The following is a 72,089-nucleotide window of genomic DNA, read 5'->3' on the forward strand; positions in this document are numbered from 1 at the left end:
ATCTAACTGAAATCACACCAAAATAAGGAGTATAACACGAGAGTTGGAAAAAAATGCTGAACCTCGATCTACTTGGGAAACATATATATATATATAACACTCCACAACCATCTTCACCCCAATCCCCCATAACACACCATATCTCGATTGTACTCTATCCCACGTTCAATCTAATCCAAATACTGAAATTCAACAACATTTCTCAAATAGCCTTACATCATCTATAAACTAATATATCTACTATACCATTTTAAATCATCCAACATTTCATATAGATGCTAAATTTTAAATTGTACGAACCTACCTGGACTGAACTGTAGTAGTTGCAGAAGTTCAAGGACTAATTGGTGATTTTTACTTTTCCATGTATATCAACAGGGTCTTGATCTAAAATATAAAATATCTCAATTATCAGCTTACATTTCACCTTCTAATTTACTTTACATTTTATACCCTCCTATTTTTCAAATTTACACAATTACATTTAACTTTTACAACTTTTTCAATTTAGTCCCTTAACCCGAAAATCATCAAATTAACCATTTTTCTCAAGTTAACATTTCAGTCAAATATATTGCCCTTATACAGTCCTTACTAGACATTAAATTCACTATCAAACCTTGAAATTTTAATATTTTCATAATTTAATCCCCAAATTAAAATCTAACAAAAATCACTTCACAAAATCACCAAATACCATAATCAAAGCTTCAAATACATATTTATCAAAAAAAAGACATTCTAGATTCATCAATGGAAACTTCTAAAATTTTTAATAGATTTGAGAATGAAGGTACAGGCTAGGTGGACTTAGTTGCAACGATATAAAAAACATAAAAATTATAAGAAACGGGTATCAAATTCACTTACATGCGAGGCAAATAGGTTGATTGATTCTTCAAGATAAGTTTTTGGTGTTTTTCCAGCTATGGAGAAAGCAAAATGAAGAAGAAAGATTATTTCTTTACTTAATTTTATTTTTTATTTTTGTTTTAATTACAAAATTGCCATTATACTTAAAGTATTTCCAATTTTTCAGTAAAATTCACTCCAAAACCGTCCACTATCAATCAACAAGGTTTATTTTCTTTATTGGCCCTTCCACATTTATTATTTAAACTATTTGATCATCTAAATGCAATAATTACTATGTTTTGTACCTTTTATAAGGTAGTCATTTTTCTTTAATAACTATCTAAACGCCAAAATTTCTTAACTAAATTTTAAGACGATCCTAATGACTCCATAAATATTCTATAAATAATATTTACAAGTCTATACGATGGAAAATTATGGTCCCAAAACCACCGTTCTGCCACTGCTTAAAATTAGATTATTACATAAGCAATTTGGATCCCTAATTCAATAATGGGTGAACCGTATAGAAGTCAGTCAACCACTGTTTGTTATTTATCTGTTAGTTTTATAAATTTGAACATTTTACAATTTAGCTCTTAATAGCTAAATCTTAGATTACTATAATTATCCTTGACTTTATGATTTGTCGTACTATGATGTTTAGCAATTAGTTGGTTAGACTCTCTATTTTGCATGTTCGTTAGAAGAAAATTTTCAATCATTGACTCTTTTAGGTTTGATCCTCAGAGTACTCCGTACCCCATTATACAATTATATTACAACTGAACTGTCATACTTGCAGACACCGGACGTATTAGTTCTAGCCGATCCTTGTCTTTGTTTTTTTTATTTCTCTACCTCGTTCGTGATAGCATAGGAGAGGCAGTCACCAATTGTGCCTTAAGCCTCACGATGCTTCCATTTACCTTGTGCTTCACAGTGAATACCCATTTGTAGCTTACTGGTTTCTTCCTTGGAGGAAGATTTGTAATAGACAGTGTGTCATTTCTTTCCAATGCACTAATCTCCTCTTGAACTGCTTGTTCCTAACTTAGATGACTAATGGCTTCTTGAATATTAGCTGGAGTTCGAACTTCATCCAATCTTGAGAAAATGCTCGATAAGTCCCGGACAGATTTCCATAGGAAAGAAAATCTTTAATTGGATGTTGAGTACACGTTTGAGTACCTTTCCTTAGGGTGATAGGAAGTTCCAAACCTTCTTCTATTTTAATCTCCTATTACTCTTGATCACTCTTCCCTCGTGTGTGAGATTCTACAGTTGTTGGATTCACTTTAGAATCTTGGACGAGTTTGAGTTGTCATGGATTCAACCTCTTTTTCAATTTGCCTCCGCTTTCTTGAATAAACCTGTAACTCCTTAGTTGTTGATTGAAGTGCAGGTTGGTTAGAACACAATGGTGAAGCTAACAAATCAAATGAAGAAGAAATCGACTCACAACTTGGATTCAATGAGGTATGTTCAAATGTAGGCTAACTTGGAATAAATTCATAGCTTGGTGGCTGATAACTTGAAGCAAACAAGGAATTTTGTTCAAGCAGGAATCCGAACTCCAAGGCTAAAATTCTACTGTGACCTCCCCATGAACTTCGGTCTTGGAAAAAAACTGCTTTCAAATAATGTAACATCCATGGTTTCAAACACTCTCTGAGTAGTGGGACAAAAGCATGTATACCCTTTTTTGTTTGTGTAGTAACCAATGAACACACACTCCGTGGATCATGGATCAAGTTTGATTCTATTGTGTGAATAGACATGGACAAAGGCTGAGCATCCAAATACCTTTGGAGGAAAATTGGATGATTGGAACCGGGCATGAGAAAAAAAGATTAGTAAGAACTTGACGAGGTGTTAGAAACTAAAGGACTTCAGAAGGTAACCTACTGATGAGATATGCCGAAGTAAGGATAGCTTCCCCCCATAGGTATTTTGGTACGTTAGTGGAGAACATAATGGAGTGGGTCACTAACCTCTTATAAACGTGTTAATGTTTATAGTTAAATATAATGCTAAAAATATAAGAATTGAGAATGGCGGTGTCTACAAGTGCACGAGTCAAATTGTAATATATTTTGTACAACGAAATACTTTCAAGTATTCCAAGGATCGTACCCAAGGAAGGATGGACTAAACTATGGAAACTTTTTTACAATAATAAGTCTATGTAGTAGTAATTAATCCCTATATTACGATAAACCATCAAATAAGTTGAAAAGATAAAAGTAAATAATTAACAAAAATAAATCAATAAAGAAAAATAAACCTCGGGAATGTGAAGAATTGAAGCTTGACGACAGGGAAGATGTGCGACAACTCCAATTAGGTGTTTTTTTACTCTTTTGGCTGTTTTAGATATGTACTCTTATGCCTAAAATTGGTGTCTATAAATAGAATTTTGACAGGCCCTCTACCTAAAACGACCTGATTTTGGCTGAGAGCACAAGCATGTTAAGCAACAGCCTATGCATGGCGCGACACGATGCCCTAAATTTTCCCATTTTACGTTCGAAGTGCTTGTGTCAGACCACACACAAGCTGTGTGCGGTGCAACATGCCTCTCTAACATTAGGTACCCTTGCTTCAAAGCTTGTGTCACGTCACAACCTATACGTGGTGCGACACGACGTTCTCCCTAGCCCTTCGGGGTATGTTGATGTCCTTCAATTGTCTGTTTTTGTCCCCGTTTAACTTCCTTTCATCCCTTTACATCGAAAAATTTGAATTATCCTAATCTTAACATGTAATTACACTAAAATGGTCAATGTTATGCCATGTTACCAAGTGTGTCCGAAAATTCTCAAAACTTTACTATTGACTTCAATCATCATTCATGACCATCTCGACTCTTCCAATCACTCCTTTGTTCATTGGAGTCTTACCATTTGTCTCGTTCTCATGCCTTATAAATACCTATAAATGCACCCCTCGAGAATTGCCTTAGATCAAGACTGTTAGGGATTAAATTAAACAAAACATGACATTCTTTCCTAACTAGTCCCTCACTTTGGAAATTGCGGCCACATTTGAACACTTCTATCACATCATTGATCTTTATAATTAATTCATTTCATTCAAGATCAATTTTTGATTTAGAAATGGCTAGAAATAGCCTAACCAATAGAATGGGGCTTTCTCTATCTTCCTCAAAATCAAGGACTACAAAGTCAACATGGATTATGAATCCCCGTACCTTGACCAATGTATCTTTGAGTACACTTTTTGGGTGCACTAAAGATCTATCGGCTAATTGTATCATTATTTATGCGTTTTTTTAACTCACTGAGTCTGAGTTTCTGATAAATCAATAGGGGCATTAAAATTATACTAGCCCCTAAATCGCAAAGGGCTTTGCTATGATACTGATTCCCTATATCTATTAAAATCGTAAAGTTACCCAGATCATTTAATTTTGGGTGTATTTTTGTGATGCTGTATGTTGAGATTACCGCATTAGGCACAGATTTGGCTACCTCCTCAGTTGCTTCATGGTGCTCGGTTTCTTTCTCCTCCTTCGTGGGTTTGTCGACATCTTCTAAAACTTCCTCTTCTTCATGGATGGGCTTGCTTGGTGGCTTCAATTCTTTTCCCGATCAAATTGTGATTGCCTTTACGTGCTCATTTCCATCTCTCCGAGCATTATTATTCATACTTTTAGGGAGACTCTAGCCATTTTGTTTTTATAATATCATCATGAATTGGCTTATTTGATCGTAGAGGTTATCCATCCAGGACTCGAGTCGTCTACATGTAGCTTGGAGTTGTCAAATATTTTTCTTCATAGTTTGCATCTCTCCCTCTAATCAGTTTAATCTTTGACCACATGCAGCATGGTTGTTCACCAAGGCTTTTTCTTGCAATGGTGGAGGTTTGTAAGGAGGATTTTGTCAAGTTTGTGCTTGATTCGCACTTCTTTAGTTTCCTCCCCACTTAAAATTTAGATGATCCTTCCAGCTAGGATTGTAAGTATTTGAATACGGATCTCAACCCCTATTATTTAGGTAGCTCGCCTCTTCGGTTTGGCCTTCGTAATATGGCTTCGCTCTCGTCTGCTTGATGATGTCTCCAAACGGTTAAGTTTTTTAAGGATTTGTTAGAATCAATCATCGTCGTTCTCTTTCTTCACAGCTTTTACCGTTAATGGCTTGGATTGGTACACGAATATCTCCTTTGATCACATGTGTTAATTCATGCCATATCATCAATGATTTTGTATGCTCGTTCATACGTATGGAACATGAGAGATCCTTTGGATGCTCCATCTAAGTTGGATCTAATGTATCCATCAACACTGTTATAGAATATTTGAATTTGGAGCCATGCTTGCAATCCATGATGTGGGCACCTCCTTATCATTATCTTGAAATGCTCTCATGTCTCGTATAGGGATTCATCTTCAAATTGTTCAAAATTGGTGTTTTCTTGCTTCAACTGAATGGTTCAACTAATCAAGCAAAATTTGTAGAGAAATTTCTCCACTAGATTATTCCATGTGGTAATGGAACCTGATTCTAACGAGTTTAACCAATTGGCCGCATTTTCGCATAGATAAAATGAGAAAAATCGAAGACGCACAGCATCATCGAATACGCCGTTGTACTTGAATGTGTTGCATAATTGAAGGAATCGCTTCAAGTGTTGATTTGGGTCTTCAACCATATTGCCTTTAAACTTCAATGTGTTTTGGATCATTTGGATAGTTGCCATTTTTATTTCAAAATTATTGCATTAACTGCCAATAGTTCTATGCTTCTCACACTACATCTAATGTAGGTAGGGAGTACTTGCACAATGTCTGCTGAGCCATTGGGACTTCTTCTTGATTATTTCTTTCTTGCTCTCGTGGTTCTTTGAATAATGGGTTTTCTCTACGTAGATTAATTATCACGGGTGTATCGTTTTTCATCGCTGGACAGTTGCATCAAAGTATTTGCTCCGGATTTGGGTAAGGTTCAATTGGAGTGCTAGAGCTTCAGGTCATCAACGACCTAAAAAGAAAATACAAATAAAAATAATTAAATAAAAATTAAATATTGTAGCTATAAGTCCTAACGTTGCTACTTATCTGATTAGGTGTAAAAAATTATTTTCAAAATTTATTGTCGAAACCTCACTAGCAACGACACCAACAACTTGAACTCCTATAAATGTGTTATCATTTATAGTTAAATATAACACAAAAAATATAAGAATTGAGAATGGCGAGATCTGCAAGTACACATGTCAAATGTAATATAGTTTGTACAATGAAATACTGGGAAGTATATCGAAGATCGTACCAATGGAGGATGGAATAAAGTATGAAAACCCCTTTACTATAATAAGTCTAAGTAGTATTAATTAATCCTTATATTACGATAAACCATAAATTAAGTTGAAGAGATAAAAATAAATAAATAACAAAAAGACATAAATAAATAAAATAAACAATAAACCAATAAACCAATCAGGACGTTAACTCGCTTCAGGGTTTGTAACTAACTTCGAATTAGGGTTTTAGGGTGGATTAGCTATTGATTAACCAATTATTACCTCCCAGCCTCTAATTAACTAATTGATTGGTTGATAGTTGTTTATCTCCTGACCTTACTTTCTCAACCAAGATAAATTACGATTTACTCGGTTCGACTTATCTCCCAACATTGTTTAGCCTATGATAACTTCCTAGGGTTGTCAATCATAGTGGTCTAAGCACACGTATTTCAAACCAACTAATCCCTCTCAAGAAACCTTAAATCTTCCGTTAATCACATTCCCATCCGCTTGTTAATCTCCCCTAAGGGACTTAGTCACACATGTTATTCATAATATTTATCTCGATTGAATAAATCATGTGAAAAATACAATTGATTTGGAAAAGAAAAGATAATTTAATAACCGTGGATGTAATATCTAATGGGGTACAGAGTAGTAAACCTCTTGATTGGAATAAAGAAATAAATTGAACGTAAAAAAAAATTGAATACTATAAGAATATAAATAAACTCCTCAATCAAAATTGATTTCAAGAGGAAAAATAAGTATTGAAAAACCAATAAGGAAATAATCTAAATCTACTCCTAAACTACTAGGGTTTTTGAAGGCGCCTAAGATTACTTAGTTACTTCAAACCCGTAACATCTTATTTATAGATACGTTGCCAGCCCAAATTAGGACTTTCGCACGTCTTAGGTCGTATATGTTTGATCTTGCAGATAAAAATAACCTCGATAAACTTGGGTAGTACATCAATGTGTGTCATGCCACACCCCTTACGTGGCGCAACAAGACACCCACTTCCAGCATTGTGTCATTCATTTTTTGCCTTGATGTCTTGGGAAGCTTTTACAACACTCGACATTTGCTTCCACGTCAATTGGGCATTTATATATTCATCCTACACGCTCAATCAAACTTATTAGCGCAAAATAAGGCCCGTGTCGGCCTATTGGTTCACAAAACCTACAAACTGTGTTAAAAAAACACTTATTTTATTAATATTTATTCCTAAGGCTTAAATATTGAAAACATACATAAAAATACTAAATTTCTTAGAAAAAAAACTCCTTAAGTGCAGAATCGACTCAAATAAACTAATATGTTTGATGGCAGGTCGGTCACTTCCAAAAAATGTCTATTTATTCCCTCCGTGATCTCATTTTTTTGCGAAGTATTGACAAAAACTTATTTGGATTATCACTTGTTTAGACAAGTATTCTCCCAGGATATAGTAGAAATCTCTCTAGTATTATTAGACTTTAAGATTTGTATTTTGTAACCAAATCGAGTTTGAACCATGGAATTGAAGGCTTGGAATATTCTTTCATAAGAAATACCCAAGTAAGTCTTGTATGGTCATAAAAAAAATCACCAACCACCGTGCTCTATTAATGTTTTTCATTCGTAAATGTCCCTAAATATCACTGTGAACAAGGGTAAAAGGTTTTGATGGTTGGTAAGAAATCCCGAATAGACAGATCTAATATGCTTTGCAAGTTGACACATCTCATTATTGAAATTTTTTAGATTTTTATTGAAGAACAAATGGGGAAATTGTTGGGAAATGTGCTCATATTGTAGTAAACATGTAACTATTTTCTAATGTTTGAAATATAAATAAATAAAGTTAATTTTATATTTCACTATTATGTCTTTTGTGTTTATGCCTTCTATATTTTGCATGCATATCGAAATTGTGACAAGAAAATATTAGCTCATTGATTGTCTAAAAGTCAAACTAAAGATAAGTGGCATTGTAAACAACGTTTACATTGCGAGAAAGACAAGTTACTTCAATACATAATCTAAATGAGCCCGTAATCCCATAAAAGAATCAAAGTAAGCATTTAATTCAAATACTGAGAAGGATTATTATGTCATCTACAATTCCAATTAGGAAGATGGCTACTCTTGGCTATCGGAGCAGTTGACTCCACGAGTAGAGGCAGTGATGTATTCATTAGTAGAATTATACATTAGATTGGACCCAAGATGAATTAATTTTGAATCTATTTGTGAATTAATTCAGTTGTGACGTTCTTGGTGTGATTTAACTAAATCCTAAGTTAGTCATTGACCATGCGTATGCAAGTCATGTGCTTTGATATAAGTGGAGGCTTATACTCTAAAGATGATCGAGCCCATAGCCAGTATGTTAGGTACATGAATTGTGTACGACATTGCTTTACTAACAACAATGGAATTCATAACTCCATTAAGGAGTTAATGATATCCTTTCATTGGCATTGTGTAGATTGATAAATATGGAACATGGCCACGGGTTACTTTTTCTCGAACAAGCAATTTATCACAATAATTTTTTGACAATGATCATATTAATCATAAAGAAGAAACAATAATGACAATGAGATAAAATAGGATTGTATTGAGTGAATAGATTTAACTCAAAAGAATTAATGATATCATATAAGAGTGACACAAACATGACGAGATTGTTGGACAAAACAGTTGGATGAATTGCTTTCGTAAAGAGTATACAATAAAGAGTTTTTAATCATGGTACTTCTTGTGGATTGACTCCATGATTAAGTAATTGCAATTTATCAAAACGGTGCTTCTGGACATAATTGCAATTACTAGAGCCCAATTGTACATGTCTGATTGGTCCCTCTGCTGGCTCAACAAAAGCACGATCAGACTACATTTGAATCAGAAGAAAATTCTACGACTCTGGGAATAATTTAATTGGGTCAATTTATTCATGTAGAATTAAATTAGGTGGTCGTGAGAATTGTTCAACTAGAGAATTTGATTAAAGAATTTTCTTAAAAATTTAATTTGGAAAATTTAAGTGATTTTTGGAAAAATTAATTTTGATCAAGTAAAATTAAATTAATCAAATCAATTAAGATTAATATGATATTTTTTTGAAGTTCATTTTCAGTTCAGAAAATTGGCCTAATAGGTAATTGAACTTGAAAATTGGAACTGAGATCGTAAATTGGGTCCGGGAGCCCTAACCGAGACTGAGACCCAGAAACTAGTCAAACCAAGTTCGGTATATGAAATTAGGTCGACAATCCAACCAGTGGCTAGACCAGATCAGTCGGGTCGTCATTGACCTAGACCAAACTGACTCGAGGTGCCGTAAGGATGTCATACCTATATCACCGGACACAGTGGTGCTGATGGCTAGGACAGCGACGTCCCGATGCCTGGCGATAATTGGTCATCGGTGGCTGAGCAGTGGAAGAGTTACACTCCTACTGGGACTCCACCAGAGAATTTGATTTCAAATTAATTATTCTAAAAATAATATTATTTTAATAGTTTAATATTAAATTTAATTTAATATTATTTTAATAGTATTTTATTAATTTAATAATGAAGTGATTATCTTAATATTAAATTTAATTTAATGTTAATTTTGTAGATAAACATTATATTATTTTAATAAGATTTAATATTATATTTAATCTAACATTTATCTTGATAAATATTATATTAATTTAATATTAAAGTGATTAAGTTTAATCATAATTGAACTCCCTAAACTCTTCGTACATAAAGAGAGCCTTGGGTCATTATTTACAGACACTTGAATTCAAGAGAAAGTTACAGAGAGAAATTTTTTTTGAAAAGAGTAATCCAGAAAATTTCTAAAGATATTTTTCTAATTTATAACTTGACCCAAAAGTTTAGAGAAATTGCAAAATTACCTTTTTGTAATTTTTGTTAAATTTTTTTTGATTCGAAGCAAGCCCACACTCGACGGATGTGAACTCGAGGATAGCGTAGAAGACTACTCGATCGAAGCACTCATCCTAGATGAATAAAAAATGTACAATTTTGATTAAGTGTTTATTACTTTAGACATCAAAACCAAAATCTTGTTCTGGAAAAATTTTTAAAACTCTACTTTTCTCTAAATTTATTTTCCGCTGCATTTTCCAAACCCACTTTCCTATAGAAATAACTTTCCAAGGTACAAGAAATTAGGATTTCCTAACCAAAAGTGTCATCTCATGATCTCATTATCCTTATTGACACTAGAACTATGATTAAATTGACTCAAAACAGAAGCAGATATACTTGTAGTAGCTATTACAGCCTATCCAAATTTGAGTGGCTTGAGGAGGTATAATACATGACACATCTCAACACTACCAATCTTTCTTTTCAAACCCAATTCCTTAAAAACACACATTTGGAAAGAATGTTGTTAAACAATGGTTATCACAAGTTAATTTACTGATGGAAATCATATTACAATCAAGATTAGGAACATAAAACACAGATTTAAGAATGATTCCAGGTGACATTTGAATTGATCTGGTCTTATCACTTTAGATAAAGTGCATTAGCAATCTTAACCTCGAGATTAGAGTGACACAGTTGATAGTCAATGAAAAGTATCCCATCTCCTATCATATGATCTAATGTTCATGAGTCAATAATCAACTATTTTTATTGTAATTTACCTAACTTAACATGTAAACTTGTGGCTGGTGTAGCGTTAGAGTGTTGTGTTGAAGTGTTGTTCAGCAACAATTTTAGCATATCTAGTTGTTCCTTGGTGAAGGGGTTGGATTCAATTGTGCACTGTCGGCTGAGTTTGCATTGCTATCTTGGGTTGATATGTTTGACTTCCAATCCATCAATTTTCTGTGAAGCTTTCTACATGTCTCCCTCATATTATCAAGTTTAGAGCAATGGTCACACCAAGATTGCCCCTTTCTCGGTAGGCAATTATACATTGGTGCTAGAGACCGTGAACTACAAGTAGCAAATATAAACCCGTTTAGGTTTGGTGGTAGTAGTTGATTGCCTAACATTACCTTCTTCTTACTTTCTTCTTGGTAAACTTCTACAAAATGTCTTTCGAAGACTTAGAAGAGGTTTTTTTTCCCCATTTTTTTTCCTCTTACATAATTTAAAATTTTATTCAAACCAAGAAGAATTTGAAAAGTTCTTTTTTGCTCCACTATCTTACGATATAAAGCATTATCCTCCGAACACTTCCACTCATAAAACTCAAACATATCTAATTGTTGCCAATGACAAATTTGAACATTAAAATACTGGGTTACCAATGATTTTCCTTGACGAATATCATGAATAACCATCTTCACCATGAAGATTTTTGAAGTATTTTCAAAACTGGAGTAAGTTTCCCTCACTGCCTCCTGATTGCCTATAAATGTGTTATTGTTTATAGTAAAATATTACACTAAAAAAATATATAAAATAAATCGGCAGTGTTTGTAAGTGTAAGGGTCAAATTGTAATATAGTATATGTTACAGCGGAACATTGGTAAGTATTTTGAGGATCGTACCCAAGGTATTGTAGATTGGAGAAATTATTATTAAATTAATTATAGAAAGTAATTACTAATCTAATCGAGTCACGAATTAGTAGTGTTAATCCAAAGTAAAATATTAATTAAACTAATTAAATTAATTAACCCAACCAACCTAATAAAATTTCCTATTCCTATTGTCGACAATGTGAGCCTCTAGCCCATGATCAATTAAATTTCTAATTAATAAATAGAAGATTAAATAATATTAGAATTCAGGTTTTAATATGAATTAGCTATAAATTAACTAGTATTACCTCCCAGCTCTACTAATTAATTAATCGACGATACTTGTTTATCCCCCGATCTCACTTTCTTCGCCAGGATAAACTACAATTTACTCCACTCAACTTGTCTGCCGACCTTCTATCCCCTATGATTACTTTCTAGGGTAAAAGATGTGCACTTTATGCCCCATACTTTGGGTGCAAGTAAGAAATAAAATCTCTGAGAATCTGCCAAAATATGGTTACCGGTGTCATCCTTACTTGTAGCCCACGTTCAAGCTTTATGGCTCAACACAGTTAGATATGTTTATGTAGCTGAATGACCTGTTTAATTGGTTGCTTAAATTTACAAGCAATGTTTTACCATTTTAATTAGTGATATTAGTTGTGTTTGGTAACATATTAGATTTCAAATCTTGTTAGCTAAGCTTCGTTTCAGATTTGAAGAGTGATAGTGGGATTTCTGACCTTCCTACTAAGCTTATTTTTTGTTATCTGTGCTATAAAAGGATGCCTATAGCCAGCATGTTTCACCTTTTTTTATTTTGTGTTCTTTCATACGTCTCTAAAATTTTTAGTTATCTTTGGTAGAGGACACGAGAAAGGTTTCCAGAAGCTTGTCAAAATGCCATTGATAAGTACTAACTGATTGGTAATTTCTGGGAAACCCTTAGGTTGATGACGAGGAAGTTTACGCCTTTGCATTTGTGCATGCATGATCTAATTTTAGTAGAAAAATTTTCTGATAATTATGATTGTTTCTTATTTAGCTCAAGAAGTTAGTGAAGGTCCATTCAATTGAGGCAAAAAAACCAGTAGAGTAGATTTTGTCCTGAAGTATCTGGTGAGTTTCTTCTTGATTCCTTTGAGGTATGAAGCTCTATGATATATGGTTATGTAAGGTAAGTTATCTCTGTTGGAAATAGGTCGATGTGGTGCGTATTGATGTATGTGTGTTAAGTCAGTGTTGTGTATATGAACATGACCATGTTGAGGTAAAAATACCCACCTTGTGTGAGAGCCTAGTACCAAACTATCGATGACATGTGAAAATGTGAAAAGGAGCATTATTTGTGATACCTTCAGTAGGGAAATTTTATTGCAAACCAGATTGACAGATCACGACCCGACCTTATGGGAGAACATGTGTTCAATTTAACAAGGAATATGAATATAAAATTGATTATGGCTTATACGCGATTCTAATTTCTGAAATATGGGTTCGAGGCTGGCATAAGGTTAGGTCATAGGTAAGCATACATGATTAAAGGAAGTATATATAAGTTATCAGTATGTATTTTCCAGGGGTACTGTATACATTATATTGGCGAAGTGTTGTCGCTACAGAACTGTACTAGCAACTTGGTATAATGTGTATGTATGACTGAGATTCGAAATTGTGTTTATTTTTAGGTTTACTATCGGTAACATGATAATCATTCTGCGTCTATTTGGAACTCACTAAGTTCAATTGAACTTACTTCATTACTATTCTTTCTCAGGCTTTTGAGTAGTAGAAGAAGATCAGTAGAAAGGGACTACGCCAGAACTGCGCCTGCAAGTAAGCCACTTGTCTATTACGTATCATGCATGGCTAGTTGGCAGATGGCGTATATATATACATTTTGTATTTAATTTTTGTTTTTACCCCAAAGCTGTATTGTTTTGTCTTAAAGTGGAACTGGCCTTTATTATACACGTGTAAGCCAAACTCCCTTGATTTTAAGTTTACAAACTTGCCTTTTCTATTAAATGTATTTGCCATACATGGCAGTGTACGATTTAAAGATTGTATTTATTAATTCCTATTACTTTCTCTAAGGATGTGTTACTAAAATAAGCTAAGAATAATGGTCTTTAACTAAAAGAAAACCATTACAACTGATTTCTCAAATATTTAAATCAAGCCAAAAGATTTGAGTCTATCAATAACGCCCTAGTTTGTTAGGCGATTTGTTTGGCTAATTGCTGTACGTAATGTCTCCTGACGTGCTAAGGGATGTTCCAGAGATAGCTCTATCTATTGATTTTATAACTTGTGATCAAAAGAGATAGATTCTCAAAGGTTTTAGAATTTCCAAAACTGGGTTAGACCAGATTTGGGTTAGAATGAGAAGATGTCTCAGAGAAAAAACTGACTGCTTCATTCACTCACCATTCTAGATTTTTTTTAGAAAGAAAAAATCGAGATTGCAAAAAAAATGAGAACTTCGGGATGAGAAGGTGACAACTAGGGTCTGGGATGAGAGGGTGACAGTAAGGGTTTTTCTTTCAAATTTCCTAGCTCTAATACCATAAAGATTTTGAATGAATTAATCTTCTATATTAAATCAGAATAGGTACATGTTATATATATACAACTCTACACAAATAAATAAGGAAGGTGTTTCTTACGAATTGCACGAGATCTCATTTGAATATTTGAGCATATCCGCCTTTTGGTCATACACTCATAAAGAGATTTGTATGAGTACTCCTTTTCTCCACATCTGATATCACAATTCCATTGGCTCATTGAGGCTTCAATAGATTGTCTTCATCTTTGATTACTCCTATGTTTCTCAAGCAACTACCTATATATATCGTCATCCATAATTAAATCCAATTCCCATTTAAATGACTATTCAGGCATGTTGTATTTTCCAGCATAACTTCATTTTTTTGTCAAGTCTCCGTTCATCCAACTTGATGCTTTGTTACTGTTTCTATCCAATGGTTTTGTATAATCTAGTTCAAGATGGTTAACAACACATGGGTCTTCACGATAAGAGTTAGGAACATCATGCACGACCTCATCTAATGGAGTCATTACTTCATTTCCTTGTTGCAGTTCCATAATGAGAAATCTACAGTTCTCCCTAATCTCCAATTTTTTATAAAATCCTTCCTCATATACTTTATCTTCGAACCATGCGGTCATTTCGTATTCCTCATCCCAACTACTATTATCATTGAATTCATAATCAACCTGATCTATCATTAAATTAATTAGTCAACCAAGTACCAAAAAAATAAAATAATGAAAAATAAAAATTAGTACACTATCTAACTCATTCGTCTTTCAATTAATATTATTTACAAAGTAAATAAATTAATAACAATTTCACTGTAACCGCCCGATTTTGGGCCTAGTTGGAACAGTGGTTTCTAGACCACAAATTTGACGTAATAAAATTTATTTTTATTATATTTTTATGGTCTACAATTTCACGAAATAATTTCGTGAAAATTTCGTTTGAAAATTTTGACATTTAGGCACTCAATTTAGTCAAAATGACTAAATTGTAAAAAGTGCAAAAGTTGAGTTCTACATGCTAGAGGTGTCCAATTGTTATGAAACTTTAATTAGAGGTCCTTATATGGTAATTAGACCATTGGTTAAGTTGATGGACAAAAATGGACATGGTTAGGTGAATTTTTAAAGAAAGGCATTATGGGCATTTTAGTCATTTGGTAAATAATGAATTAAAAAGGGAAAATAAGCCAAAATCCTTGTCCATCTTCTACCTCTACATGAAATTAGAATAGAATCCATGGGTAGGGTTTTGTTCAAGCTTCCAAGCTCCATAGTAAGTGCATCCTAGCCCCGTTTTTAAAGTTCTTTACATTTTTAAAGTCCTCGCAACCCGATTTACCTATTTCTACCCTTGATTTGAGGTAGGGTTCATGTTTAAAAATTTACCCATGTGTGACATGTATGTATCTTGATGTTTAATGGAGGAATATGTAAGTTTGATGTTAGAGAAACAACTTTTGCTAAGTGATTTTCGGTGAAAATGCAAAAAAAGGACTAAATTGTAAAAGTTATGAATTTTGTGTTAAAAATCTATTTTAATGGAAAATGTAGGCTGCTATAAGCATGAAAATGATTTGGCTATGCATGGATAATAAATAAATTGAACAAATTTCATTTTACGTGCCTAGGAGCAAAAGTGTAAATATGTGAAACTTTGGGGGCAAAAACATAATTTTTCCATAATGTGATTTTTGGGTCACATTGAATAATGTAACTAATAAATAAGTTAAATGTGATGTTATAGATCAAAGAAAAAGAGGTCCGGACCTAGAACGGGAGAAAAAAGAGAAATTGACGGTTAAGTCCCTTTTTGCCATTTTGGTATCGAGGTAAGTTCATGTGTAAATAATTCAACATTTTGTTAATAAGTATTTAATGCTTTGATATTGCTTGAAGTGTATAGTTGTTTCTATGAAATTGATTAATGACGATTTTGACAAAGTTTCAAGGAATAGAAAGAATACAAATGTCATGATATTAGGGTTACCGAGATTCTATATAAGACCATATCTGGGATATGGTATCGGTATGTGATTTCATATAAGACCATGTCAGGGACATGGCGTCCATATGATATTTCATGTAAGACCATATCCGGGATACTGCATTGATACGGTACTATAAATATGAGATCCCCGAGTATCCTTACTATTCCAATGTGTTCAACGGGCATGCCAAAGATAAGAAAGTAAGTGGTTATGTTACGAGATGGTACAGGTATGTACATAAAGATTTTAATTGTTGACTTCATGATATTGTAAGTTATTATCACTATGAAAGTGACTTTGAGATAGCCCTATGATTGTTGATTTACGAACATGATGTATAAATACATGTAAACACGATTGATGACTATACGTTAGGCCTTGGAGGCCCAATTGATTGGTGAGATAGTAAATGTTGTTCATTTGAATTGTGATTTATCGGTTATGAGTGAAAGGAAATATTGCCCTAATTGCCTATTAAAATGGTTAAGAAAGTGTGGAAAGAAAGAGTTATTACAATTTGAAATATGTTGAGCTATATGCATGAAAACATGAATATACATAAGTAACGTATACTTTTACTAAGATGTTTAAAATGATTTGCTAATTATGAAACATACTGTAATGGAGAAATTATGGCTGCTAGACTGAAAGTCGAGTAATGTTAAATTATTTTAATAAATCAAAAGAGAGTAAACATGTGGGTTATATTACAATCTTGAGATTTATAGTTATTTTTATATTAACTTGTGCTTATATTGTCAAGCATAGTATATGACTAGCATGAGTTACTCATTATTTTCATATGAACTTACTAATATTTGAAGCTTACTCCCCTTCCTTTTCCATCTTTTTTCATCTATTATAGGTTAATTTAGCTAGCTCAGGTTGGAGACGGCCGAAGATGTCATCACACTATCAAGCTATCATCGTGGGTAAAAATCAATACAAACCTCTTAAGTTTATGGCATGTATAGGGACTTAGTCAATTGTGAATGTGTCATTAAGATTTAGCCAAAGATATTGGCTTGTAATGGTTAAGGGTTTGATGAAATGTGAAGCCATGTAAATTGGCTTATATTGGCTTATATTAATATTTTATTCATTTTGAATAAGGCCATGAGATTTGGCTCATATTGATTATTGGGTGGTAAGCCTGTTTATTTAAGTATGCATCTGCCCATGCAATTGTGATGTGGTTGGTGGTTGTGTGCATGTGACGAGATGTGTCGTAGCTACGAATGCTTGATGATCTAATTGGGATTTGTTTAGTATGACGATAACTATGGCTTAAATGAGAATTGGTAAATTTGGCTTGACAAAGTATAAAGTCTTATGCATGTGTAAGTAAAGATGAAATGATCATGATCATGTCTTGTTTGTGTATGTTTAAATGCTCACTTATGCCATGTTAAGTGCTTTTGAAGTCATGTATGTGTTTGAGCAAATAAGGGTGGCAATTGGCTTGGAAAATAGCCTCAAAGTTGTCACACGGGCATGTGTCTAGGCCGTGTATGACACACGGTCTTCCCCATTGGCGTGTGTCCTGGCTGTGTGTCCCCTGCACCCTAATTAGGTAAAACAGAATGCCTAGTAGTAAACATACGGGTAGAGATACGGCCGTGTGTCTCAACTGTGTGGAGGACACGGCCTAAGCACACGGGCGTGTGACTTGGCCGTGTAACCTCAATTTAGTTGATGACATCATAAATAGAGAGTTACATGGGTTGAGGACACAGGCGTGTCCCAAGCCACATGGACATGTGACCCTCCAAAATAGGAAAATTTTCTAAGTATTGTATAAGTTTCGAGAGTTCTCGATTTAGTCCCTAACCATACCCAATGTATATTTTGGGCCTCGAAGGCCCATATAAGGGACAATATGCATGTGAATGAAAAGTTTTCAATTTGGATGGAAATTAATGTCTCGGTTTTGTATGATTGTGTGAGTTTATGTCTGGTAATGCCTCATACCCTGTTCCGACGTCGAATACGGGTAAGGGGTGTTACATTCACCGTCACAATCCCTGGCAGCGACGCCAACAACTTGATCGCTGCTAAACATGCGAACATCTAGACTGAAAATACTGCAACAAAATAGATATAAAATTAAGTAGCGGTGTCTTCAAGTATACAGGTCAAATTATAATATAGTAAAGTGTTACAACAAAACACTCTGGAAAGTATTTCGAGGATCGTATCTAAGGTTTTATGTATCGAAGAAATTTATTATTAATTTAATTACAAAAATAATTACTAATTTAATCGATTTACAAGTTAGTAGTGTTGATGTGGAATTAAAATATTAATTAAACTAATTAAATTAATTACTCTAAATTAACCTAATAGAATTTCCTAAATAATAATTACTAATCTACTTAGAAACTTATAGTAATTAATTTTTTACAATTTAATCCCTGAGCCTTAATTACTCACAATTTTGGCTAAACCACTTAACCAAAATTTAACTCATCAATACAATAACTCCGTACATATGTCTATTTAATATCTATGGAAAAAGGGTCCCAAAATCGAATTTTTAGACACAATTGGAAATCGAGTCGTTACAGAGAGTATTGGTACTCAACTTCTAAAGGGCAAAAAATGTTGACTCAAGTGCCTAAGGTTTGGTACCCTTGGCTTAGGTATCGAACCCAATTTGACAGAATGTTAAAAGCTATAGTAACATAGCTTGGAAGCGATGTTTGAATGCTTCAAAGGTTCAGCCATTTGCATGTAAGTCCTATTTGGGTCTATTTTTCATAAATTTTATGTTTTCGAGATTGTTGTAGCTTAATCTAGCTAGCCTAGGGACTATTTTATAATTCTGTCAAAGTTTTGAAAAGTTACCATTGTTGTTTTTAAAGCTTTTTGGGTGTTAATGGTTGAGTTTGAAGCTTGGTGTTGAAATAGGACTATTTTGTAAAATAAATTTGGATAGTTTTTTAGTTTAGGGACTAAAAAGATAATATGTTAAATTTGGTATGAATTTCTTGTAAATTTCATTACTTATGAGCTGTAGAGGGATGGAAATGAATTCGGCATCATGGTTTTAGGCTTATTTGTGAAAAATAAGCTTGTTTCAGTTTTAAGGACTAAATTGAATAAAATGAAAAATATTAGAGAATTTGTGAAAAATGTTAATAGGAAGTCATATACATTAAATTAAATTTTGTAAGGTAATTTGGACTGATAAATTGAAATAAATTACTGTATAGATCAAGAATTGATAGATGATCGAGGAAAAGAGAAAATTTCATATTAGTCTTTGACACTCCTATCTTTGTTGTTGCCCTTCGCAAGTTCACACGGTATAGTCTTGTGTGATTTATAATGTTTATATTGATTTGTGCATTGTGGGTATGTTTGAATATATATAAATTGTTACAAATTGGTACAAGGTGAGAAAATGGATTTAATTGACAGTGTTATATTATTATATGTACCAAGCATGGATGAACATAGGATAGGATACAACTAGCATACCAATAGATTATTCTGTGCACTGTACAGGATTGATATGAGTCGAGATGATGACAGATGATATTTTATTATACATTAAATATACCGAATCGAAAATTTGTTGCGGATTACCAAGTTATATTTACAGTGATTTAGACATATTTCTAAGGGAGGATGTGAAGCCTACAGGCTTGGCACTTGGTGTCCAAGCGTATTCTTGGTTGGATTAACTCATTTGAGCATTCCGACGTGTTTTTGAGTGGATAATCGCGTATTGTATCTGTTCATATTAGTTCATTGAGTTGAATCGTGATTGTTAAATGATATAATGACTAGTATTGATGTATGGTGATAAAGTCTGGATAAATAACTTGAAAATGTGTTCTTGCTTATGGATATTATATCATTACTTGGTATTGAATCAACTTGTTTAATTGGAAGGTTATATGGCATGTATGTAATGAGCTCACCTTTTGATATGGTTGTGGTGACTGGGTTAAATGTTAGTTAATTGTTTTGTTATTTAAACTTTGATTATAAGGTATGTTATATCATTTTCGGCCAATGAACTTACTAAGCTCAATTGAAGGTTACTCTACTTTGTTTTCCTATTTTCCTGTAGTTGTTGTACTGCGGAACCTAGCGATCAAATCAACTTGAAGATCACACTATCTAGCCACCTTTTGGTAGATTTTGGAAACATTTTATTTCAATTATGTGGCATGTATTAGGAGTTAAAGTGTATATTAAGTGTTTGGTATATGTAAAGTGTGTTTTGGGATTTCATAAAATATGTGGACTTATTAATATAATGTTGTGTTTAATCATGGTTGAAATTGTTATGTGATGGAACAATGGTTTGAAGTTGTTTTTAGGAAAATACAAGCATGGTATGTGAAATGGTTGAGTGTCAAATGTATATATGGCTATTTTGGTACTTGGTTAATGGTTAATGGTTGATGGATACGGTATACTATCTTGATTGTTGATTATGGGATGTTTTAGTTGAATAAGTGAGTTGGTACTTGTTGTCAAATAGTATGTTAATAGATTGGCTTTGTGACATACTTATGATGTTTGGAAATTGATGTTGGATGGCATGTTAGGCATGTGAATTGCTTGATTCTAGCTTGGTAGGAAATGAAGTTTAATTTTAGCATTTAATGTTGTTAGTGATAGTGCCTTATGGCATATTGGTTAGAACTAGGAAAATGAAATATTTTGATATGCTTTTGCTGTGTTTTGAATTGGTTAAATGAATGGTTAATGGAATTCTTTACATTTAAGTAGACAATTCATTTTATAACTTGTTATACAAGGTACATTTTGGCACCCACGGGCTAACACACGGTCATGTATGACACACGGGTAAGTGACATGGTAGTGTGCTTTTTTTTTTGTTCAGGGTGATTTTGAGTATACACGATGACAGTCTCTCACACAGCCTGACTACACAACCGTGTGAATGTTTGTAAAACTTTACCAATAGGTCCACACGACTACAGTTTGTTACATGGTCTAGTGACACGATCGTGTGACCCTGTTATACACAGCTTCAATTTCACACGACTATGTTATCTAGCTCCACACGGTCTCAGCCTATCACATGGCCTAACCACACAGTCGTGTAACACTATTTTATGATTATTCCCCACTTTTTGCTAAGTTTTTAATTAAGTCCCTTTTTTATTCTAATTCAATTTTAGAGCTTCTGTAAGTTCTATTTAAGTTCGAAATTGTATGATAACCATGTTTGTTTGTATGTTTAAGAAATAAAGCATGATTTTATTGGATTTTTGAATTGATTTCACATGTTTTAGTTCTGTTAATTACTGTAGCATCCATACTCTAGTTCCAGCAATGAAGACGAGTGAGGGGTGTTACAGTTCAACTATTTAAGTTCAATTCAAAAATATAACATATGATATTATAATCAGTTGATAACTTCAAAACTTATAAAAAATATTTCAAATATTTATTATGTCAATTTTTATATGTCTACAACAAACCAAGGTTAATTTATCCAAGCATTCATTGTGTCATCTATTGTCTATAACAATTCAAAACTCTTACTTTACAAATATGTTTATGACAAGTGACTGATAATTAATTTTTGCTTAAATGATGAGTGTAGAATTTACCTTAATGTTTGCTAAGAGTTTCACCCTTTCACCTCAACGTTGAAAATTTAGAATAAAATAACAAAATTAAACAACTTAAACTTAGATGAAAAAGACATTATATATAAGAAACTTGAGAATTTACAAGGATAAAGAAACAAATAAACACTAACAAGAAAATTATATTGATCTCAACTCCAAGATACCTCCTATTCTAAAACTAAAGGCTATTTATAAAAGGTTGGGAATTGAAAAATTACAATGCAAAGGTCTTGCTAGTAATAAATTGTTAGGCTCATTTTTTTGTCATCTTTCAAAACCATTTTTCACATGTTATTTAATAACTTCTTTTGTCCAAGTTAACAACTCCAAATTGGAAAAGTAAAATAAAAAATTTGAAGATCTGCATCTTGTACATTCATTGTAAAAATTTCAACTCCAAACTCCAAGTATGTTAGAAGATATGACCCAAAATACGAAAATGCATTAAAATTTTCCATCAATGCGAAACTTGTAACTTTCTCTTTCCTTTTGGATTTTTTCTTGATGTATTTTGGCATTAGTGTTCCAATATTTGAATAGATCTTCAAACTCCCTTTTTGATGATATAAAGTACAACGAAAACAGAGTCATGGAGGTCGAGATATGGTCGAAACACTTAGAAGTGTTCTGGCTGGAAGTTCTAAATATATCCAAATTACAACTTTTGAATGTTTGAGCATTAGATTGTCATTCATCATCTTGGATCAACTTTAATGGTTCAACAAGTGACTTAATTGATCTTGATGTTTTGAAATTTAAAATTTTAATATTGAAAAAAAAGTTTAGAATTTTGGGAATGGGATAAACAAGTACAAATTGTTAAATTTTTAATGCATTATATTAGTTTTTATCGTTTTTTCACTTTAATCCTTTTTTTTTTACCTTGACCAAGACTTATAAAAAGATTATTTTTGGTGACCAAAATGAATATGTAATGTGGATATAATTTGGTGTGTATAAGACATCATTAAAGATTTAACCCATGAGTGACTAAAATAAAAACTTCCTAACAGTTGAGTAATGAAATTACAAAAATATTTTTTAATGACCAAAATAAAATTACCTTAAAAATTAGTGACCAAGTAGATAGTTTATAAAAGAAATAAAGTAAAAGAGTTTCCCAAAAAAAAACAAAGCTAAAGAGTTAAAAAGACTTCTTTAATATTATTTCTTCCTAATAAAACAGTGCAAGGGATTAAAGTTATGCATTAAGATTGGCGATTGGCAATAATATTTCCTTCTTCCATTTGGAGAAAAAAGCTCAATTGTACCAATTTATTCTCTTTGATGCATGTTTTAATTTAATAATTTACCTATTGTAGATAAAAGTTCTTTTCATATATTTGAATTTTAATATTTACTAGTGAGTAGAATTAATTCACAAAAAAGTTTTTCATTTTTAAAAAAGTGTCAATGAATAGTAATATTCATTAATTTCATATATTATTTTTCGCCCTCCAACTTTATTAAAAGAAAAGTTATTTTAACTATTCATTTAATTTTTTGTCATTTTTAACATTTAAACTTATATTTTTTGTCAAATTATCCTAAAATAAATGAAAATTTTAAAGTTTATTTACTTTGCTGACGTGTGGCATACACGTGTATTGCCACGTAGATGATACATTAACATTTAATTAATTTTTTAAAATTTAAAGATATATATTTTTAGAATTTTTAATGATTTAATTTTAAAAGTCGTTTTTAGAATTTTAAAAAAGTAATTAAATGTTGACATTTCATCCAAGTGGCAATCCACGTGTCTGCAACGTCAACAAAGTTAAAAAACATTAACTTTTTCATTCATTTTTGGGTGATTTGACAAAAAACGCAAGTTTAAGAGCTAAAAAGGACGAAAAATTAAATTGAGAGCAAAAATGACATTTTTTTGTAAAGTTAGAGGGCTAAATAAGTCATTATGCCTATATTAAATAGGATAAATAACATAGATAGTCACCCAAGTATAAAAAAATTTTCATTTAGGCACCTTAAATAAAAAATTTGCAATTTAAGCACTCACGTCACATAGTTCAGTCATTTTAGCCACTCTCATTAAAATCACATATGGCAAGCTAACCTGGCAGTTAAAAGAATCAATATAATAGAAAATTTATCCCTCAAACTTTTTACATATATCAATTTGTCATAATTTTAAAAAATTAATCCTCAAAATTTAGAAATGATCTCAATTTGATCTTAGTTGTAAAAAATTCAAAGAAATATATAAAAAAAATACATAAATATTTAAAAAAAACATAATAAAAAATTTAAAAAATAAAAAAATTGTTGGAAAGAAATAATGATATATAAAATTTTAAAATACTTTAAAAAAATATGATAATAAATTTAATAAAATAAAAAATCCCCCACCGTGACTGAAGAGGATGAGGAATAGAGGGAGGGGGAAAGAATAAAGGAGAAAATGAAGATTGGAGGAAGTGGGATAATGAGCAGAGAGTTAATTGAGTCTTTGGGATTGTGTGAACCTACTTTAAAGAAATGGAATTTCAGTGGATGAGTCATGTATTTGTGTAATTTTGGTATTGAATTTGATTATCTGTGTTTTATAGCATTGGATTGCATAGCAAGGTGTAGTTGGATTTAATTTATATGACTCACATATATACCACTCAAAATTTAACTCAATTACTTGTTTTCTTTTTACAAAAATTACATCTATGTTCAAAACTTTACATTTTGAACATCTGCGCAGTATCCTTATTCTGTTGCAGCTACTTTGTATATATACTTTATGACAAGTGTATGTACATGCTAAAAATTTGGCAAAATTCATGTGGGAAAATAAAAGCAAAACTAATGAGTTATTTAACAGGCAGTGGGCGGGTGAGCTTGGCCAAGGCCCCAACTGCTAGAGAATTAATGTAAGTGCATGGCTCGGTGTAGACGGATGACCAGCGTTCATCGTTGAACTTGTCATGGTTGTCAGGTCCACCTAGGATGGCGCCGGTTAACTCATTTGGATTGGGTGTATTTTTGTTGTACCAACGAACAAAACTCATGGGGCAGTTCACCTCTGAATTGGCATCCGATAATGGGATTGAGGCACCCCGGTGGTGCGCTTGTTTTGGTGGATTCTTCCCAAACCCAACCATGTACGATCTTCCTTGTGGGTTTTGACCTAATATGTAGTCCATCTGCAATGTTTCCAATCAAATCTTTTAACTACTACACCTTCTCATCCCTATCCGATTGAATTGGAAAATCATGTACCTGCTGCTTTGCAAAAGCCAAGAGGTGAGTAGAGTCAAAACGTTTGTCTCCACATTGGACCTTTTGGTTGAACCTTTGAAGCAAATCGCCATAGATACTGAAGAGGAAAGAAATTCCAGTAGCATATTGAAGGTTGGCTCCATCTCTCAAATGAACCAGACCAGCTGGAGTCATGGGAATTTTGTGGTAAGGACTTTGAGGAAGGGCTGAACAAATAAAACTGTCAGCATGCTCCTTGTAGGCCTGCATATCACGGCCACCTTGAAAGAAAGACTGCATTTTGTACATAATTAATGGTGAGATTATTCGAACATATAAAATGGAAGAATAATGTATATAGTTACAAGAAAGAGAGAGACCTTAGAAAGGAGGATTTGGACACCAGCATACTTGAGGTCCCAGTTGAACTCATCCACAACTGCATGAAGTGCTTCTTCCGTGACATACTTGAAATAAGTGCGGTCGCGTGTGGCACTGTATAGCCATGCTGCCGCCCATAACAACTCATCCTGCACCACCCCCCATCAATTCAACATCAATCTCTAAACCCTTAAATGTCTCTAAACACTTAATTAGCTTACATGATAGCCAGAGAAAGAGCAATAGAAGGGGCATTCTCCATCGAAAGATCCCTTGTGTTCTCCAGCAAATTTGAAAAGCTGCCAACAACAAAGGCATAACCAAACATGTCTAAAACTTACAATTAAAACAGCATATGTAGGTACCATTTTGGCTTTGTTAAGGAGACGACGTGCATAGGGACGATCAATGCGTCTAAAGACTATAGAAGAAGCAGCCAATGCGGCTGAAGTTTCAGCTGCAATCTCGGTTCCAGGTGCCTTCTCATTGATTTCCAAAACAGGTCTTGGGTGCTTCATGTTCTCTGGTCTTACCCAACATTGATGTTCTTTTTCAGGGTCACCAACCTTTTTTTTAGAAACAAAAACAAATCATCAAACAATGCAGTCATCTGTATGATACAAATAAATAAACAATTGGTATGTTGTTTAATCACTTTACCTGCACGTACAATTTGTTACGTTTACAAGCGGCTTTCAGGAAATAATCAGTTCCCCATCGAATGGCAGCTTGAGTATTTCCTAACTCACCGGCGGATTTTAATTCGGAATTGTAAACAATTGCAGACCATGCCAAGGTGGTGACTGTGAAGGCCATTGGTAACCCATACTTCACATTGTCACCAGCATCATAATATCCTCCAACGAGGTCCATCTGAATGAATTCAAACACCTAGCTATCATAATCAAGATGCATGCAAATTAAGATGGAAGGCAAAAAGGGAAAAAAGAGGGTACATCACATTTGCTTCTTTGCCATCATTGAGACAAGAATCACCTCTCCAGGCTACTCTATGATTGGGAGGGAGTTTCCCTGACCTTTGTGCTTCCAAGAAAATGAGCGACTTGGTGAGAGCTTCCTTGTAGTTAAAATTATCACCATTAACAACCACTACATACCCTAGCAAAACAGCCAACCATGCCACAAGAGCTGCTGCAGATGGTCTTGTCATTCCCATGAAAACAATTGAATATCTAAAACAGGGGACTAATGGTTTAGGGTGTGAGAATTCTGATTCACAACTTTGGGTTTTTGATGATGGAAGGGAAGGGATTGGATATAGTGAGCCAAAATGTGAAGGTTAAATTGATGTGCGGAGGGGAAGATGGTTCACCCGTATTTAGGCACACTAAACATGATCACTGTACTTTTGATAATAATAATAATAATTATAAGCAATATCTAGTGTTCAGAAATTAGGATGTGATTTGTTTGGTAGATTAAGAGGGGTTGCTCCTGCCTCATAGCTCCACCTCTCATTCTTTTACCTGTAAAAAAATAAAAATAAAAACCCTTTTTTCATAATGTTTAAAATTGGATTGGATTTTGTGGCTCTTTTAGACCAAAACCCGTGTAATGTCTTTAGTGCTTTTCATTCCAAATGCTCATAACAAATAACATTGTGATGTTATGTTACTATGAGTAAAAAAATAATGAAATTTTGTGACTTATTATTTGCTTGGTATGGTTCGAATAAGGGAAATTTGACCAATTTCACATTGGCTATGAAATTGACTGGAAATTGGTATACTTGATGGTTTATATATATGAAGGGTGAAGATTGTTGGAAATGATGTCAAGAAGTACTTTGCTTTTCCCGTGAAAAGAAGTATCTGGAAATGTAGACGGAAAATTAACATCCATCCTTCGCAAAAGTAGTTCAGTATATTGATGGATTCTTAAAGGCGAGTGAAATAGATAAAACCCTTCATGATATATCTTAGCTTTTAGGGCCACATTTGAAATCAAAGTCCTGATTTTACCACTTCTGTTTTGATCTTGACATCCTCAATCTGTATATGTATATATGCATATGCGTCTGCATACGTATATGTATATGTATAATAAACATAAACTGCAACATTTTTCCTCTTAATTATCTATTTGATTTGGTTTTGATAAAGTAATTAATGGTTCTCTCAAGAAACATAACAACGTTACGTGCAGTAAAAAAAATGATGACAATATATAATAGGGACATCACTTTTAACCGATGATTATCCCCAAATCTACAAAGAATGTAGAAATAATTAAAACTACCCTAACAAAAACCATAGAACATTTGAGTTTCTGGTTGTCCCATTGGTTGTGTTCATCAGCCACTTCCTCTAAAGTACCGTGTAAACATCCATAAAAGATTTTGAGCTCCTCATGCCACTAGCCATTTGCTCATTTAAAAATTGAGAAAATGGTGACGGAAAACAAGCCACTTCAGCATCTCCTTATAATGTTTGCCACATTCCGGCCAATGTCTTCTTTCGTTTGCTCCGACACCGGGAAATCGCCGATGTACATGTCAAAGAAAGCCCCTGGCATATAGCAAATATTAGAAACCCCACCTTTAGCAGTTAATTGTAGTGTGGAGAAAAATGCTAATCAACACACTTCTAAGTGTCAAGGAACGCTAGGCCAAAGGGTTTACTCACTGCATAAGTCCTTGCTATGGACTGCTCCAATCTGGTTACCTCCGACTGCACAAATATATATTTTTCACTATAAGATGAATGTAATATATATACTTAATACAATATTTTCCCTAAATGAAAATACCGACTTTGTCTAACTCATTTTCCATGAAACAAACTACCTCAGAAAATTATCTCATTGAAGTTGTTACTGTTGGAGAAGGGATTAAATAGAACAAGAAAGAAACCTACTTTTGGTAATTAGTTGTCCATCAGCTGTCCGCTGAAAGTCAATTATTGTTCCCTGCAATATCCAGTAGGGTTAAGTTGACTTGCTGCTGCATTAGATCAAATAGAACAAAGATATATGAAAGATGAAGGAAATTAACTGCAGGCAATGGAATATCTTGAGTGAAGTAGGAACCAAATGTACTGAGGCAGCGATAATCAGTGTTGGGATTTGTCTGGTAGTAAGTTAAGAAGTTTGTTAAAAGTCCAGCACGTCCGTGAAGGCAAATAAAAGAGGAAAGAAGATAGTAGAAGGGAGGATTAAAATGCACCAACTTCAATTGCTTACCTTTACTAAACGAGCACGAAGAGATTTTTCAAATGCACTGCAACATACACAACAAAAGTCATTAAGTCACTCATCAAACTGAAAATTAATGATAGACACTTGTATGTCTTACCACAAGAGCCTTGAACCTAATCAATCTATTGTTCTCGCATAAAGCAGTTTCCAAGTGAGTGGCATGCAATTATGAGTATTAAGTTGACAAAATCTTCAAAGGTGAAAGAAATGGAGAAAAAGAACTTACTCTCTTACTGTATTGACTTTCATCCCATTGCAGTTAACAACTAGCCTTACAGTCATACCAATATCCTCGCTACACACATATAGAAAAAGCACCATAAGAAAATAGGCAAAGAAAAGACTTCAGTCTGCATAGACAAAAAGGGAACAAGAAAACAAGACTGAGCTTGAAATCCATGCCAACTCATGGCTTTGAAGTTGAACACACAGTTTATGAATGTTCCAAGTCCTCAATAGAGCCTTGATTGGCATTTTGGAGCAGTTAAACTTCTAAACAAACTGTCTTGAGCATGGAAATTCTTAAGTACCTAAGAAGATCCTGATAAAAGTCATTGTGTTTGTTCAGTTCATCCACTGGAATAGAGGCATACTTTGCACCCAATTTCTTGCAAACAGAGTATGGATGAATATCTATAAGGGGAAAGGAAAATCAAGAATAAGTAGTTGAAGCACTAGGAAAAGCACGTCATTAATAACACAAGGTAGGAGGAATGAAGCAAAATCCACAAGCACTTACAAAAACCAAATGCATACACCTTCAGAGACTTAATTTTGATGATCTTCATGGTTCTTGATCCAGTACCAACAAGCACCTAAAAGCATAGAGACATGGTCTAAGTTATTGTAAAAAGAAACAAGAACCGCCAACATGTAAAGAATGACCAGATCATGTTAAAGTGATGCAAGTCCCCAGTGTGACTATTCAAGCTTGACCTAATGATGTTTTGTGATTCAAATTCCATGGCCAACCTATGGAAACTTTAAAATTGGTTGGTTTAAATTTTCAACAAAGGTGTCCATAATGCATCTAAGCAACCATGGAAAGCAAATGGCTAAGAGCATTTTAAAAAAGAAATAAGTTTCCAGAGAGCACATAAACCTACATTGTGAATATATTAAAATATAAATAGGCTGCTTAACTGATGCAAGAGAAACAGAAAAAAAAAAGCATATCACAGATGATTGATACAGAGTGGGTTACGGAATGTCAGACTAGCAGCAGCAATGTCCACAATGTTTTACCTCGGAAGCTAAACTAGAATTATTCTGTGTATCTAACATGTTATCCAATATAGTTGGGAACTCAATGCCAGTTCTGGGTTCAATAGCAAGTCGTCTTCGGTTCAAATCTAGAAAAGATAGACTGCCACATCCTTGACCGACTTCACAAGGCCTTCGATCCATGAGTTCTTGCATTTGAAGTTCAGTGTTATCAAGTGGAACAGCTAGTACCTTTGAAGATCTGATCACATTAAATCAAACAGCTCAATCAAAGAAAACCATGTGAACAGACAAACACAACAAAGAAAGGTCAAAGACAATGTAATTTGTGAGATAAAAAACCTTACAAGTTGTCTAATGGTGGTATCAAAGCTGCAGCTAATGATAGCAAAGGAATGTGTCGGAGTGCTTCTGCTTCTCCAAAGAAGCTTCTCATTGCAAAACTCGAAATTTTACCAAAAACAAGAGGGGTGCCAAATAGGCCTCTTGAATCAGAGGCAAACCGACATCCAGCAAGATTATTCTTACAAGAAAATAGGTGCTTAACCAGAGCTGAAGATTCACAACTCCTAGATTCCAAACCACATTGATTACCAGATGATATATCCCTACTCAACTTCGAAGTTGACATACTAGAGAACCAAAACAGTATAGCCCCTGTAAACTTCGACATACAACTAAAAGCTTCTCGAAATGTGAGACTACCAGGTACATACAAATGTTTAGAATGGTACAAAGAGCTGTCAAGAAACGAACTAAACTGCGAAAACAAGTGAGCTCCAAAACCATAAGAAACAAAGGGCTCCAAGGGAAAAATATATGGAGACCCTCCTCCATCTAAATCCATGAAAAACAACCAAGTATTCCGCATACTTTGGACTTCAGCTATATGCCCAATCCAGAAATCTTAACCTTTTTTTTCCTTTTTTTTTCTGAACTGAGCAAATTGGGTGGTAAAGTTTACCACCCTTAGAGAAAAAAGGACCTTCAGAGAAAGAAAATGATGATCCAATTAGAATTCAATTATGATCCATTAAGAACAAGGAAGCATTTAGTAAATAGAATTACCCTTTGATGAGAAGAATAATAATAATAGTAAAAACGTACAAAACCTAAGCATAAATAATTGAGAAGCCAAAGGAACCAACAATGTATTTTTGAATAAAAATGAATAAATCAATTCATTTAACATTCAGTACAATGAAAGGTAATATTTTTCCTTTTTATAATTAATAGAAGTAATCTTTGTTCCTAGAAAATGAGCAAAAAAAAATATAGCCGTAAAATAAGGAAGGTAATCACCAGAAGCAATGCTAACAAGAAATTCATCAAATGCAACCAAAAAATAAAATAAAAGGTAAATAATTCTAAATAAATTCTTTACAGGAAACATCAACAAAATTTTCGAGAAAAATAGGTGAAAAGAAAAAAAAAGTTGAAAACTGCAAAATTTAACAAACTTCTTTTTTTTTTCTTTTGGATCAAAAATTTCATAAAAAAGAAAACCGAAAATGCAAAGAAAATGATACCTGAAGAACGCACCTTAAATCACAAGGAAAGAAAATTGCATGTGGAGATCAAGAGATTCAGATTAGGGAGACGGAAATTAGGGTTATTTTTTCCAAAAAAAAAAATTTCTTTCGTTAGTTTTTCAAGGAGGTTTTTATTTGATGGGAGAGAGAAAGGAATATGCTGTGTTAAGGGGAAAAAAATAGGCAAAAGGTGAAGAAAACGAAGTCACAGTGATTCAAAGCTATGGGAAGGACAAAAGTGGAAAATTAATAAAAATTTTATTTCTTTATTTTGAACTTTTTGGTGACGGTGACGGTTTGGCCCCCACTTTATATTGTAACAATTTCCCACTCAATTAATTAACTAGTGAGGGTTCCAACTCTAATGTTTCTAGTATTGCAATTAACCCTTTTCTTTTTTAGATATTATTTAAACAAATAAAGTTCACCAACTATGCATAGATTTCATTTTTAGATATTATTTCGTTTTAGTAATGTTAGATAACGCAATATTAAAGGTTTTAAGTGGGGGTAAATGTTATATGTAGGTTTTTGTTTTAATATTTTATTTTGGGTTTAAATTTTATTATGTATACGTTTCTACAATTTTATTGTAATTTAGGTATCAATATATTTTAATTTTTAGCTTGTCTCTGCTTTGTTTTGATTTTGTTTTAGTTCTAATTCATCCAACATATATTACTTGTGATTTATATTTGTATTATATTTGTAAACTCTTTAAAAGTAAGGGTTTTTTTTTACTTAAGTAATATAAAATAATTAAATAAATATTGAAATGGGATAAAGGCAGTAATATTTATTAATCTAGGTATGAGCTACAGTTAAAAATCAGTGCAGTCTGACCTATCAGCGGCAGCCCTCTCTCCAGTCACCGGTCACATCAAATTTTTAAAAAATTAATATTTTTTATGGGTGCTGGTCAATCAAAGGCACCGAACTGAAATGCAATGACCTAAAATATTTAGGGGCCTGATATGTAAATTTTTCATTTTGATTGAAAATCTTTAAAGGTGCCACTAACACCAAACTTCAAATAGGATAAATTTCATCATAAACCCTTCTTGCTTATTATTTCTTTTTATTTTCCTTCAACACAAAAAATAGAAAAGCCTCTTATCGGTTAGTCCAAAATATTTTTTTACTAAAAAGTATTTTTGTAAAAAGTTGATTCCAACTAGAAATATATTTTATTTATTTTTTAAAACATAATTTTTTTGTTCAAATAATTTTTTTGTAAAATTATTTTTCGAAAAATTATTCGAACTAGAATAAAATAATTTAAAAAAAATACTTTTCGAAAAATAAATGAAATTTATTTCCAATTGAAATCGGCTTTTTTACAAAAAAAAACTTTTTAATAGAAAAAACTTTTTGGACTAATTGGTAATAAGCCTATCTGTTTTTGGTGTTGAAGGAAAGTAAAAGAAAATAAATAAGAAGAGGTTATTAAGCAATTTACCCTTTTGAAGTTTGGTGCCGCCAACCTGTCAGGTGACATCCTTAAAGCTTTTCAATCAAAATGGTAAATTTACATATTAGGTCCCTAAATATTTTAGGTCATCATATTTTAGTTCAGTGCCGCCAATTGACCAAGTGGCACCCATAAAAAATTATATTTTTTTAAAACCTGATGTGACCGGTGGCTGGGGAGAGAGGTGCAGTCAATTGGTCAAGCGACACAAGTTTTTTATGGTAGTTTCTGCCTAGATTCGTAAATATTACTGCCTGTAACCCATTTCAATATTTATTTAATTATTTTATATTATTTCGGTAAAAAAACCTTAAAAGAAACAAATAAAAGTTATTTTATGCCAATGAGGATTTAGTAGTATTGGCAAAGGCTAAGACCATGTGACCTTGTGTGCTCATGTTTGGGTCACACTATGTGCTAATGCCAATTATGAGTTTTCCTTCATAATATATTAAAATATGCTTCAAGTACTCTTCATACATTTTGAATTTAACCCCTTCACTTTTCAGATTTTTAATTGTAAGCTTTATTATTAATATTGTTAAAATTATTCTATTAAATTCATACTCAATTCAACATCATTCATTTTCGTTACGTAGCTACTAAGTAAGTATTTTTTTTTCTATTTCAAAATGTTACACCGGTAAATTTAACAAAAGAATTTTAATGATGTTAACAATTGGACCTGAATTTTGAAATTTAAGAAATTGATGGACTAAATTTCTAAAATGAAACTAAATTCATGAAAATAAAAATAGATAGACTAACTTTCAAACATACAAAGAGTACAGAGACTTGGAATATATTTTAACCATCATATTATTCTAGGTTAAGTCCTACCATATGTGGGCATATCTAGATTTATTCTTCTTTTAAGTTCGGATATATTCTAATTTTAGTCAATTGTGCTTTAAATTAAGTGGATTCTAGTTCTAGTTAATCGAATGTTTATTATTTGTGGTTTGTACTTTTCTTGTATTTATTATTATATTTATAATTTTACTTGTAAACTCCTAAAAATACTTGTAAACTCCAAAAAATAACTTTTATTTTTTAAGGTAATTATACCTTTTGACACCTAAATTTTATTTCAATGTTCAAATTGGTACATAGAATCAGTTCAAGTACAAAACTTTACACATTTGACTAAACAAGTTCGGTTGTTATCACTTTACAACTAAGACAATCAATTTTACAAAAAAATTAAAAAAAAACCTTTGGAGCCTAGATTTGCCTCTGAAAATTAGAATTACATTATTGAGGATGTACAATAATTTTGTGCCTGCTATGAAAAATTTACATAACAAGCATTTTTTTGAAGATGATAGATGCCCTTGAATCGATGTCGTTAACTATTAAAAGATATTTCACATGTTTACAAGGATTGCAGTGTTGGTTCATTAATTTGGGAGTGATTGAACCGATTCCATCTCATACAATAATAATATAGATTGGTTTTATTTTTTTTTCTTTTGATGAAATGAAATGTTATGTAGTGGCAATAACAATTTGGGTTATATAGGAAAATGAAAACAAAAAAAGTACATGATGATGCGAAAACTTTAGTACAAGAGTTGTATTGGTTCAGTTCTTCTTATTGGTTGGAGTCATAAAAACAACAACTGTCAAGTCAATTGAGTATATAAAAGTTTTGGGGTCTACCATCGTAGTGGCTTTTTTTCAATATTAAATTTGATAATAAATTTCAAGTGATCGATGGGGCGGTCAGTGTAAGTATTATAAGGATCATTAAGGTGATGTTTTTGGTTACTTGTTGAAAACTCCAATTGTTATTGATCCATTTATGATGTAAGCAATAGTTGCTTTACAATTTTGAATTGATATGGGATTTCACCATGTTATTGTTGACAAGATTCACTAAGAGTTATATGGCGTATAAACTGTTTGGCTTTTGATAGACCAAAGATCAAGCCTTTTTTGAAGGACAGGAAATAGTTGAGGTAGGATTTTCACTATTGTATCGTCAACCATATATATAGGGGCCACAATATTGTAGCACATGCATTAAAGAAAGGTCTAAACTTGGTTTCAAATGAATATTTGATGAATGAGATGCTTGATTATTTTTTTCTCTATACAGTGAATATTAATTGACAACACTCTGAGAAATGATAGAGTTAGGGTAGGTGAAAAGTTAGAGTAAACATTTTTATTATAAGCATTCTTTTTTATGCATGCTTTAATTGGTGTAACAACATATTGTATCAATTAATGTAATGCAACTTAAAAAATAAAATAAACTGTAGCATCCTACACCCGACTCGAATGGCGAATCCAGATAAAAGATGATACGTTGTTACCAAATCAACCTAAACAACACTTAAAATGTCAAACTGAATCTAAAAATAAAGCATGCATGACATAAACAATCAATTGATTATGAACATTAAATGCATTTAAATTGTAATGACTCGAATGTTAGTGGTGCCAAAAAATACGGTTTTAAGACCTTATTTTCGTAAGCCGAGCCCTTAATATTTAATATAAATATTAACAAAGTTATATTATATAGGTAGATTGAATTTTGGATAGGTAATTTAGCCAAATTAAGACTTAATTAAGGTTTAGGGACTAAATCATAAAATCCAATCGCTATAAATTTTTAATTAGTAAAAGGATTAAAGACTTAAATTACAAATAACCCAAGGTTCAAAATAAAAAATATACCATGTTTAAACATTATAAACTTAACAACATAAGCATGTATTCATTAAGCTAATTAAACTAAGCATTATATGTTAATTTAAGGTTAATTACCTAGTTAACTTAACTAATTATACAGATATATTAGAGATAGTGGATGAATAATAAACTATTCATCATTTTCCTTGTCTTCCACCCAAAACCAAAGAAAGAAAAACCTAAGAAACTTTTGAAGATTTCGACCTTAATTTGGCATGTGCAATCTAATCATTTGCTTGTAATTTGTACATTTTTGAGGTTATATGATCTTGATTTAGCTAGCTCGTGTATCAATTTGTAAAATTTTTTAAAGTTTTTAGAAAGTTACCATTATTCATTTCTTGAAGTTTTAGGTATTAAATTGATAGATTTTAAGCTTAGATGTGAAAAGTGACTAAATTGTAAAGTTGAATTGATAGTTTCGTACGTTAAGGACTAAACTACATAAATTGTAAAATTTATTGTATAAATAAGAAAAGGAGGTTCCTAATGGACAATAGTTAAATCGAAATTCATTTTAGAGTTTTAAATTGAAAGTTATGATAGTCTCAATTTTAAGGACTAAATTGAATATATTGCAAAATTTTTACAAAAATGAAAATTGATTGTAAATTTGGTTGAATATTGATGCAGTTGTATGTTTATATTAATTCGTAGCTACCATCAACCTGAATTCCTCGAAAGGGAAAAGAAAAGCTAAAGTTGTTGAGGAATAGCTCAAGGTTTTTGGTTTGTATTTCTATAATTCGAGCCACTTCAGTTGTTGCATATGTATTCTATTTTTCTTGGTATGATTATGAGGTGAGTTGAAAACGATTAATCAAATTAAATTTATATGAATTTGATTGATTATTGTGATAGAGGACTAAATTGAATAGAATTAAAATATTAAATCTTGATGAAAACATGGAATTGATTTTGAATTAGGTTGATTCATGCTATGGTACATATGAATTGATGATTTGGTGAATGAAAATGAGGAATTGTGAAATTAAGTTAAATTCAAAATTGAATAATTGTTATCATATTAACTGTTTGGGTAGAGTCGGATATAGTTGGCATGCCATAGGATAGATAAAGTATGAGTTAATTCAACTATGTGTCAATGAGTATTGGGCAAAACTTTTACTTTGGTTATTCCAATGAGTGCTGGGTGTAAATTATTTACTTCGAAATTGTCTGATGAGGCATTGGGTGCCAAATTGGTATGTTGGTTAGATCCGTGTATTCGTTCGAGTCTGAGTCAAATTGATAATTGTATATGAAATGAATTGCTATTTGAAATATTTTTTACATTAGATCTATAAATTCGAAAGATTGATATGAAATTGAGGCAAATCGACCTTTTTGATTTGGGATATGTAATGATAGTGTGTTATACTCATAATCTAATTAGTTGAACATGAATGTAATGTTTCATATGATATAATGGTATATTATAATATGTTGTTTGGAACTTGTATTGAATGTTTATAATAGGCTTATATACATTTTGTTATTTGATTTATAGAAATACCATTGAACTTTATCGCCCAGCATACGATTTTGTTTTCCATGAGTAGGTTAAGTATAAAGCAAGATTTTGAGCATCGGCTTCAGCATCTAATCAACGATCCTGGACTCAACAAAGTTTGTGCATTTTAGTTTTGTTGTTAGTTTTTATGTACCTAATAGGTTGAGTTAGCTGGAGTTTGTAACTTAAACATTAATAAGTTATTGTTATGCATATGTTTATACTATGTCTCCAAATCCTTTGCATATATGTTTCATATGATATGAATGGCTAAATGTTTAAGTTTTGGTGAAAATAGGTTCGAATAGGAAAGTTCTAAATGAATTGTACTAATGGTTAGTATTGGTGATGATGTTATATGCTTAATATGTTTATATATGTATCTTCTAAATATGCTATAGTTTGATCAAGCATGTTATATGAAATGGCAATATGATTAAATGGTAATGGATGAATGTGTATGGGTTTGCATCTAATATGACATGAATACTAAATAAGTTGGTGAGAGTGTTCGAATGATTGGAAATATTAGTGATTAGATCTTGGTATCATGTGACTAAAAATGTTATTATTTAATATGGAACTCATAGGTACTGTACAATTGGTTAAAAACATAAGGTAGAAATTGATTGCACATTAGTGTGTTTAAAATTGTAGGTTTTGGAAACTAAAATTTGCAGAAACAGTATGTGACATCATGATGTCATACATATGTCACCGCGACAAGATTTAGGCTCTAAGTCACAGCACAACAAGGAACCCCGTCTCTATGACGAGGCCAAATCAGTATGTCACGCCATGATGAGGAACTCCCTCATCTCACGACATCAAATCTGTGTTTTGAATTCTTTTCAATTCAGTCTTAATTTGACCTCGGTTAGCTTTAGAGCTTTCGTAAGCTCATGTAAAAGTCAGGAATGATTTATATGATATTGACTGCATGTTTTGTTGGATTTTAACCATTAAGTTGTATAAATTGTTTGTGATTTGATCATTGTTACTTCGACAACAAATGTGACACCTTATAACTCAGACCTGACGATTGGATGGGGTAAGGTATTACATTTAATGGTACTATAGGTTTAGTCAATTATCAAACTAAATGGAGTTCAGAAATTGATTCTAAAGGTACATGCCAAAGTCGAGTCAAGTTTGAGTCGGGATTTGGAAGCTAATTATAAAATTTCTTTGTTTTATAACTAAAGGTGTTTGTTAAATCCTGAAACGATGTTGATAATGATGTTGATCTATTGTAATTTGAAATGTCAAAACACTTGATGAGCTTATTCTCAAGCAATTTGAATGTTTTTTTTCGTGTTTTTAGTTAGTTTTTGCTTTTTGCTTTAATAAGTGAATTAGTGTGTTCTATGCTTTTTTTGATACCCAAATTGGCTAAATGGGCCATAAGGAACCTAACGGTTTATTGAGTTTTATAAGGAATCAATGGTGGCTTGAATGTAAGCGAAAATATCACTTAGAATGGGAGTATCGTGATATCGAAGCATGGAAGTCATAATACCCCTAACAGTATTGAAATGAAGAGGATTAAGGCCACCTACAGTGGTATCGCGGTACCCAAGCACCAAGGGCTCCTTTATTTCAAGACTGACGTAGGTATCACGAAACCAGACTGTAACACCCCGTACCCGAGACCGTTGCCGGAGTCGAACACGAGGTGCTAACAGACTTAAGTCATTTACTTTCACAGTCCATTTAAAAATTTCCAGACAAGCTGGCTAACTGCATCACTGTCGCCTTAAAAATCATATCTTGAGTTCCAAAACTCGAAAACCAGTTTCGTAAATTTTTCCTGAAACTAGACTCATATATACATCTACAGATTTTTTTCTAGAATTTTTGGTCAAGCCAATTAGTACAGTTTATTAGTTAAAGTCTCTCCTGTTTCAGGGTTCGACTGCTCTGACCTTCATGCATTACGACTTATATATCTCCCTGTACAGGGCTTCAATACTTATGCCGTTTATTTCTAATGAAACTAGACTCAAAAAGTAATCTTTAAATATATGTCATGACTTCTAATTATCTCTGGTTAATTTATAAGTAATTTCCAAAGTCAGATCAGGGGATCCAAAAATCGTTCTGGCCCTGATCCACAAAAACTTTAACATCTCATACTATACTATTCATATGATCGTTTCGTTACTTCCATATGAAAGTATATTCATCAAGGTTAGATTACATAATTTATTCACTATTTAAATCCATTCCTACTATTTTTAGTGATTTTTCTAATTTACAACACTGCTGCTGTCAGCTTCTGCCTTTAAGGTAGACTTTACCTATTTCATAGTTTCCATGATTCAACTAGCCCTTTAGCATATATAGCACAAAATATGATCATGATTAACCATTCCCATGGCCCATCATTACCAAGTATATCCACACCTCTCAATAACCGTATACATACAAAATGATTATACCACTATGCTCAAAATACATAAGCCATTTTCGCATGGCTATCCAAATATATACAACACCAAAGTACTTGACTAATAACAAAAAGGGTAGTCCTATACATGCCATTTTCAGAGTTCAACCAAAAGTGTACCAAAAGGGCTTTGATAGTGGGGGCGATTTCGACTTTGACAATCCCGAGTCCCGTAGCTGACGAGCCAAAATCTATAAGACAGAGAATTAAAGAAACGGAGTAAGCATTTAATTCTTAGTAAGTTTTGAGCAAAACAAAGTGTTCTCATTCACTGTCATTGGTCATTCATCTCAACTATTCGATGAGGTTAACCTAGAGCTTCATCTCGAACTATAATATCAATAAACGCATCACTTGGTTGTCTCATATATACTTTCGAATAATAATGACCTAGATGGTCAAATATTTCAAAAGCACATTCTTCATCAATTTTCAACTTTCAATAATCCTTTCCACTTGTTCATAATCACATCCATATTTTAAGTATTTCAACATGACAAGTACTAAATTACCGTAGGTACATAAAGAACCAGACATATTCCTTATCACATATACGTAAACTTACAAGACATAATCCTTACCTTGTACTGGCACATCTAGCTAAACCCAACCCATACTCAAATCATAAGGCTTTTGGGCAGAATATGCATTAATACATAAGAATATTTCATCACATACTTCATTATACAAGCATACCATTACCAATTAGGTCATTCTCATATTTGGAGTTATAATATTAATCACAGTTACCTACCTCTTTGATATTGATAATTCACCTCGAAATCATTCCGCCGATGAGTAAGTAATACGTACCTGAACATCTTAAATACATAATACTTATTTGATGGTAACTTATTGCAGATACTCAATATCAAAGTCTTACTTGAATCCTAGCATTTAGCCGTCGGGTCTTTAAAGCTCGGATATAGTACGAGCACGAAGCCTACGAACATTAATCAGGATAATATTCTCGCATAAAGCCTGCGGGGTTTCAACCCGGATAAAATCTCCACACGTGGTCATCGGGTCTTACCCGGACAGAATCTCCACACGTAGTCATCGGGTCTTACCCGGAATATATTTCCAAGTTTCATGTACATTTAATCACATGTTACAACATTCACATCGACTGTCATATTTGTAATTCATTTGCCTCATCAATTATCTAATAATACACACCTTTCACATTTGATCATTCGGCCACAATATACACATCTCCTACGTATTGCACATTAGCCATTCGGCTTTACCAAATATACATCTCTCATACATATTTCATATTAGCCATTTGGCTTTACCACATATACATATCTCATACATGTCTCATATTAGCCATTCGGCTTTACCACACATATATATATTTACCTTGTACATCAATTTCAACAATGGCTTATAAGCAACTCAAACAGTTTCATTAATGTTTACAACAAAATCACATATTCACTACAATCTGTTTTTCCTGAGCAATAGTCACTAAATTATTTATAACTAGAGCTACAAAACTCCAAATCAATTGCCGTTAATTTTCCCTGAATATAGACTCATATATCTTCCATACCTAAAATTTTCAGAATTTTAGGTTTGGCCAATCAACACCAGATTTTTCTTAAAGTTTCCCTTGTTTCACTGTTTGACTAATCTGACCACTCTTCACTACGAATCAAATTTCTCATTGTAAAAAATTCAAAATGTGTTCTATTTTATTTCATTTGAAACTAGACTCATTAAGGAGTCTAAGCATATAAATTTTATCTTATAAACGTTTTTATACAAATTATAATGATTTTCTAAAAACAGAACAGGGGATTTCGGAGTCATTCTGACACCGTCTCACACAACTTTAAATATCTCTTTATAGGAAATTTCTTTGCTCACACGGCCTCTTTTATAAGAAACTAGACCAATTAATCTTTGATTACATATTTTATTCAGCCTATAATTCCACGCCAATAATTTATGGTGATTTTCTAAAATCACGTTACTGCTGCTGTCCTAAGCAAATTATTACAATTTGCTCTTAAATTTCCAAGTCCAAACACTTATGAACTTACCATTTGAGTTTAAACCATATCATGGCCACACCATATCTTATTAAATCAACCCATTATGTCCTATTATGATTGAATTTACTCAACGTTTAATCACTTAAAACTTACCTCGGAAGTGGCCGACGACTAGATATCCACGGCTATTCGTTTACTTTCTCTTTTCCCCTATCCGACTTTGATCCTCTTTGCTCTTAAGCTTAATTAAAACAAATGAATTTGTTTCATTACTTATTCAACATTACTTGCCATTATAAATCATAAAAAAAAATGACCAACGCATACGACATCAACAATATATGTACATACCAAATACCTATTTTGCATACTTATCAATATGAACTTAAAGCCCCATCCTAATACTCATGTACATATTATCCACCATTTTCAAACCAATTCATCAATGCAATCATACCATTACAAATCAACCTAAAATAACCATATCTAATAATCAAATACCTATAGCATTGCATATTTCTCACATAGCAAGTACAACTAAATTCATTATTAATATATATATATCTAAACACTTAACTACAAGATTTAATCACCATTATCAAATCATAAAACAGCTTATAATCATCATCTATATTTACTTCACATAAACCGAAATATCCATTACATCATCTTTAATACACTTAGCATTTTACCCATTTAATCAAGCCAAATCTCAAGACCATTCCATCACGCAAATTATACCATAAATCATACTTACAATTTAAGTTAATACATGACCGAAAATCACCATCATTAACATCGTTATCAAACCAAAACCAAAACACATCTATCATGCAAATGACATCAACACAAATCCACCTTAGCCGAAACTTAGCTCATCTTCATCACATAGCAAAGATTTAAACCATGGGCTAGGTAGAACTCAAGCTAACAACTAAAAACATGCATGAATCTCATGGAACAACATCAAACATACCTCCTCCTAAACACCAACCAACCGAACATGAAGCAAGAAAACTCCTTTCTTTTTCCTTTGATTTTTCGGTCAAGAAGAACAAAGAGCATGAAGCCTTTTTTTTTCTTTTTTTTTCTTCTAGGTACGACACAATGGAGGAGCAACCACACACATTTTTTTTTTGTTTCTTCTCCTACTAACACTAATATTTTATTGCCCATGTTCTTTATTTTATTATTCCTAACATAAGGCATTAACACAACATGTTTATGGCATGTTTTACCCATAACATTTTGTCCATCCTCATGCTCATGGCCGGCCACTACTAATTAGGGGGGGAAATTTGACATGCAAGTCCCCCCTTTTGATTACATGCACTAATAGATCCTTATAGATTACCCTATCACATTTCAAAAGTATCGCACATAAGTCCTATTACTAAATTCACATGCAATCGACTAAATCGAAGCTTAAAACTTTCACACATTCATATTCACATATTTTAGACAATAAATATCATATTCAAATAATTTGGTGACTCGGTTTAGCGGTCCCGAAACCGCTTTCTGACTAGGGTCACTTCAGGGTTGTCACACAGACCATGGGTATAGCGATACCACTATCGTGAGGAGACAAAAAATGACTGTAGGGGTAACCCTTGTCCAACTCCAACACCAATAAAAAATAGACATTGTAGGGTATTTGGGGCATTATTTTTGGGTTGTAATCAGATTAAAAGCCACTTTTGGCTGAGAGCTAAAAGGGGAGAGCTTTACTTTATGGTTTTCTTTCATTTTTTTTAACTTAAGTTTAGTTGTAGTTTTCTTCTATGTAGTTTTAAAGTTTTAGTTAAAGCTTTTTCTAGTTTTTCTTAGTGTTAATGGTAGTTAGTTAATTTAGTTATCACTATAGCTAAGGTTTATTTGCTTGTTTAGTACCTTATACTCCTTGTATTTTTAGTTTAATCCTTAGTTTTAATATAACTTAGTTTTATTTTAGTTCATTGATAAAAATCTGATTTTTAACTGTTCTTTTTATATTTTTTTCTGTCATTTTCATTAGCTTAAGCTCTTCCAAGAAAAGCGTAAGGTTTTTCATTTTTATTGTGCTTGCCATTGATGTTCATTTTGCTTGCTTATTGGGTTTTTGTTTACTTAAATGTGATTAGGGGTAGCTAAATCTGAGGTGGTTGGTTGGTGAAAATGTTAGCTAGTTAATTTTTGGTATAGGGGCTCAATTGTAAAAATTGGACTAAATTGAATAGACTTTAAAACTTAGGATTGACATCCCTAAAGGAAAATTTAGGTAAGTGAGACTGAGAGGACATCTTATTGAGCACTAATTCGTTAGTCTCGGATTAGTTGGTGAGGTTGAGAAATAAACTAAACTAATTTGTCTAAGTTGGTAAAGTTGAGGCCTAGAGGTAAAATGGAACCAATTTAGGAGTTTAAATGATTTAGATCCCTAATCCAAAGATTATTTAGCAACATGGAAGGCAACTGATTGATGTTTTTTATTTAATTGTTGTTGGTTTAATTTCATTTGTTTTGCAATTTAGTCCTTTTTAGTGTTAGGTAATTAATTAACTTAATTAACCTCAAATTATGCATTGTTGTAATATAGAAATTAGTGAGTAGTTAGCTAGACTCCTTCCTTGCATGCATGTCGAGTAGAAATCATTAAATAATTAACTCCCTTGGGTTGGATTCTTGGAATACTATAGTATTCCATTGAGTATTAGAAATATTACAACTGACTTGTCACACTTGCAGGTATTGCTTTATTATTTGATTGTGTTATAGTGTTGATTCTCTCAGCTATGGTATTCATGCACCAGTTGCTGATAGGTTGTCAAGCTATTAGCGTCGTTGTCGGGAAATTAGTGTAAGATTTAGTGATTTTTATGTGATTGTTGCATGCTTGTTAAGGAGATAATTAGAGAAAATTAAGTTTATAAATATGACACTTTGTTTTTATTTTAATGGTTTTCTTAATTTTGTTTTGTTATAATTGATTGATAGTCATGTTTAATAATGACTATAGGTGGCCGAAAGGCTTATTCATGTCTAATGCGGATGATGCTTCAACGTCTAGCTTGGCGTATGGCGGTTACTATGGGTGGCAAGGATATGAGTCTTCTTATGATTCTCATGGTTATGCGTATGGAAGGGATTATTAAATCAAGTATGGGTAGGTAGTCACTCAACATATGATCTGTATTCCTCGTGTTCGTATCAAAATTGGGGTATGTATGGTGAAGAGCCTAATTAAGATCACTACCTAACCATTTGGGTTGATATACTTGATGATGGGATGTTGAGTGCCACGACACCATAAAAACCATATAGAATTAGTTGGACTTAGTGTTAGAAACTGTCTGACATCAAGCTAGGGAGAAAGTTCTGGTGGATAAGTGTGTAGAGTAGGATGATGTTGAAGTTGAGGAAAAGGTCCCTTATACCATCGTTGAACATTAAGACTTAAAGGTTAATTGTCAATAAGAGATAGAGATTGGAGAATTGAGTGAAATGTTGGGCATTATCGATGAAATCTCCGACTCTATTGACATAGGTGTAGAAGTAGAGGTAGAAAAAGTTTTGGAATTAATCACATCAATATTAAATTAATAAAATATTATCAAGATAAATATTTAATTTAATATATCATATTAATATTAAATTAATAAAATACTCTCTAGATAAATATTAAATTTAATTTAATATTAAATTTATTTGAATAATATCTTTGGAAAATTTAATTTGAAATTGAGTTACCCGATAAAGTCCCACTATGAATCTAATTTTTCCACTGCTCTACTGTTGAAGAATCACTGTTGCCGACCATTTGTCGACATTCGGATCATCGTCGACACAGTCGTCGTACCCAGCAATGCCATTGTTAGCGTCACTTCTCCCCAACACTCTGAATAATCATCGTTTTGCATCAATGGGCCTAGGTTATTGATTGTCTAAGTTCAAACTGAAGATAAGTGGCATTATAAGAACGTTTACATTGTGAGAAAAACAACTTACTTAAGTAGATAATCTAAATAAGTCCATAATCCCGTAAAAGAATCGAAGTGAGCATTTGATTCAAATACTGAGAAGGTTCAAATACTGAGAAGGATTATTATGTCGTCTACAATCTCAATTAGAGAGATGGCTAGTCTTGGATATTGGAGCAGTTGACTCCATGGGTAGAGACATAGATGTATTCATTGGTAGAATGATACATTGGACTGGACCCAAGATGAATTAATTCTAAATTCGTTTGTGAATTAATTCACTTATGACGTTCATTGTGTGATTTACCTAAATCCCGAGTTAGTCACTAACCATGTGTATACAACTCATGTGCTTTGATATAATAGGAGACTTATTCTCTAAATATGATCGAGCCCATAGTCGGTATGTTGGGTATATAACTTGTGTATGGCATGGCTTTACTAGCAATAGTGGAATTCATAACTCAATTAAAGAGTTAATGATATTCTCTCATTGGCATTGTGTGGATTGATAAATATAGAACATGGTCACGGGTTGCTTATTCTCAAATGATCAATTGATCACAGTCATTTTGTTGACAGTGATAATATTAATCATTAAGAAGACACAATGGTGACAATGAGATAATATATGATTGTATTAAGTGAACGAATTTAACTCAAAGGAATCAAAGATATCATATGTGGGTAACATACACATGACGAGGTTATTGGACAAAACAGTTGGACGAATTGTTTTTGTAAAGAGTATAAAATAAAGAGTTTTCAATCATGGTACTTCTTATGAACTGACTCCATGATTAAGTAATTGTTAATTATCGGAACGATGCTTCTGGACATAATTGCATTTACTAGAGCCTAAATGTATATGTGCGATTGATCCAACTGTTAGCTCAACAAAAGCTCGACCGACTACATTTGAATCAAAAGAAAATTCTACGACTTTGGAAATAATTTAATTACGTCGATTTATTCAATGTGGAATTAAATTAGGTAGTTGTAAGAACTGTTCAACTAGAGAATTTGATTAAAGAATTTTCTTGAAAATTTTATTTGGAAAATCTAAGTGAATTTTTAGAAAATTAATTTGATCAAGTAAAATTAAATTAATCAAATTAAATAAAATTAATATGATATTTTTGGAAGTTAATTTTCAAGTCAGACAGTTGGCCTAATGGGTAATTGAACTTGAAAATTGGACCTGAGATAGTAAATTGGGCACGAGAGCCCAAAACCGAGACCAATAACCAAAAACTTGTCCAACCAGGTCGACGGTCCAACTGATGGCTAGACTGGACCAATCGGGTTATCATTGACCTAGACCAAACAAGCTTGGGGTGCCGTAAGGGTGTCGTACCTGCATCATCGAACACGGTGGTGCTGGGGACTTTGACATTGTGGTGTCTGATAGCCGGTGGTGGTTGGTCTTTGGTGGTTGAGAAGTGGAAAAGTTACATTCCTACTACGACTTTACTAGCAAATTTGATTTTAGAGTAACTATTCCAAAAATAATTTTTTTAATAGTTTAATATTAAATTAAATTAAATGCTTATCTTATAGTATTTTATTAATTTAATATTAAAGTGATTATCTTAATATTAAATTAAATTTAATGTTTATCTTGTAAATAAATATTCTATTATTTTAATAAGATTTAATATTAAATTTAATCTAATATTTATCTTGATTCAAAGCAAGCCCATTCTCAGTAGACGTGAGCTTAAGGATAGTGGAGAAGACTACTCGGTCAAAATGTTCATCCTAGACGAATCGAAAAGGTACAATTTTGATTAAATGTTTATTATTTTAAATATCACAACCAAGATCTTGTTTTAAAAAAAAAGTTAAATTTTTTCCCTAAATTTACTTTCCGCTGCATTTTCTAAACCCTTTTTTTTAACATTTAGTATCAGAGCCAAGTTGTGTTCTTTCTATAAGTATAAACAGATAATCAAAATAAATTTCTCTTCTTCTTGAATGATTTGATTACATAGAAAGTGAAATTCTTTAGATCTTATGCAGATTTTAAGTTATTTATGGGAATTGATGCAATATTATATATTTTTTATATAATTTTTTTATTGCCAAGGTTATGGTTCTTAGGAAATAAACTATGGACTATCATCTCCAAGTAGGGTTATTTTTTAAAATTCATGGAATTCTTCTGAGTCGGAAATGGACATAGGACTTAAATGTAAATTTTTCAAAAGGAGTCCATGACGAGGAAAAGATGTGATGGCGGTTGAAAACCCAAGGAATGCCTTATAGAAAAAATTTATGAAATTTTATTTTCTAGAAATAGAACTATGGAAACCTTGGCTGGAAATTTTATTTTAATTACATATCTCTTTATATATCTATTTTGTGATTGTTTATAATATTTATATTATGTAATGTTATAATTGTGATATATATGGGATGATCCACAATTGATCGCTTAAAAAAAATAAGAAGTGTGGTAATGAGAAAATACATGTGTTATTTTACTCTATTCATTTCTTTAGGTTGTTCGATAACTGTAAGAAGTTTGGAAATTATAAGGCGCATGTCTAGGATTGGTTCTAACTAGAAAAGTCGTGGTTTTTAAGCGGTAAAATTTGACTCACCTCTCTTTTTTGGGACCCTACATGGTGCATAGTTCACATTTACTTCTTTGGGTTTTCTTTTAAAAGAAAAACTATGTAGAATCAAAATTGTTTGTTTTTTATTATTAATTGATTCTTGTGAGTGAATGTGAATATTATAAAATTGTTATAGCATGCCATGCATATATTGGAAGCATGTCATTTAGGTTAGGTAAGAATGCCACTAGGACTATTGTATGATCATTCTTGAAATTTTGGATAAAAAACATTGTATGTTTTTAAAAAATTGAGTGAGAGAAGGTTCTTAAAAAGACCTATAGCCTCTATTGATGGTCCCTAAGTGATAACATGAAAAAGTTTCAAGTCGGTTCCTACCTTGGCCGCACCTTGAGGTAAACTCTATCATATGGGTTCACTAAATGCGATTTGCTTTTAAAGACAACTAGTCATGCATGATTTCCGGAGAGATTGTCCCAAGATTCCCAAGATGACTCACAAATGAGAGCATGTTCATGATGGGTGTTGAGTCAATGGCTACACACTTAAGATCATCTCTTATTAAATAGTTTCCCAATAAACGATATTTAAGCTAGAGATGATGGTCAAATGTTAAACAATCATTAGTTCGTGCAGAGTCTTGAGAATTAAGATTCACAAATAGATTGGATACAATCCATGTTGTTGCTAGTTAATCATGGGACCCTAAGGTAACATGGTTTATGGGTGTGAGAATGTTTGCAGCAACAAAAAAAATATTTTTTTCAAGGCTTTAATACAAGACGCATGCATCATATTGCATTATTGATATGTTGCTGAACTGAAAAATATTTGCTTAATACAAATATAGTAATTAGTGAATCTTTATTTTTTTTCAATTCAAATATCTCTCCTACTCCTCTTATTAGCATTCTTACTAAGAATAAATTAAATGGGGATAACTTTCGAGATTGGAAACAAAACTTGATAATAGTTCTCCGCTGTGAGAAATGTTGGAAAAAACGGATTCGGAAAACACAACGGAAAATAAATTTAGGGAACAACTAGAGTTTTAAATTTTTTTTCCAAAACAAGATATTTGTTATGATATCTAAAGTAATAAACACTTGATCAAAACTGTACCTTTTCAATTCGTCTAGGATGAGCGCTTCGACTAAGTAGTCTTCTCTGCTATCCTCAAGCTCACATCTGCCGAGTGTGAACTTGCTTCAGATCAGAAAATTTTTCTCAAAATTATCAATGGGGTAATTTCATAATTTCACTAAACTTTTGGGTCAAGTTGTAAATTAGAAAAATATCTCTAGAAATTTTCTTAAATAATCTCTTCAGAGAATTTTCTCTCTACAATTTTCTCTTGAATTCAAGTGTGTGCAAAATAATGACCCAAGACTCTCTTTATATAGGGAGAGTTTAAAGAGTTCAACTATGATTAAATTTGATCACTTTAATATTAAATTAATATAATATTTATCAAGATAAATATTATTAAATTTATTATTAAATCTTATTAAAATAATAGAATGTTTATCTACAAGATAAACATTAAATTTAATTTAATATTAAAGTATTAAAATAATATTATTTTTGGAGTAGTTAATTGAAATCAAATTCTCTGGTAGAATCCCAGTAGGAGTGTAATTCTTCCATTGCTCAATCACAGAAGACCAACAACTGCCGGCTATTGGGACGCCGCCATCGCAACCACTAGCACCGCCGTGTCTTGTAACACCCCTTACCCGAGTCCGAGGCAGGGACTGGGCACGAGGCATTACCTGACTTAACCGCATGCATACAATCAGTTCCAAGTTATGAAAACTAGGTCAAACTTAAAACTTTTCTCTTTTAATCTAAAAGTTCTTAATATAATCATGTTTTGGAAATAACCTGAGATTAATCCCAACATCTTTGAAAACTTTGAAAAATGCCACTTGAAGCAGGGCACACGCTTGTGTGGAAGGGCAACACGCCCGTGTGGCCATTATGACATGGCCGTGCTAAAGGCCTGTGTGGTTCACACGTCCTAAGCACAAGGGGACACGCCCGTGTGAATTAAATTCCAAATTCGAACCTACAGGGGTTTTCACAAAGCTTGACACACGCCCGTGTCCCTCACACGGCCATGACACGCCCGTGTCTTAGCCCGTGTCTAAAAACCTTGACATTCTGTTTCTAACGTCAGCAACAATTTAGGGACACATGGCCAAGGCACACACCCATGGCCAGAGGCCGTGTCCTCCACACGGCTGTGTCTTTGCCGGTGTGTTTACTGCCATGCATACTGACTTGCAAATTCGAGGTGCAGGGGACATACAGTCGAACAACACGCCCATGGGGCTGACCGTGTGTTAGACACGGCCTAGACACACGCCCGTGTTTCTGCCTGTGTGGATGATATAAGGCTATCTACCAAGCCCCTGCCACCCTGAAACACAATCTATCATACCCAAGTCTATCACAACATTATTTCTCAACCAAGCAACCATAACTAAGGCCTATATACATTTCATACATATACGACCATGCCAACAATTTTCATATTCATAAAAGACTTTCTTGCATTCGTAAAATAACTTTTAATATTAGCCATTATTCATCACCTTATACAAAATGAGTCAAGTATTAAATTAAGCCAACACATTTGGCCCTAAAAAAATGTGACACTTTAACAAAATCAAAGGATCCTATGCATGCCATAATCAACATAAAAGAACTAACTATACCAAGTGCTTCAAAATGATAGTGTGTCTGGCTTCTCCGATGTAGGCGATGATCCACGAGCTACTTTGGCGGCACTATAAGAAAATGGAAAGGAAATGGGGTAAGTATAAAGCTTAGTAAGTTACATGAAAATAAACATCAGCTAATTATCATAGAACAATATGCTCATAACCTTTCATAGCTTGTTCATGAATACCATAAATAGATATAAGCACAACTTACTCATCACCATCCAATACAATTCGTACAGCATATATTGAGCCCACATCTCATACATTTCAAATAGGTACCTGTACCACTCACCACATGGTCATAACTTTTCTCATTTCGATATAAATCATAAATCTTTCATTGAACCATTTGGAATACTACCGGATACTCAATAGCCTCGAACATGGGATAAAATGCCAACGCCATGTCCCAGACATAGTCTTACACTAGCTAGCACATTAAAGTCAATACTGTGTCCCAGATACGTCTTATATTGACTTTCATATTGACTTTCATATAAGGAGGCCGATGCCATGTCCTAGACAGGTCTTAGACTGACACACAACAAGCTGACGCTATGTCCCAGACAGGTCTTACACTAGCTTGTATATCCCGAGGCCGATGCATATCCCAGACATGTCTTACACTAGCTCTTGTCTCAATGCCGATGCATGTCCCAGACATGTCTTACACTGGCTTACATACCACCCAATATTATTGTATGATTATCCAAGTGTATTCTAAATGTTCAACCGGAAATATTTACTACATTAATTTCTCAACATGCATTCTCATATTCACAATCATAACAATATAGTTACATTATTGACATACAACTTACCTCGGTATACAAAACGTGAGCGACTATTTCGACTTAGTCCGTTAGCTTGGCTTTACCCCGGTCTATGTCCGGATTTTGTAATTCTTGATCTAAAATGGAAAAATTCATTCATTTAATCAACATATCAATCTAGACACTTACAGATTTATATTTTGGGTAAAATGACCATTTTACCCCTAGAATTTCACAAAATGACCATTTTACCCCTAGGCTCAAAAATCGATTTTTATCAAATTTCCTTATTAACCAAGCCTAGCCGAACCTATTTCATACTTATGGAAACTCATAATTTCACACATTTCACACAAATACCACCTACTTTACAAACTTTACAAAATGGTCCTATTAGGGGTTTTCATGAAAAATCCTTTCATAAAAGTTATTCATTTAACAACCAAAGTTCATTTTCTTCCATAAAAACTCAGCAAACATCATAAATTCTTTCATGGCCAATCCCTATACTATCAACCATTTTGCAAAATAGTCCCCTCAATAGAAAGCTCATGCTACAATGGTCCTAAAAATACAAAAATCATCAACAATGAATATGAAAATCACTTACTTTCAAAGGTGATAAGTTGCTGAAATTTTAATCTTCCAAAAACCCCATTTTTGTAGAAAATTTCAGTGGAGGAGAAAGGAAAAAATGAAAAAGATGATGGCTAGTCACTAAGGTTCTATTTTGTTATACATCAAGTCACCTACCCATTGACCATTTGATTTTATTGTCCCCTATGGCCGACCATAAACTTCTAAGGGTCTATTTTCCCTTTAAAGACCTCCACAATATGATTCATAGTCAATTTACACCTTTAGGTAATAAAACAAGACTTTTGCACTTTATGCGATTTAGTCATTTTTCACAATTTAGCATGCAATCACTAAAATTAATTCACCAAAATTTTCATGCACTCACATAATCATACTATGACACTAAAAGAATGATAAAAATAATTTCTCTGCCTCAGATTTTTGGTTTCGAAACCAATATTCTGGCTAGGCCCAAAATCAGGCTGTTACATGTCTGGTGATGCAGGTACGACACCCTTACAGGATCTCGAGCCTGTTTGGTCTGAGTCAATGACAACCCGACTGGTCCGATCAAGCCACCGGTTGGACCATCAGCCTAGTTTAACATATTGTGTCTGGTTCGACTAGTTTTTGGGTCTTGGTCTCGATTTTGGCTCCCAGGCCCAATTTACGATCTTAGGTCCAATTTTCAAGTTCAATTACCCATTAGGCTAATTGTTTGACTTGAAAATTAATTTCCAAAAATATCATATTAATTTTAATTAATTTGATTAATTTAATTTTACTTGATCAAATTCAATTTCCAAAAATCACTTAGATTTTCCAAATTAAATTTTCTAGAAAATTCTTAATCAAATTCTCTAGTTGAAAAATTCTTACAACCACCTAATTTAATACCACAGCGAATAAATTGACTCAATTAAATTATTTCTGTAACACCCCTAACCCGTATCCGTCGCCGGACTAAGGTTACGAAGTATTACAGTACAAAAACAAAATTTTGAACTTCCACAATTTCAAACAGATTTCATTATCATGAATCATTTATTCATTGACAAATATATACATACACCAATACTTTCATAATTTACCAAGCCATCATTCAAATTCACAAACATATACATAAATATATATGCATACACATAATTATCATTTTTGCAAAAATGTATATAATTTCCATTGTAAACTATTACATAAAATCACTATTCATATGGTCATTTATCAATGTTTCGTTTATAAGTCTTATTAAACAAAACAATCCCAATATTTAACCATTATTTAACCTCAAAACCAATTATAAAACTCATACATTTTCCATGCAAACCGAACTAAACTAACCTATGCATATTCGAACATATGTATGTTTCATTCCATGCATTTCCAAATTTACATTAAACACGCTTAACATTATAAACAAAACTAAATAAACCATTACCAAACATATTATTATACAAAATACTATTTATTTGGTAAATTTACATTTCATTAACCGAATAAGCAAGTCCTTATTATTATATTCTTTTCAACTTTATTATATTGCAAACAAATATACATTCACACATGAAAACATGAATAAACCTCATAGAAGTTACATATTCTAAACTCATCATTCCAATATATTTCATTCAACCAAAAATCTAACCGAAACAAATAATTATTTCATAATATATATATATATATATGATCATTACATCAATCCACTTTCAAATCTAACATCAATAAACCCTTTTCAAACATACCACATATATCACATACTTCATTCACATATAATTTATATCATGTCAACTAAAAGTAAGTTCAAATCATATCTAAGTATGAACAAATCTATCATGGAAATTAAGCCATTTTCGCATGGCTAAAGTTATACATGTTCAAAGTTGAACAAAATACGAATTAGCCTATACATGCCAAAGGTTTTAAAATAGACTTTTAGAAATACCAAAAGTTGACGATAGTGTGGATGACTTCGATGACGATAGTGTGGATGACTTCGATAACGATCCCCGAGCTCGTAACTTACAGCCAAAAATCTATATAACAAAGTAACAAAACACACAAGGTAAGCTAACTTAGCTTAGTAAGTCTTAAGCAAATTAAACAATTCAATAAATAATTAAAATATTCAAACTAACCAAATTATATTCTTAATGTTATACTTCATCTTAATGAAATACATTGGCTGAATATTCACAATCAAGTATATAACACCACATAAATATGTCCTATAAGCCGATTATACAAGATCAAATATTTCATCACATATTCATTTACATGTATGGCCAAATTCACAAGATTCATTATATATTCACATGTGACTGAATTTAAGAGATAAATAAAACATCACATATAACTTATAGTTTAAATTTAATATAACATTACTTATGGCCGAATATGCACATATAAGACAACTTCACATATAATCGAATATTCAAATTCAATATAAGCTCACATATACTTACCTTTTTGGCCGAACATATACAATGCAATTTAGCTCATTTTCACTTGCTCAATATTCACAATAAATTTGAATTCTCATCATTATAGACTTGAAAACAAATCACCGGTATAAAACCTGCTAGGCATAAGCCTAAATCACACACCGGCACAAGGCCTGCTAGACTCAAGGTCTGATATTTATTCACCGGCACTAAGCCTACTAGGCACGAAGTTTTATCAAAGTCACCTGCTCAAGGCTTGCTAGGCTCAAAGCTCGAATATTATAAATACAAAAATTGTTCCACAACATTTCACATATATCAAATCGTATAATATTCTCTGTAACAAATACACATTTTCAGAGGTTTTGATATCATTCAAATACAACTTAATCACATTAATTTATTTACATATTGCATTTGGCTAACAACTAATACATTATGCAATTTGATTCATCATAATAAATCATTTTATTGTTGAAAATAAATCATGTTTAATTGCTTAAAGACTTACCTCGGATATCGACGGATGTTACAACTCGGCTATTCTACTACTTTTGTTTTTCCCCGGTCCAAGTCCGGTTTCCTATGTTCTTGATCTATATAATTTCAAATTAACCTCATTTAAACACAATTTCATTCAATTTAATCCAACAACACAAAAATGGGCAAATTACCATTTTACTCCTGATATTTCATACTTTTTACAAATTAGTCCTAATTGTATAAAACACAAAATACTCAAAATCTCATTACATCATAATAGGACCGAATCTTCTTAATGTCCATACTAGTATGTATGCTTTTCTTCCTTCTTCTTTTTTCGGCAATTAAAAAGTATGTATGCTTGGCTTTATTATTATTTTATGTTTTAATATATTATAAGTTAACTTTGATCATATTTTACTTATTTAACCTTATAAATATAATAACATAAACATATATTTTATAGTATATTTGACCATCACTAAATTAATGGATCATTTGCAACATTAATAATCCATATTAAAAAGCCACTATCAAATCAACCTTTATGATTTAAACTATCAAGTTTTCAACTTACGCGATTAAGTCATTTTATCAAATTAATCACACAAACAATCAAATTTTCATACGAAATTTTCACACATACAAATTCACATGTAATAAACACGAAAAATAATATTTAAATATTTTACTGACTCAGATTCGTGGTTTCGAAAACACCTTCTAAATCGGACTGTTACAACTCTCCCCCTTAGGGATTTTTGTCCCCGAAAATCTGACCGGTGAATAGGTTCGGATAACGCTCTTTCATTGTATCCTTTGGCTCCCACGTTGCTTCCTCAACTCCATGTTTATGCCACAGTACTTTAACCAATGGAATTTTCTTATTTCTTAATTCTTTAATTTCACGAGCCAGTATATGAATCGGTTCTTCCTCATACGACATATCGGGCTTAATCTCAACTTCAGTCAGACTAATCACGTGTGAAGGATCGAATCGATATCTAATCACATGTGAAGGATCAGATCGATATATACAAAAGATCGAGACATGGAATACATTGTGAATCCTTTCTAGCTCAGGTGGTAACAACAGTTTATACGCAACTGACCCAATCCGCTCGATAATCTCATACGGCCCAAAAATCTCAGACTCAATTTGCCTTTACGACTGAATCTGAGTATTTTCTTCCACGGTGAAACTTTCAAAAACACTCTATCCCCGATTTGAAACTCTATGTCTTTACGTTTCAAATCTGCATACGATATCTGACAATCTGAGGCTGCTTTCAAACTTTCACGAATCACTTTTACTTTCTGTTTGGTTTCTTTGATCAAATCGACCCCGTGTATCTTATTTTTATTGAGCTCAGTCCAGTACAAAGGTGTACGACATTTACGACCGTACAAAGCTTCATAGGGTGCCATTTTGATACTTGATTGAAAGCTATTATTGTATGCAAACTCAATCAGAGGTAGATATCGTTCCCACGTACCTTCAAACTCGAGAATGCAATATCTCAACATATCTTCAAGTATCAGAATAATTCACTCGAATTGACCGTCTATCTGGGGATGAAAAACTACTCTAAAATGCAGTTTAGTACCTAATGCATCTTGCAGTTTCTTCCAAAACTGCGATGTAGACCTTGGATCTCTTTCAGACACAATAGATATAGGCATACCATGTAATCTCACGATCTGAGAAACATACAATTCAGCCAGTTTATCAAGTGAGTAATCTGTACGAATCGGAACAAAGTGAGCAGATTTGGTCAATCTATCAACAATAACCCAAATTGCATCTTTCTTGCTCGGTGTCAATGGTAAACCAGATTCAAAATCCATCGTAATTCTGTCCCATTTCCATTTTGGTATCATGATCGGCTGAAGTAATCCAGAAGGTACTTGCTGACAAACTAAACATTTCGATACAAAGTAAAAAATGTCTTGTTTCATACCTTGCGACCAATAGTGCTGTTTCAGATCATTATACATCTTCGTGCTACCCGAATGAGCAGTTAACTGACTATTATGAGCTTCATTTAAAATCATCTGAATCAACTCTGTATTTTTCAGAACACATATTCAGTTTCTGAATCTCAGACAATCATCAGCATCAACTTGAAACTCTGAATCAGCATTTGAATCACATTGAACTTGTTTTGCTATCACTTCATTATCAACCTTCTGGGCATCATAAATTTGCTGAATAAATAATGGCCTTGCGTTTAATTCAGCTATCATCGTACCATCATCTAACATAGCTATATATGCATTCATTGCACACACAAAAAAAACAGTGATTTTCGGCTTAAAGCATCAAAAACAACATTAGCCTTTCCCGGGTAATAATCAATGACAAGTTCATAATCTTTTAATAATTCTAACTATCAACGTTGTCTCAAATTCAGATCTTTCTGAGTCATCAAGTACTTCAGACTGTTGTGATCGGAATAAACATGACATTTCTCCCCGAACAGATAATGATGCCATATCTTTAATGCAAACACGATAGCTGCTAACTCTAGCTCGTGCGTCGGATAGTTTTTTTCATGTGGCTTTAATTGTCTCAAGGTATAAGCTATAATGCATCAAAACACATCCCAAACCATTTAAAGATGCATCACTATAAATAACAAATTCTTTACCCGGTTCTAGCTGAACTAGCACCGGAGCTTCAGTTAAAAGGACTTTCAACTGATCAAAACTTTTCTGGCACTTTTCTGACCATTCGAACTTAACATCTTTCTGTAGCAGCTTCATCATCGGGGTTGCAATCATAGAGAAACTTTTCACAAACCGTCTATAGTAACTAGCAAGTCCCAAAAAACTTCTGACTTCAGAAACGTTTCTCGGAGGTTTCCAATCAAGTATTGCTGAAATTTTACTCAGATCAACCCGAATACCTGATGCTGAAACAACATGTCCCAGAAAGCTAACTTCGTGTAACCAAAACTCATATTTACTAAAATTTGCATACAACTGTTTTTCTTGCAAAGTCTGTAACACAAGTCTCAAATGCTCAGCATGTTTGGTTTCGTTACGAAAGTAGATCAGTATATCATCAATAAATACAACTACAAACCGATCTAAATACTGCCTGAAGATCCGATTCATCAGATCCATAAAAATAATAGGTGCATTAGTAAGTCCGAACGGCATAACTAGAAAATCATAATGTACGCACCTCGTTCGAAAAGTAGTTTTTGGCACATCGGAGTCTCTGACTCACAACTGATAATAACTCGATCTCAAATCTATCTTCGAAAACACTGAAAACCCTTTTAACTGATCAAACAAGTCGTCAATCCATGGTAACAGATATTTATTTTTTATAGTCACCTTATTTAACTGGCAATAATCAATACACATTCTCATAGTTCCGTCTTTCTTTTTCACAAATAGTACTGGCGCACCCCAGGGAGAGAAACTCGGTCGTGCAAAACCTCTGTCTGTTAACTCTTGCAACTGTGCTTTCAACTCTTTTAATTCAGTAGGTGCCATTCGATACGGAGCTATTGAAATAGGAGTCGTCCCCGGTACTAACTCAATACCAAATTCTACCTCTCAAATAGGTGGCAAACCCGGTAATTCTTCAGGAAACACATCTAGATACTCACACACAACTGGTACATTTTCAATCTTCTTTTCAGTTACTTTACTATCAAGCACATAAGCAAGATAAGCTTCACAACCTTTTCTCACATACTTTCGAGCTAACATTGAAGATATTACTACTGGTAAACCATTCAGATCATTAGATTCAATCCGAATAATCTCGTTGTTTTGACATCTCAAATTAATGGTCCTTTTGCAATTAACAACAGCATCGTGCAAGGTCAGCCAATCCATACCCAAGATTATATCGAACTCATCGAAAGGTAACAACATCAAATCAACCGGGAAGCATGAATCTCGAATCATCAATGGGCAATTGTTACACACTTTGTTAATCAGAACACACTGACCCAGGGGGTTTGATACTTGAATTACAAACTCAGTAGACTCAACAGGCAAAGTCTTACTGGATACCAATGTTTCACACACATATGAATGAGTCGAACCAGGATCAATCAATGCAATAACACTAGTATCATAAAGAGTGAAAGTACCGGTAATAACATCTGGGGAAGAAGCCTCCTCACGAGCTCGTATAGCATACGCTCTGGCAGATGTATGAGCTTCGGATCGAACCGCTGTATCTTTCGTCCCTCTCTGACTACCAGTCACATTACCCGAATGTCTGGGTGGTCTGCCTAATGCTGACATGTTACTCGATTTCATATTCTGAACAGTGTTTTGCTCGACCAACATCGGACAATCTCGAATAAAATGATCCATCGATCCACATTTAAAACAAGACCAATCATGGAATCTATAATTTCCAGAATGCCATTTACCATAATGCTTACACTCGAGTCTGTTCTGTCGATCATTGCCAACACTAGCAATCGAAGTAGCTCGTGAACTCACAGGAGGTCGCCCTCAATCTCGTCTAGAAAAGTTTGAAGTAACTTTAAATCGACTAGAATCATCTTGGAACTTCTATGATGTTGATTGAAAAGTCTTGCTCAACGATCTTTTACGGGAATATCTAGCTTCAAAATCAGCTTTTCTTTTCTCTTTCCTGAGCTCTTCGGCTTTGCAAGCTCGCTCAACAAGTACCACGAACTCTTTAATTTCAAGTATACGAACCAGCAATTAATGTCTTCATTTAAACCGTCTTCAAATCTTTTACACATGATAGCTTCGGTTGAAACACATTTACGAGCATATCAACTAAGTCTCAGAAATTTTCGCTTGTACTCGGTTACGGTCATACGACCCTGTTTCAATTACAGAAATTCTTTGCGTTTCTGGTCGATAAATCTCTAGCTGATGTATTTCTTACGGAAATCTGCTTGAAAGAATTCCCAAGTCACTATTTCTTTCAGAACCACCAATACTAGTGTATTCCATCAGTGATATGCAGTGTCTCGTAATAAAGATATGGCACACTTTAAACATTCATCTGGAGTACATGATAACTCGTCGAATACACGGATAGTATATCGAGCCACAACTCGGCCCGTTCAGCATCATCATCATCATTAGCCTTAAATTCTTCGGCCCCGTGTTTTCTGATTTTATCTACAAGAGGCCTATTAAATCTCATCGGATCAATCATTGGAGGTACCACGGGTATCGGAGATGGATTATTCGGGGATGGAGGTTGTTGTACAGTTGGATTAGTCCGGATATACCGAGTAAACCATTCATTCATCATTTGCTAGAAGGCTTATTTAGCCGTCCCCTCATGGCTACTCGAGATAGGTCGTAATTCAACTGGCGCTGTCCTATGCACGGGAGCAGGCGCTACACTCTCAACATCATCAGTCACAGCTCTACCGGGATCCATTTACTATATAAAAGCACATTTTCAAATGTTAGAAGTCATCACACAATCGCAGTATAATTTTTGGCATGTATAGCTAAACTCACACACGCTACGTTAGTCCTAGAATCGACTAAACCGTAGTTCTGATACCAATAAAATGTAACACCCCTAACCTGTATCCGTTGTTGGACTAAGGTTACGAAGCATTACAGTATAAAAACAAAATTTTGAACTTTCACAATTTCAAACAGATTTCATTATCATGAATCATTTATTCATTAACAAATATATACATACACCTATACTTTCATAATTTACCAAGCCATCATTCAAATTCACAAACATATACATAAATATATATGCGTACACATAATTATCATTTTTGCAAAAATGTATATAATTTCCATAGTAAACTATTACATAAAATCACTATTCATATGGTCATTTATCAATGTTTCGTTTATAAGTCTTATTAAACAAAACAATCCCAATATTTAACCATTATTTAACCTCAAAACCAATTATAAAACTCATACATTTTCCATGCAAACCGAACTAAACTAACCTATGCATATTCGAACATATGTATGTTTCATTCCATGCATTTCCAAATTTACATTAAACACGCTTAGCATTATAAACAAAACTAAATAAACCATTACCAAACATGTTATTATACAAAATACTATTTATTTGGTAAATTTACATTTCATTAACCGAATAAGCAAGTCCTTATTATTATATTCTTTTCAACTTTATTATATTGCAAACAAATATACATTCACACATGAAAACATGAATAAACCTCATAGAAGTTACATATTCTAAACTCATCATTCCAATATATTTCATTCAACCAAAAACCTAACCGAAACAAATAATTATTTCATAATATATATATATATGATCATTACATCAATCCACTTTCAAATCTAACATCAATAAACCCTTTTCAAACATACCACATATATCACATACTTCATTCACATATAATTTATATCATGTCAACTAAAAAAGTTACGAAAAAAACAGCCAGCGGTGGTTGGAACTCAAAGTAATCCACTGCCAGAATTTGAAGTCAACGAAGTTGAGTCTAGGGTTAACGAAAACCCTACTCGAACATTTTAAAATGAAAAAGTAGAAGTTGACTCACCAGAGGAAGTGCTTAACGTTAGCGCTAACGAAAACCCAAATTTAGCACATCAACTAATGGCTCAAACGATTCGGAAACTGGCCGAAGCTCCAGTAGAACAACCGCCATTGTGCATCGTGTATCCTACTATAGATATAATTTTGAACTAAATTCAGGTTTAATCCAACACCAACTTTTTGTGGGTTGCAAAATGAAAATCCCCACAAACATCTGAAAGAGTTTCATATGGTTTATCTTAGTAAGAAATCTCAGAGGGTGACTAAGGATCAAATCAAATTGCGTGCTTTCCGTAAGAAATCTCAGAGGGTGACTAAGGATTAAATCAAATTGCGTGCTTTCTTTTTTTCCCTAGCAGATTCAGCTAGGGAATGACTATTTTAATTACCTTCTGGATCTATTATAACTTGGTCTGATCTTTCTTGTTTATTTCTCAACAATTTTTTCCAGCATCACGAGCAGCTGAGTTAATAAGGGAGATAGTTGGAATAAGGCAAAATGAATCAGAGTCTCTTTACAACTATTGGGAGTGATTTAAGAAGTTGTGTGCAAGCTACCTGCAACACGGTATAACAGAACAATCTCTTCTCCAATATTTTTATGAAGGCTTGAAACCCATAGAGATAAACAGGGTGGACACCACCAGTGGAGGAGCGTTGGTCAACATGACTCCACAACAAGCAAGGGACTTGATATCCACGATGGCTACAAATACTCAGCAATTCTGAGCTAATCTTGAACCCCCTAGAAGGGTTCATCAGCTAATTAATTCAACCTTAGAAGATAAAGTTGATAGCTTACTAATATTGTGAATTCTCTTGTTGCAGAAAAAGCAAAACCAGCCCGATTATGCGGAATATGTGCTACACCTGAACATACAACTGATGCATGTCCTAGTTTGTATAATGATACTATGGCTCATTTGGATGCTATGGAAAATTTCCCTAGACCACCACAGAGGTGGTATGACCCCTACGCGAATACCTATAACCCAGGATGGAGGGACCATCCCAACTTGAGTTAGGAGGCCAATCTATGGTATAACCAGCTATACTAAAATTGGGTTCCACAACAACCACGAGATTCAAGTAATTCTCTAGAAACTTTGGTCAATAAATTAGCAACTAGTATGCTTAATTTTCAACAGAAAATCGAGGCATTTACAAGAGAATTTAACCATATCAATTGATAAAATGAGTTCTTAAGGGAAGCTGCCATCACAAACAGAACCGAACTTGAGACAAAATGCGAATGCTGTGACGCTACGAAGTGGAAAGGTGCTGGAACCAATTTCTGGCAGAAAGCTTGGCCAAGAAATCGCCTAGGAAAAGCTCAAAAATGATGAACAGGTCCGAGCAAAACCTCTATTGTCGAAAATTCAACCTCCATTTCCAGGACGATTGAATCATTGTGAAAAAGGTAAATAAGACAAGAAGATTCTCAAAACATTTAGAAATGTCGATATCAACATACTACTATTGGATGCTATCAAACAGATTCTGCGGTATGCTAAGTTCCTTAAAGAACTCTGCACCAACAAACGAAAATTAACAGGTAATGAAAAGGTAAGTGTTGGTGAGAATGTATCTGTAGTGTTACAACAGAAAATACCAACGAAATGCAAAGATAGGGGCATGTTTGCAATACCATGCAAAATAGGCCATTTGGGAATTAAGAAGGCTATGTGTGATTTAAGGGCCTTAAGAAATGTAATGCCTTTTTCTATTTATGAATCACTTAATGCGGGTTTTTTAAACAAAAACAGGTGTTATAATTCAGTTGGCAGAAAGGTCTATTGTGCATCCCGAAAAAGTCCTCGAGGACGTATTGGTAAATGTTAACAAACTTATTTTCCCTGCAGATTTTTATGTGATAAAAATGGAGAAGGATAGCACTCTTGGACCTTCAGACCTCTTGTTGGGCCGACCTTTCCTTAGTACTGCTAGTACTAAAATCAACATTCAAAACAGAACTCTCACGATGGAATTTGACGAGGATATCGTGAAGTTTAATGTTTACGATGCTATCAGTCATCCAAGTGAAATCTTGAACGTAAACCGTGTCGACATAATTAACTCATTAGTAGAGGAGATTTTTGAGTCGATTTATGAAGATGAATCTGAATTTATATATGATAATCATGAATTTGTTAATAACTTATTACCTCTATTAAACACTAAACTTTTACGTTCTATTTTGCAGACTCCGGATTTGGAATTGAAACCCCTTCCTGAACATCTTAAGTTTGCGTTTTCGGGGAAGGGTAATACTCTACCAATCATAGTTTCAAATAAACTCTCTAATCTCGAAGAAGAAAGCTTGATCCAGGTATAAAAAAAACATAAGGAGGCGATTGGCTGGACCATTGCCAACTTAAAAGGGATAAGCCCTTTGACGTGCACACACAGGATCTATTTGGAGGAAAACACAAAACCAAGGCAAGAGACGCAAAGACGGTTGAACCCGAATATGATGGAATTGATAAAAAAAGAAATAATCAAGCTGCTAGATACTGACATAATCTACCCCATTTTTGACAACAGATGGGTAAGTCCGATACAAGTCGTGCCCAAGAAAACGGGCATGACAGTAAAAAAAAATACTGAAGGTGACTTGGTACCAACTTGAGTGCAAAATGGGTGGCGCATCTACATTAATTACAGAAATTTGAATTCTTACACTAGAAAAGGTCATTTCCCTCTTCCTTTTATAGATCAAATGCTTGAACGTTTAGCTGGAAAAACTCACTTTTGTTGTCTTGATGGATACTCAGGTTTCTTCCAAATTCCAGTCGCACTAGAGGACCAAGAGATGACCACTTTTACATGCCCATTCGGCACATTTGTGTACAAAAGGATGTCATTCGGTTTTTGTAATGTATCGGCCACCTTCTAGGGATGCATGATGAGTATATTTTCTAAATATGTGGAAAAAATTGTCGAAGTTTTTATGGATGATTTTACTGTGTATGGAAATTGTTTTGATGAATGCCTTAAAAACCTCACGATAATTTTAAGTAGGTGCATAAAATTTAATTGTAACACCCCTCACTCGGCCCCGACGCCGGAACAGGGTTCAAGGTGCTACCGAACACTTTTACACTATTTCAGGCTGTGGCATTCAAAAATTACCTTCACAAAATACATCTGATTTCAATTTTCTTATTTATTTACGTATCGGGCCCATATCACACATATAAGTGGGTTCGGAGATAAACCGAGACCCTTCAGTCACTTAAGAAATTTAGCATTTAACTACGTCACACGCCCGTGTGGCATTAGACATGGCCTTGTTACCAAAATAGAATAGGGGTTTAAGTTGTAGGGGACACATGTCCTGAGAACACACCCGTATGGTGTGACCGTGTATCACACACGGGCCTAGACACACACCCGTGTGTCTATCCATGTGGACACTTCTAAGCTATATGACAAGCCATTTGCCACCCTGAAGAATCCTAAACACTCATACAATTATTCATACATTCAAGACTTTATAAACAAGGAAATTATATCATATGATTACACATTATCATTATACATAACTCACACTCAGAAAAATGGAGTCCCCTATACATGCCTTAAACCTTAATGATTTACAATCCTTCTCACCTCACATTATAACTCGATACTGTGGTGTTATCTTCGGCCCTTCCAACTCGAGCTATTGTACAGACCTATAAGAAATGGGGAAAGAGAATGGGGTGTAAGCTTCAAAGTTTAGTAAGTTCATAAGAAAACAATTAGCAACTCATTAACAAGTTTTATCAATGTTTGCAACATAATCACAAATTCACTACAATCTGTCTTCCTGAGTAACAGTCACTAAATTATTTATAACTAGAGCTACGAAACTCCAAATCAAGTGCCGTTAATTTTTCCTGAAAATAGATTAATATATATTCTATCCATAAAATTTTCAGAATTTTTGATTTGGCCATTCAATACCAGATTTTCTTAAAGTTTCCCCTGTTTCACTGTTTGACTATTCTGACCACTCTTAACTACGAATCAAATTTCTCATTGTACAGAATTCAAAATATGTTATTGTTTATTTTATTTGAAACTAGACTCATTAAAGAGTCTAGGAATATAAATTTTATCTTATGACCATTTTTGTACAATTTATAATGATTTTATAAAAACAGAACAGGGGATCTAGAAGTCATTTTGACTCTATCCCACATCACTTCAAATATCTCATTATCGACAATTCTTTTGCTTACACAGTTTCTTTTATAAGAAACTAGACTCATTAAGCTTTAATTACATGATTTATTTAGCCTCTAACTCAAGTCACACAAATTATGGTGATTTTTAAAAACCACATTACCGCTGCTGTCCCAAGCAGATTTATTACAATTTTACTCATTCACACATTCTTTGCATTCATATTATCTAAACATGTATATCATCATTCAATTTCATCACATTTTTATTCATCACAAGCATGGACCTATGATTACAAGGTCACCATAAATTCTATTTCAGATATATATAACATATTCACATATAATTCTCATTTCACATCCATGATTCAATTCCGATCAATCTAACATATATAGGTATATAACATATACCTGGTCAACTTAATGTATTACACAAATTCAATTGCCGATCTAACACAAGGTCTCATAGTTGAACATAAACATGAAACCATTTCTCATATGTTCGATTCACATCAATCATCAAATTTATTTAATTCACATGTACATAATTAGGTTGTTCGTACCTGAATAATTTACTTTATGGAACGAATCCACATATCGTATTAGCCCATAGTCTTATAGCACCACACTTTTAATAGTTCACCGACAATTTGCCTGCTAGGTAATAACCTGATTTCATCACCGACAATAAGCCTGCTAGACCTTTAAGTCCGATATCATTTCACCGGCATTACGCCTGCTAGGCTCGGAGCCCGATAATATTCACCAGCTTAAAGCTTGCTAGACCTTTAAGTCCGATATCATGTCACTGGCATTACGCCTGCTAGGCTCGGAGCCCGATAATATTCACCAGCTTAAAGCTTTCTAGACCTTTAAGTTCGATATCATTTCACCGGCATTATGCCTGCTAGGCTCAAAGCCCAAAATTCATCACCGGCACAAGGCCTGCTAGGTTTGAAACCCGAATATATATTATAATGTATAACTTATATCATCGATCACTAACATTTACCTCATCGAAGTTCACATTTAATCACTTTAGTACCAAGCTACATTCGACTACCACATATGACTAATAATAATTTTATACACATCATGGTTTCCTTTAGATATTCAATAATCCCAAATCACGATATCTCTTCCAGCACATATACGGCATAGTTTATTCATTGTAACACTCATTTAGTGCATCAAATTTCCAAATCCAATTCAACTTAAGCATAATAGCCATAATCGGCTTATAGCCTTAAATCATTATATATTCGGCACATTAACTAAATAAAATTAACATTCTCTTTGCCATATTAATTTAACTCTTAGGCATATAAAAAGAATCAAGCTTAAACACTTAAGAACTTACCTTGAATGTCATTGAACAATTACGGGTTGATTAATCAACTACTTTTGCTTTCCCCCTATTCGAATTTGGCTCCCTTTGCTCTTGACCTTAATTCAAGCAAACAAATAAACATTTATTCACCTTAATCCATCTCATGACTGAATGCCTTTAAGCTTAATAATAGCATTCCTTTAACAAAATAACACTCAACCAAAACAAATTCAATTATACAACTATATAATTAAAAGCATTAATCATGCTTAACTAAACGTTAAGCTATAATCGAAATCACTCAAACATATTTATGGTCAAATATAGCAAGAAAACTAAATAGGCTTTACTAGCCACACTTAGCTCAACTATAACATAACTTCACTTACTTATAAGCACATTCGGCAACTTGATAACTAAGTTAAAATCATGGTACCATAACTTAACATTTATCAACATGTCATTAGCAAAATATGCTCATGTCAAATTTGCTCCCAATCACATCTCAAAATTCAACAAGCTTAGAGCTCATTTAATAATTAAATTCCATTTCAAAGCATCAAAACATTATCAAATGTATACTCATCCTAAATGACCGAATGCACATTAACTAAGCACTTAACAATTTTCTTTAACCATTAAACTCATTCGGCAATGATAAGGACAAATTTAACAAACCTTAAATTCAACTTATAATTATGCATATCTCATTCAAAGCATCAACCCCAACTTATTATCCAATCATCCATAGCCGAATACACATATTTCTTTCATTCATTCTTAACAAAAGTTTATCAAGCTTAAATCTCTATTCCATCATTTTAAAACGCAAACATTACTCAAATGTTATCTAAATTCCTATTCGGCAACTACACATACACACAAGCCGATTTCCCCTTATCATATAATCCACCTATATGAACATTTAACTAGCTCAAACTTCACCCATCCACAATTACTCATTAAAACATAAAGACAACAACCATTCCCTTCAAATTCTTCCATGGCCGATTGCTCATATCACCACAAAATTCAAAATTTTGACATGGGCTAAGTAAGGAACTTAGTAACTAGCTTAAAATATGCTAAAATTTCAAGAACTAACATGAATTACTTACCTTGATTCAAGCTTAAAGGTGACCAAATGGCTTAGCTCCCTTTTCTTTCTTTAAATTCGGCTAAGAAGAAACAAAGATGAGCACTTTGTTTTTTTTTTCACCCTTTAGCTATTTTACTTATCTTTATTTTATATTATAATACCATTTAGTTATTATAATACTAATATAAAATACATATATTTTGTATCAAATATCATCATGGCCGGCCACTATCTCAAAAGTGGGGAATTTGACATGCAAGTCCACATTTTTTTAAACCATGCATTATTTGACCACTACAATTTAACCTATCACATTTTCAAAGTTTCACACATAAGTCCTTTTTAATAATTTCACATCCAAATGACAAAATTAAGACATGATACTTTCACACATGATACTTCACATATAATAAACGTAGAAAAGAGCATTTAAATAATTTTGTGACTCGGTTTTGTGGTCCGGTAACCACTTTTCGACTAGGGTCAAATTAGGGCTGTCACATTAATCTTGTCTTAAATTATGAAAAGTGTCATTTTAAGGTAGACAAAGGTTTAATTCTGGGTTATGTAGGTTCTGCCAAGGGAATGAGGTCGATAAGGCCAAAACTGATATTATTAATTCTTTGCCATATCCCTCTACTGTAAGGAAAATTTGTTCTTTCCTTGGCCATGCAGGGTTCTATAGGCGTTTTATAAAGAACTTCTTGAAAGTAGCTAAACCACTGTGCAAATTATTACAGAAGGATAAGAAATTTCAGTTTGGCCCAAAATGTAAGGAGGCTTTCGACACACTCAAGCAGAAGTTGGTTTCCGCTCCTATAGTGCAAGCGCCAGATTGGAAATACCTTTTTGAAATTTTGTGCGATGCAAGCAAACTCAGTATGGGGGCCGTGTTGGGGCAAAGGATTAACAAAGAACCCCATGTCATTTTTTATGCATCAAAAACCCTTGGTGCTGCACAAAGAAACTATACAACTATGGAAAAAGAACTCTTAGCAGTTGTATTTGCTTTAGATAAATTTCAATCTTATTTGTTGAGATCTAAAGTGATTATTATTTTTTATCATGCAGCTCTCAGGTACTTAATCACAAAGAAGGAAGCAAAACCAAGTCTCATTAGGTGGATTTTGCTACTCCAAGAATTTGACATCAAGATTCGAGACAAAAAAAGATGCGAAAACTTGGTGCCTGATCACTTGAGTAGGTTAAAAATACCTTTTGATGACATCCCTATTAAGGAAGAGTTCCCTGATGAGAGCCTATTTTCAACCGAAACACATCTTCCGTGGTATGCGGACATGGTAAACCTTCTAGCCACAGGCTCATTACCCACTGGGTTAGCACGTTCAGTGAAGGACAAGCTTAGACGAAAAGCTCCATATTACATTTGGGATGACCCATACTTGTGGAAACACTGTTCAGACCAGATAGTAAGATGATGTGTTTCAGAAACTGAGGTAACTTCTATCATTAAATTTTATCATACTGAAGCTTGCGGAGGTCACTTTGTCCCTAAGCGAACTGCTCATAAGGTATTGGAGTGTGGGCTATATTGGCCCACAATTTTTCTAGGCACATATAACTTCTGTAAGTCTTGCGATAAATGCCAACATACAGGTAACATCACTAAATGAAATCAAACACCCCCTATCCCCAATTTATGTATGTGAAATTTTTTATGCATGGGAGATTGATTTTATAGGTCCATTCATTTCCTCTTTTAGAAATATATATAATTCTTGCAGTAGATTATGTTTCTAAGCGGACAGAAGTAAAGCCTACTCATAATGATAACGCTAAAATTATCGTGGAATTTCTAAAACAAACTATTTTTTCAGGTTTGGCACACCTCGAGCTTTGATCAGTGATCGTGGGACCTATTTCTACAATAAAATCATGGAGACGCTTATGTAAAAGTACGGAGTTCACCACCGTATAGCTACAGCCTACCACCCCCAAACGAATGGCCAAGCAGAAATCTCGAATAGAGAAATTAAAACCATTTTAGAGTAAATAGTTCAGCCTAACCGGAAGGATTGGAGTCTTCGACTGAATGACGCACTTTGGGCTTATCGAATGATGTATAAGAGTCCGATTGGTATGACCCCATATCGGCTTGTTTTTGGCAAGGCTTGCCATCTTCTGGTAGAATTGGAGCATAAGGCTTACTGGGCCATACGATAATACAACATGGAGTTAGAGCCCGCTGGAAGGGAAAGGAAATTAGACATCCAAGAATTAGAGGAAATTCGTAATGATGCCTACGAGAATGCTCGTATTTATTTATAAAGACAAGACAAAATTGTTCCATGACAAGAAAATATCTTAGAAGCATTTTTTGATAAGGAAAAAAGTTTTACTTTACAACTCCATTTTAAAATTATTCCCAGGTAAGCTTCGATCTCGATGACAAGGACCTTTTATCGTGATAGAAATATTAGCACATGGCACGGTTGAAATAAAAAATGAAGAGTCAGGAAAGCGGTTCGTAGTTAACGGCCAACGGTTGAAGCCATTTCACGAGAATTTTCAAGCCCACACGAGTGAGAGAATTCAGCTAGAGCCACTATAGAACTATTTGAGGCGTCGAGCTAACGACGTTAAACAAGCGCTTGTTGGGAGGCAATCCAATTTTTATTTTTTTTATTTTTTCTTTCCATTTGTCTTTTTATTTTATTTTTATTACTTTGTTTGAATATTAATAAACTTCTCTTCTTCCATCCAGGTAAAATAGAGCAAAATACGGAGAAAAAGGAGAAACAATAAAAAATGGTACCGAACAACTTTATCTAATATTCCAACTAGGAATAGAGCACCCCTAACTAAGGGCACCCCACACCTGCACCCAAACACCCTTCCTTCAGCCAAAACCTAAAATTCCCCAACCCTAAAAATAATTCGATTTTTCCCTTCACTCTAAAACATCCACCAGCCGCTGCACTCTCTCCCATCCCCCTCCACCGTTGATTTTTCGTCTACCACGATTTGTACCAGGAGCCGCGCCGCCGTCGAGCCATCTTTTACCGTCAACCACCACCAGCATCAATTTTCGGCACCTCAACAAGTTGATTTGGCTGACAAATCCTCCTCCTCTTCTTTCTCTACGTCGCACGCTTTTGCTATGCTGTCGTCAAACATCGCCACTTCTCCCTCTTCTCGCCTTCCTTACGACAAAGCCACTGCGTTTCCAACTCTTCCACAAGCACCGTCTTCTCCTTTGTGCAAAATTGGTGCTCCATTCCCCTCTTCTCCGTCGACACAGAAAAATGCCACCACAACCTCCTCTCTGTCACATGCCGAACCCAACCCACCACCTCTCCTTTGCCTTCTCCGCCTTCGCCATAACGTCGACCCCATCATCGGCCACCACACAGTTCGGCCCAACCAACAGAGGCACTCACGAGTTCTTTACACGACTATGATGCCAACGTCCCCGAACAGCCCACTAGTTCCAGTACCTCCGAGAGACGCGACGACTAGCGATCACTGCCCACTCACGGCCGAACCTATCGATCTCGAGAAAATGTTTTACCATCTAAGTGCCATTTACACTGTAACTTAGCATTTGATACTACTACTAGCCGAAACAGGTATGATCATTTACGCCATAAACAACTCATGCCTTGCAAATGTTTATCATTACCTGTTTTGGATGCTTTACGTATTAAAACTGTTGTTACTAATTATTTTTGCAATATTAGTTGGGTTGGAAATTTTAATATTACTCACTGTACCTAGTTTGAGTTGGTTTTGGAATTTTATTCCACATTTAATTTTTAGCGACACAGTCAAATCTCATTAGATACATCTAATGTTGTCAAATTTCGGTTACTTCGTACCATGCATAGTTTATCCCTCTCTGATTTTAAAATTGCATTATCTTTTATGACTGAGGACTATACTATGTCC

General features: G+C 33.5%; 2 protein-coding genes and 1 non-coding gene across 7 annotated transcripts; 1 reads left to right on the plus strand and 2 right to left on the minus strand.

The window, feature by feature from the left end:
* Positions 1-5,203: 5,203 nt before the first annotated feature.
* Positions 5,204-5,309, plus strand: LOC121231090 (small nucleolar RNA R71). The gene has a single exon (XR_005929158.1). It is a non-coding gene; the product is annotated as a small nucleolar RNA R71 (small nucleolar RNA).
* A 19,123-nt stretch (positions 5,310-24,432) lies between these two features.
* LOC107961627 (endoglucanase 16-like) lies at positions 24,433-26,833 on the minus strand. Of its 2 annotated transcripts, NM_001327712.1 has the most exon segments (7): positions 24,631-24,963; positions 25,040-25,312; positions 25,399-25,548; positions 25,621-25,698; positions 25,765-25,965; positions 26,060-26,272; positions 26,361-26,576. In NM_001327712.1, coding segments are annotated over 7 exon segments (1,464 nt in total).
* Positions 26,834-27,481: 648 nt separating this feature from the next.
* LOC107961628 (fatty-acid-binding protein 2) lies at positions 27,482-31,578 on the minus strand. Of its 4 annotated transcripts, none has more exons than XM_016897681.2 (11): positions 31,382-31,578; positions 30,187-30,824; positions 29,861-30,080; positions 29,355-29,430; positions 29,146-29,248; positions 28,842-28,910; positions 28,601-28,637; positions 28,413-28,487; positions 28,276-28,327; positions 28,045-28,089; positions 27,482-27,927 (listed from the first exon to the last, which is right to left on the minus strand). In XM_016897681.2, exons 2-11 carry the CDS (start codon positions 30,708-30,710, stop codon positions 27,830-27,832), a joined length of 1,299 nt encoding a protein of 432 aa, XP_016753170.1. In that variant the 5' UTR covers positions 30,711-30,824; positions 31,382-31,578; the 3' UTR covers positions 27,482-27,829. The 4 variants fall into 4 exon arrangements, 3 of the variants coding, with proteins under 3 accessions (XP_016753170.1, XP_016753171.1, XP_016753172.1); XM_016897682.2 differs by having other exon boundaries at positions 31,369-31,561; XR_005928507.1 differs by having other exon boundaries at positions 27,791-27,927; positions 28,206-28,327.
* Positions 31,579-72,089: the final 40,511 nt, after the last annotated feature.

This window comes from Gossypium hirsutum, chromosome A06 (assembly GCF_007990345.1).
Source record: "Gossypium hirsutum isolate 1008001.06 chromosome A06, Gossypium_hirsutum_v2.1, whole genome shotgun sequence".
Classification (NCBI taxonomy): domain Eukaryota; kingdom Viridiplantae; phylum Streptophyta; class Magnoliopsida; order Malvales; family Malvaceae; genus Gossypium; species Gossypium hirsutum.

Excerpts from the sequence above, each read along its gene's own strand:
- LOC107961627 (XM_016897679.2), bottom strand. The coding sequence starts at position 26,576 with ATGGGAATGACAAGACCATCTGCAGCAGCTCTTGTGGCATGGTTGGCT. Across the intron at positions 26,273-26,360 it reads ATGATGGCAAAGAAGCAAAT|ATGGACCTCGTTGGAGGATA; the intron begins GTGATGTACCCT and ends GAATTCATTCAG. Across the intron at positions 24,964-25,039 it reads TGGCTTTTGCAAAGCAGCAG|ATGGACTACATATTAGGTCA; the intron begins GTACATGATTTT and ends GAAACATTGCAG.
- LOC107961628 (XM_016897681.2), bottom strand. The coding sequence starts at position 30,710 with ATGCGGAATACTTGGTTGTTTTTCATGGATTTAGATGGAGGAGGGTCT. Across the intron at positions 29,431-29,860 it reads ATTCTAGTTTAGCTTCCGAG|GTGCTTGTTGGTACTGGATC; the intron begins GTAAAACATTGT and ends CTATGCTTTTAG. Across the intron at positions 28,911-29,145 it reads TTTTATCAGGATCTTCTTAG|CGAGGATATTGGTATGACTG; the intron begins GTACTTAAGAAT and ends ATATGTGTGTAG.